At 32.4% G+C, this 72089-nt stretch overlaps 6 protein-coding genes and 5 long non-coding RNA genes across 14 annotated transcripts; 5 read left to right on the plus strand and 6 right to left on the minus strand.

Annotated features, from left to right (window-relative positions):
• Window positions 1-8422: 8422 nt before the first annotated feature.
• LOC139429722 (uncharacterized) lies at window positions 8423-9598 on the minus strand. 2 transcript variants are annotated; one of them, XR_011640277.1, is made up of 3 exons: window positions 9342-9598; window positions 8697-9135; window positions 8423-8509 (listed from the first exon to the last, which is right to left on the minus strand). It is a non-coding gene; the product is annotated as an uncharacterized lncRNA (long non-coding RNA). The 2 variants fall into 2 exon arrangements; XR_011640276.1 differs by having other exon boundaries at window positions 8697-9598.
• A 57-nt stretch (window positions 9599-9655) lies between these two features.
• On the plus strand, window positions 9656-10015 carry LOC139429723 (uncharacterized). Its single transcript, XR_011640278.1, has 2 exons — window positions 9656-9811; window positions 9873-10015. It is a non-coding gene; the product is annotated as an uncharacterized lncRNA (long non-coding RNA).
• A 7859-nt stretch (window positions 10016-17874) lies between these two features.
• On the plus strand, window positions 17875-18614 carry LOC139429725 (uncharacterized). The gene is made up of 2 exons (XR_011640280.1): window positions 17875-18166; window positions 18226-18614. It is a non-coding gene; the product is annotated as an uncharacterized lncRNA (long non-coding RNA).
• A 157-nt stretch (window positions 18615-18771) lies between these two features.
• On the minus strand, window positions 18772-19108 carry LOC111424661 (uncharacterized). Its single transcript, XR_002707633.2, has 2 exons — window positions 18989-19108; window positions 18772-18927 (listed from the first exon to the last, which is right to left on the minus strand). It is a non-coding gene; the product is annotated as an uncharacterized lncRNA (long non-coding RNA).
• Window positions 19109-24950: 5842 nt separating this feature from the next.
• Window positions 24951-26294, minus strand: LOC111424635 (uncharacterized). 3 transcript variants are annotated; one of them, XM_071195728.1, is made up of 8 exons: window positions 26084-26293; window positions 25966-26037; window positions 25870-25902; window positions 25726-25797; window positions 25585-25671; window positions 25452-25508; window positions 25302-25373; window positions 24951-25235 (listed from the first exon to the last, which is right to left on the minus strand). In XM_071195728.1, the coding sequence occupies exons 1-8, from the start codon at window positions 26142-26144 to the stop codon at window positions 25153-25155; spliced, it is 537 nt and encodes a 178-aa protein (XP_071051829.1). In that variant the 5' UTR covers window positions 26145-26293; the 3' UTR covers window positions 24951-25152. The 3 variants fall into 3 exon arrangements, with proteins under 3 accessions (XP_071051829.1, XP_022914012.1, XP_071051830.1); XM_023058244.2 differs by having other exon boundaries at window positions 24951-25217; window positions 26084-26288; XM_071195729.1 differs by lacking the exon at window positions 24951-25235 and having other exon boundaries at window positions 25302-25390; window positions 26084-26294.
• Window positions 26295-26784: 490 nt separating this feature from the next.
• LOC111413849 (uncharacterized) lies at window positions 26785-30070 on the plus strand. Its single transcript, XM_023044967.2, has 2 exons — window positions 26785-29524; window positions 29765-30070. Exons 1-2 carry the CDS (start codon window positions 28330-28332, stop codon window positions 30001-30003), a joined length of 1434 nt encoding a protein of 477 aa, XP_022900735.2. The 5' UTR covers window positions 26785-28329; the 3' UTR covers window positions 30004-30070.
• Window positions 30071-32811: 2741 nt separating this feature from the next.
• LOC111420154 (uncharacterized) lies at window positions 32812-39264 on the plus strand. The gene is made up of 2 exons (XM_023053077.2): window positions 32812-37679; window positions 37725-39264. Exons 1-2 carry the CDS (start codon window positions 34343-34345, stop codon window positions 38657-38659), a joined length of 4272 nt encoding a protein of 1423 aa, XP_022908845.2. The 5' UTR covers window positions 32812-34342; the 3' UTR covers window positions 38660-39264.
• A 4133-nt stretch (window positions 39265-43397) lies between these two features.
• On the minus strand, window positions 43398-43907 carry LOC111420663 (uncharacterized). The gene has a single exon (XM_023053708.2). It carries the CDS (start codon window positions 43905-43907, stop codon window positions 43398-43400), a length of 510 nt encoding a protein of 169 aa, XP_022909476.2.
• A 5722-nt stretch (window positions 43908-49629) lies between these two features.
• Window positions 49630-51328, minus strand: LOC111420668 (cell division cycle-associated 7-like protein). The gene is made up of 3 exons (XM_023053712.2): window positions 50737-51328; window positions 50451-50657; window positions 49630-50397 (listed from the first exon to the last, which is right to left on the minus strand). The coding sequence occupies exons 1-3, from the start codon at window positions 50806-50808 to the stop codon at window positions 49684-49686; spliced, it is 993 nt and encodes a 330-aa protein (XP_022909480.1). The 5' UTR covers window positions 50809-51328; the 3' UTR covers window positions 49630-49683.
• A 471-nt stretch (window positions 51329-51799) lies between these two features.
• Window positions 51800-53108, plus strand: LOC111420664 (regulatory particle non-ATPase 11). The gene is made up of 2 exons (XM_023053709.2): window positions 51800-52160; window positions 52215-53108. Exons 1-2 carry the CDS (start codon window positions 51983-51985, stop codon window positions 52970-52972), a joined length of 936 nt encoding a protein of 311 aa, XP_022909477.1. The 5' UTR covers window positions 51800-51982; the 3' UTR covers window positions 52973-53108.
• A 17039-nt stretch (window positions 53109-70147) lies between these two features.
• Window positions 70148-71861, minus strand: LOC139429724 (uncharacterized). The gene is made up of 2 exons (XR_011640279.1): window positions 71666-71861; window positions 70148-71389 (listed from the first exon to the last, which is right to left on the minus strand). It is a non-coding gene; the product is annotated as an uncharacterized lncRNA (long non-coding RNA).
• Window positions 71862-72089: the final 228 nt, after the last annotated feature.

Below are 72089 nucleotides of genomic sequence, written 5' to 3' on the forward strand. Positions count from 1 at the left end.
GTGGAGACTAAATACTGCTTTCTGAAGACTAGATACTGCTAACAGGTCTAAATATTGCAAAAGAAAGATAAAATATTTTGGAGAAAACATACATAACTTTGGCAGAAGACTAGATACTGCTTCTAGAAGACTAAATACTGCTTTCTGAAGACTAGATACTGGTTTCTAAAGACTAAAATTGCTTTGTGAAGACTAAATACTGCTTTCTAAAGACTAGATACTGCTGACAGGTCTAAGTACTGCAAAAGAAAAATGATATTGTTGGAGAAAACATACATAACGTTGGCAGAAGACTAGATACTGCTTCTAGAAGACTAAATATTGCTTTCTGAAGACTAGATACTGCCGACAGGTTTAAATGCAGCGTCTGGAACACTAAATACTGCCTTCTAAAGATTAAAATTGCTTTGTGGAGACTAAATACTGCTTTCTGAAGACTAGATACTGCTAACAGGTCTAAATATTGCAAAAGAAAGATAAAATATTTTGGAGAAAACATACATAACTTTGGCAGAAGACTAGATACTGCTTCTAGAAGACTAAATACTGCTTTCTGAAGACTAGATACTGGTTTCTAAAGACTAAAATTGCTTTGTGAAGACTAAATACTGCTTTCTAAAGACTAGATACTGCTGACAGGTCTAAGTACTGCAAAAGAAAAATGATATTGTTGGAGAAAACATACATAACGTTGGCAGAAGACTAGATACTGCTTCTAGAAGACTAAATATTGCTTTCTGAAGACTAGATACTGCCGACAGGTTTAAATGCAGCGTCTGGAACACTAAATACTGCCTTCTAAAGATTAAAATTGCTTTGTGGAGACTAAATACTGCTTTCTGAAGACTAGATACTGCTAACAGGTCTAAATATTGCAAAAGAAAGATAAAATATTTTGGAGAAAACATACATAACTTTGGCAGAAGACTAGATACTGCTTCTAGAAGACTAAATACTGCTTTTTGAAGACTAGATACTGCCGACAGGTCTAATTACAGCGCCTGGATTACTAAATACTGCTTTCTAAAGACTAAAATTGCTTTGTAGAGACTAAATACTGCTTTCCGAAGACTAGATACTGCTAACAGGTCTAAATATTGCAAAAGAAAGATAAAATATTTTGGAAAAAACATACATAACTTTGACAGAAGACTAGATACTGCTTCTAGAAGACTAAATATTGCTTTCTGAAGACTAGATACTTCCGACAGGTCGAAATACAGCGTCTGGAACACTAAATACTGCTCTCTGAAAACTAGATACTGCCGACAGGTCGAAATACAGCGTCTGGAACACTAAATACTGCCTTCTAAAGACTAAAATTGCTTTGTGGAGACTAAATACTGCTTTTTGAAGACCAGATACTGGTAACAGGTCTAAATATTGCAAAAGAAAGATCAAATATTTTGGAGAAAACATACATAACTTTGGCAGAAGAATAGGTACTGCTTCTAGAAGACTATATACTGCTTTCTGAAGACTAGATACTGCCGACAGGTCGAAATACAGCGTCTGGAACACTAAATGCTGCTTTCTAAAGACTAAAATTGCTTTGTAGAGACTAAATACTGCTTTCTGAAGACTAGATACTGCCGACAGGTCTAAATACAGCGTCTGGAACACTAAATACTGCTTTCTAAAGACTAAAATTGCTTTGTGGAGACTAAATACTGCTTTCTGAAGACCAGATACTGGTAACAGGTCTAAATATTGCAAAAGAAAGATCAAATATTTTGGAGAAAACATACATAACTTTAGGTACTGCTTCTAGAAGACTAAATACTGCTTTCTGAAGACTAGATACTGCCAACAGGTCTAAATACAGCGTCTGGAACATCAAATACTGCTTTCTGAAGACTAGATACTGCCGACAGGTCTAAATACAGCGTTTGGAACACTAAATACTGCTTTCTGAAGACTAAAATTGCTTTGTGGAGACTAAATACTGCTTTCTGAAGACTAGATACTGCTAACAGGTCTAAATATTGCAAAAGAAGATAAAATATTTTGGAGAAAACATACATAACTTTGGCAGAAGACTAGATACTGCTTCTAGAAGACTAAATACTGCTTTCTGAAGACTAGATACTTCTGACAGGTCTAAATGCAGCGTCTGGAACACTAAATACTGCCTTCTAAAGACTAAAATTGCTTTGTGGAGTCTAAATACTGCTTTCTGAAGACTAGATACGGCTAACAGGTCTAAATATTGCAAAAGAAAGATAAAATATTTTGGAGAAAACATACATAACTTTGGCAGAAGATTAGATACTGCTTCTAGAAGACTAAATACTGATTTCTGAAGACTAGATACTGCCGACAGGTCTAAATACAGCGTCTGGAACTCTAAATACTGCTTTCTGAAGACTAGATACTGCCGACAGGTCGAAATACAGCGCCTGGAACACTAAATACTGCTTTCTAAAGACTAAAATTGCTTTGTGGAGACTAAATACTGCTTTCTGAAGACTAGATACTTCCGACAGGTTTAAATGCAGCGTCTGCAACACTAAATACTGCCTTCTAAAGACTAAAATTGCTTTGTGGAGACTAAATACTGCTTTCTGAAGACTAGATACTGCTAACAGGTCTAAATATTGCAAAGGAAAGATAAAATATTTTGGAGAAAACATACATAACTTTGGCAGAAGACTAGATACTGCTTCTAGAAGACTATATACTGCCGAGAGGTCTAAATACAGCGTCTGGAACAGTAAATACTGCTTTCTAAGGACTAAAATTGCTCTGTGGAGACGAAATACTGCTTTCTGAAGACTAGCTACTCCTGACAGGTCTAAATATTGCAAAAGAAAGATAAGATATTGTTGGAGAAAACATTAAAAAGGCGCCCGGTTGCAGTGCACCCCTTGCACCTCCCTGTAGCGCCGCCTCTGCGGCTGATGTCGGATTTTAAAATTAATCACTTTTCAACGTTTAGCGTTATGAAAGCGTCGATGGCTGAACGTGTAATTCGAACTGTTAAACAGAGGATTTACAAGTTCTTTAGTTTATATGGGAACCATAAATGGGCGCACCAATTAAAGGACATAACATCTCGATGTAACAGTACAAAACATACAACTACGAAAATGAAACCATCTGTAATAAATTCGAAATCTGTAAAGAATAAACTTCTCAACACAGTGTACAGGATGTCCAAATTTCGATGGGTTTGCAGGGTATCTCAGTTATTATGAAATGAAAAAAAATGAAAAAAAAGCTATTGTTTTGTGAAACTTACAATGGCGCAAACCAAATTTTCATAGTCCTTCTCGTTTTGATATACTACAGTAGCTCAGGTTCGCGAAACCCCCAGAGGAAAGTTTAGAGTTGGAGATACCGTTCGTATCAGTAAATATAAACATGTGTTTGATAAAGGATATTTGCCCAACTGGGCCACCGAATTGTTTAAAATCGTTAAAGTGAAAATCACAAATCCAATTTCACATTTATTGGAGGACAGTTGACGTTCATAAGATCCTTCATCCGTCGCAGACCCGATGGCTTTCTGTATCAATAGTGGTAAAGAGAATTTTAGAACAGTGGTCAGCGTTACAATTATATTTTAATTCGAAATGGTTAGATGAATGTCTTCTCACTGTGGAGCAAATCCATAAAGGCTTGAATGACCCTTTCACAAAATTATTTTATGTTTTTACATAGTGTGCTTCCAAAAATTGTGACTATCAACCAATACTTTCAGTCTTGCTGTTATATTATATGGAAAGACGGTATATTGTCAAAACAAATTTATCGCAGCTCGATCCTGAGAATAAAACTTATTTTTTACCAAAAAATTTTATATATTTGGGAATACAATTTTTTAATGAAATTAAAAAGCCAGAAATTTCCAATAATCATTTATTATTAAGTGCTTTCTATGAAAGATGTCAGAACTTTTATAGCGTTCTCTGTATGGAAATTAAAAAAAAGATTTGATTTTGAAGATTATTTACTGTCAAATATTCATATATTTACTCCCAAAAATGCAGTTTCACATCAAGTAAGACAAATATTTCCTTCCTTAGTAAATTTATTAAATTGTACAACTCGTTGTTTTGATTCTAAAGATTCTCAGTTAATTGATGATGAATGGAGACTATTGGCAAGTTATCATTTTGAGGTGAATGAAATAAATTGTGAAGAAGAGATTGATATGTTTTGGGGAAAATTACTTGTTTATCAAGATAAGGGAGGAGCTCTAATTTTCAAAAATATTTCACAGTATGTTTTAAATTTGTTATCCCTCCCACATTCTAACGCTACATGTGAACGAATTTTTAGTATAGTTAACTTAAGTAAAACTAAAACACGTAACAAATTAATAATTCGAACAATTAATGGTTGCTTATTAACCAGTGAAAGAATAAAAAAAGATGGAACTTGCGTTCAGTTTTGTCCTGATCAGAAGATGTTTGATCGTTTCACCAAGAGCACTATGTATGAGAAAGAAAGTTTTGAAACAGAAAGTAATGAAAATGACTTTATTATAGAAAATGCAGATTAAATATAGAATCAGTGATGGGCGCTGGGTAAATACCCGGCGGGTAGGTATTTATAAAATGGGCATTTATCTGGGTATTTACCCCGGCTTAGAATAAATACCCAAACAGTACATATAAAAGTGATACAAGTAAAAATATAACAGATTCGAACAAAAATGTAGAGGAACATGATGAAATCAGCGTTGAAGACGAGGAATTGTCAACGCTCGAAGACGTATTATCAGGTAACTACTGCTCATTCTTGCGACGATGATCCGCCCAGTTCCACTTGAGCTTTGCCACAATGTTGACAGCATCATTTACGCCAGTTCTTCGTGGGTCTTCATTTCGTATGTGGTCGACGTCTCCATCTTTCTTTGTGTTACTTTGAGCCTCCTGGTAATGGCCACCGTTAATGTTAAAGTTGCGGAACCGTATGTCATAATCAAAGGAAGTACGCATTGATTGAAAACCTTTCTTTTCAAATATACAGGAATATCGCTCATGAAGATGTCTCTAATTTTCCTGTAGGCTGCCCATGCGAGTATCATCCTTCTCTTTAGTTCGCTTGTTTGATTATTATCTCTCGATACATGAACCTCATGGCCAAGATGCGAACAAACAGAGATGAGTACTTTAAGAACAATAGTGGAAAAGACAAGAAGAGATAGAGTAAGGAACAAAATTGTAAAAGAATTTTGTGGACTCGGAGATGTCATGAGATTTGCTAGGAGAAAAATAAAAAAATTTAATGAGTACTTCCAAAGAATGGAAGAAACCTGGCTGATTAAGACAGCAAGAGACCAAAGATTAGCTAGAAAGAGATCCCGGGAGACCAGGAAGTTCGATTTCCAGCTCTAATGAAACACCATGAAAGATGCGTAAAAAACAGGTTACAACCTGAAGAAAAGAAGAAGAATAATAAGACCTTAAACGAACTACTTAATTTTCAATTGGATATCAACAATCTCATGGATCTTGGAATCTTGGATTTGATGGAAGTGCAATATGACTAGAAAAGAATCAAACAACAAGAATTAATGAAGCACAAAAACTGAATTTAGTCATTAATATTAGACTGATACTCAATTCAGGACATTCAAAATTGTTTTTCAAGCATTAAAGAAATCGTTAAATACTTTCGAAGAGTATTACGTAAAGGAGAATGGTCGGTAGTGAAAATATAAACATTTCCGAAATATATGTACACTTAAAGCTAATAACACCAGGAATGTGTATAAATTTGTTAGACAGTTAAGATAAAGGCACAAATCGCACGTAGCTCTATGCTGAGATGGAACAGGAAAAATAATATATGATAGTGAAATGAATTACATTTGGAAAAATTATTTCCAAAACCTGTTAAGCATAGAAACTGATTTGGAAATAGACAGCAGTCCGTCACACCAAAGAAAGGATAGTGTCATGGAACCTATATCAATCAGTGAGGTTCAAAACGCAATCCCTGCGTCAAAACATGGAAAGGCATCAGAGATTAATAACATACCATCGAAAGTATTCAAGATAGAAGTATTCATTATCACCAATATTGATGTTAGAGCTTGGAACAAGATTTGTCCTAAATTTTGTTGATATTTAGCCCGACTCAGTTGCATACTTCAGCATCAGTTTCATCTCTCCAAGGCTATCCGAAATAAGGACTATATCGTCCGCGTAGCGCAAATTACTTAGGTATTGTCATCAATTTTTATACCTTTTTAAGTCCAATCCAGTTGTTTAAATGCACTCTCCAGGACTGTGATGAACAATTTGGGTTCAACATTATATTGCCTTGTCTTAACCCACGCCCAATGAGTATTCGGTCAGTACTTTCATGCAATTTTACCGTCATTGTAGCATTTTTGTAAATGTAATAAATAAGTTTGGTGTATCGATAATGGACTCTGCATTCTTGAAGTACTTGCAAAACTGCCATCAACTCAATTTAAATCAAATTTTATAAATACCTCTAAATACCCATCTTGGGTAAATACCTCCGGGTATATATCCAGGGAATTTTCCCTTGAAAATAAATACCCGGGTATTTAACAAACTGTATAGAATAAATAGACTTCGGACCTTTAGTTATTGTAAGTAAAATAGATTTATATATTATTTCTAAATAAATAAATATTTAAATGTGTTACGTACAATTATTTACAAGCTGTTTCAAAAATTTACTCAGCAAGTGTATTGAAATGTACGGTAAATTTTTTTGAAATACGGTAATTTTATCTGTAAAATACGGTACTTTCTGACGCAGAGGTTGGCAACGCTGGGCCGGGGTGTGGCACACCATAGATAACTTATATAGATGTGACAATTACGTAAAATTTTTGTACACGGCACCAGCGCTCCGAACGGCTCGGCCCAGTACTAATAGGTTTGTTCGAGCAGCGGCAAAACCAATCTGCAAATTGGGAGACGCATGCGCAGTATGGTAACGGTGTTCGAGCAGTAAATAAATCCCGAATTCTGACTTTTTCGACTACCAGTCGTGTGTTCGATCAGAATTTAGGATTAGTTGGGTACTGGTTGGGTATAGTTTTTACAATTTGCTGACTTTCGAAAAATTGTTGACGGATTGTGTACTGTCATGCGCAGTGGATACTTTGCGAGTTTGTTGGTAATAAACGTAGCACGTCGAGAGGGCGACACAATCGATTTATATTTGTAAACACAATATCCGCTTTATTAATCTGTAATTGTTGTTAACACGTTCTTAAGTACCTAGTATAAATCAGAGTATAAATAATCATCTCCGATATTTCGTCCTCAAGTGAAGATGTGCCTTTAGTAAATTTTGAATCAAGTGATGATGACCTAGAAGGTGAATTACTTGATTCGCCAGTGCGAATAAGGCCAAAAATGAAGAGTACTTCGACATAACAGTACAACAGTATAGCGACTCAGAATTTATGGAACATTTTCGTTTGAGTAGAGTAGTTGCTGAAGATCTAGCAAATCGATTTAAAGCCAGCCAGTATTATAATTATCAAGCCGGAGGAAATGGAAAATTAACAGAAAACAACATATATTAATATTTCTGTGGTTTGCTGGTCATCAGACGGCTTCTTTCCGAGATGTAGCTGATAGATTTAATATTAGTATAAGTTCCCTACAAACTGTAATCCAGCGAACAGTGTATTTTATAAGCAACCTATCAGACGAAGTAATACAATGGCCATATACAATGTTTAATACAATGTTTTCATATTTTTACTGTTCGAGCTGTGACAAATATCGTACTAGTTCGCAATTAATCGTTACGTGCGCATGCGCATTCATGAATGCACTAATTTGTCACAAACTAATACCTAATTCTCTGCTCGAACAAACCTAATATTAAATAGTGGCTAACGTGATAAATCTAAAATTTAATATTTTTGTGTGTAATTAAATAAAAAATTAAAATCATTTGTGAATTTTAATAATCTTTTTATTAAAATTATTATCATACACATAAAGTCTTATTTTAATATAAAAGAATAATAACTATAAACAATGTGTAATGATTAATGATACACTGTTAAAAATTTTACGAAGTAATTTAACTCTTCGGTATAAGGTGAAATATTACCGCGAAAAAGTGATAAATTTACCTAAATTCTAATAGGTTGCAACACGTTTGAGAGTCAAAATAACTTTGTTAAAAGATGTTAAAAATACGGTGTTAATCTGTTTATTCCTCACAGTGTAACTTTACACTTTATAATACCTTATACCCCTTTCCATTTTGTAGCATTAAATGTAATGCCAATATTGTGTCTAAACTTGAAATTGACTGCTTAAAAAGTTGTCTCTTTGGTAATAATTTTCTTTTATTTCTTTAGGATGTTATACTCTGGCGCTGGAATTTCCTCTTATACATCACTGCTTTCCTGTATAAATGTTGGGCTTTTGGTGATAAGTCGTCTTGTTTGTGGACACCAACTTCCTCCAATAAACTCTTCCTTTGTTTAGCTGTCAAAAAATATCCAATAATGATCCCGATTAACGCTGTTTCCCCATTAAGCGGGGTTACCCTGTAATATGAAATCAAACTTTAAAAAAATTATACTACATTCTTTTGTAATAAAAGGCAAATTAAACGTTTTTTGAATGATGTTTCGTTTATTAATAAATAACTCTTATTAAGAGTTATATGCCATTATAGATAATTTAACCAGAGCTTTTCAAAATAAACGATTTATAAAACACATAATTTCTTACCTGAAGTCTCCAATGAGATTGCACTGGTGGATGTTGAAGCAACCTAAAGTCCCATATCTGCATGTGGAGTAGTGGGCGTGTTATTCGAAACACTTGAAGTACTGACTTCTAAGTACTGATATCCTATATGTGAAAAAAAAAATGCCTCAATCATAACAACATTTTGATAATTTTATACATATACTGGCAACTTTAATGATGGTACTACTCCTTTCAACAATTTGTTGTTACGTCCAACATCCTCTCGTCGAAAAGGCTTATCACAAACTCGAAAATTATTATAAACCCTCAAGTGTTCACACTGAAGCAGGTTTTCTCGCACACAACATAAAACCCATCTTTGATATATTTCTGGATACATTTGTGGGTTTGGAAATCGGTAGAAACTTTCATACCTTTGTACGCATCCACTAATGGCGCAACTTTTTGACATTTTCTGCTACAAGAAAATAAGATGCATATATATTTATTTTACAAATACCTAATCCAGTTCCATAATCAATGTTTAAATTTCAGAGGTTTTTTATGAGCATTAGTTTCCATATTATTTTAAGGGCAACTTATATTTAAAAATTTATTGTGAAACTGGAGATCATAATATAATAATATGAAATAAATAAAAAAAAGTATATCAAATGTACTTACCACGAATAAAATTTCGTAAATTTCTTTAAAATTTACTATCAAACACAAAGCCGCATCAAAACACTAACCAACTTGACAAACAACTTAGAAAACAGTAGAAAAACAAATTGACGAAACGACTACTTAAATCCTAAAATATTTATTAATTTAAACTGCCAAGATAAAGTAGATATCTACATAATATAACGCAATATAACGCCATCTATCCCGTCGGCCCGATACTAATAATGACGTCACTTTGTACGAACACGACGTTAATAAGTGCCAGGGGTATGTGGCACACTCACTCATAGAAGACGCTTAATGGCGCACACCTCTGTTAATAATTTATATTCAATCTTAATAAAGATATAAATCAGAAGGCGTGGTGTTTATTATTAATAACACACACGACAGTGAGCTCTAAATTGTTAAAGTTTAGTTTAAATTTTGGGTTTTAAATGAAAAGGCTATTATCTCCCCATTTAAAAGTAAGTCTCACTACAAGGGTTTAATTTCATTGATTTAATTGATTTCTATCTTTAATTTTAGCGCCCGAGATGCATTCGCCCCTCGACATGGCCTTTTCTTAAAGATATCTACAGGCTAGATTAAGATGTGTGTATTCATTTTAAATGTTTATATTTATATTAATTTTTAATTTTAATTTATTCCAATTAAATTGGTCGCCTGAATGTAATTTGTTTTATTAAAATTAAATTAAATTTCCATCCCCTACATGTATTAAGATTTACCTATTATTATTTCAAACATATAACTTTAAAGTTCATATTTAATTCACTTTTTTGATATAAGAAGATATTGAAGTTTGGGTTATTTAGAAATATCAAACAATTGCTTGAATTTATATGCAACCAAGCATATTTTTATTTCAAAATAGTATTTCTTATTTTCTATTCTTCAGCTAAAAATCTATGAAGTACTTCGGAACTTGATCCTTTTAAATTTAATTTAAAATTAGGACGTTTCAAGCAAAACGCACACCACATAATTTTACTTTCCACTAAATCTACGAATTTATTCTTATTGATACTATTATGTTCTAATCTAACGACCTTTTCAATTGGTTTAAATTCGTCTTTATTTTCTAAAACATCCATTTCTATTATAAGAATCCAATCGTACATCTCGAAACACTTCGCACATTTAATTGTTAAAGTTGAAATCAACTTTGACAACAACTCGCATGACACATCAATTCTTAACATAATTTTTAATCCTCTTCAATCATAATTCAACAAAATTCTCTGCGTGGTTCAATAATACAAATATAAAAAGAAATACCAAATGACTCATTTTATAGGACACGTTTGTAACAAAATGACGTAATCTCCTGAAGATGCTGTAAATGTATAGCGAAACCGGTTGAGAGAAAAATTAAATAAAAATCCATTTAAGTGCAAAAACGAATTTTATTTATCATTTTTTATTACGTTAGAAAATAAGTAACACTTGCTTTATCTAAATCACATTATGACATTCAGAAAAACAGTTCTTTTTTTCATTACAACATAAATAAACATTGCACGCAGTACATTTTGAGTGGGGTCTAGCTTTGGCAGAACAATTTTCACAACTTCGTTTTATTAAGTAATTTTGGCAGTAAATTTGAATATTTACTTATCAGACCTGTATTTACAGAACGACGAAAATCTGATAGAATATTGAGAAATATAACCTAAATGTATCAAAAAAGATGCTAATTTAAAAATTCGTGGAAGCCGTATTTATTGAAATTAAGGAATGAGACTTATTCTAGATTAAAGCTCAAAGTTTTCTCTTTACAATGAGGTATAATAATTGTTGGGTTGAATTGGAAAAATATTGAGAAAAAAAATGTTGAAATAAAACTTACATTTTCGTATAACCTAAAAGTGTCAAAAGAGATACTAATTTAAAATTTCCTGGAAGCCGTATTTATTGAAATTAAGGAATAAGACTTATTTTAAATTAAAGCTCAAAGCTTTCTCTTTACAATGATGTATAATAATTGTTGGGTTCGATTGGAAAAATATTGAAAAAAGAAATGTTGAAACAAAACTTACATTTTCGTATAACCTAAAAGTATCAAAAAAGATGCTAATTTAAAAATTCCTGGAAGCCGTATTTATTGAAATTAAGAAATGAGACTTATTCTAAATTAAAGCTCAAAGCTTTCTCTTTACAATGATGTATAATAATTGTTGGGTTGGATTGGAAAAATATTTAGAAAAAAAATGTTGAAATAAAACTTACTTTTTCGTATAACCTAAAAGTGTCAAAAGAGATGTTAATTTAAAAATTCCTGGAAGCCGTATTTATTGAAATTAAAGAATTAGACTATTCTAAATTAAAGCTCAAAGCTTTCTCTTTAAAATGATGTATAATAATTGTTGGGTTGGATTGGAAAAATATTGAGAAAAAAAATGTTGAAATAAAACTTACATTTTCGTATAACCTAAAAGTGTCAAAAAAGATGCTAATTTAAAAATTCCTGGAAGCCGTATTTATTGAAATTAAGCAATGAGACTTATTCTAAATTAAAGCTCAAAGCTTTCTTTTTACAATGATAAATAATAATCGTTGGGTTGGATTGGAAAAATATTGAGAAAAAAAATGTTGAAATAAAAGTTACATTTTCGTATAACCTAAAAGTGTCAAAAAAGATACTAATTTAAAATATCCTGGAAGCCGTATTTATTGAAATTAAGGAATGAGACTTATTCTAAATTAAAGCTCAAAGCTTTCTCTTTAAAATGATGTATAATAACTGTTGGGTTGGATTGGAAAAATATTGAGAAATAAAAAAAAATGTTGAAATAAAACTTACATTTTCGTATAACCTAAAAGTGTCAAAAAAGATGCTAATTTAAAAATTCCTGGAAGCCGTATTTATTGAAATTAAGGAATAAGACTTATTTTAAATTAAAGCTCAAAGCTTTCTCTTTACAATGATGTATAATAATTGTTGGGTTCGATTGGAAAAATATTGAAAAAAGAAATGTTGAAACAAAACTTACATTTTCGTATAACCTAAAAGTATCAAAAAAGATGCTAATTTAAAAATTCCTGGAAGCCGTATTTATTGAAATTAAGAAATGAGACTTATTCTAAATTAAAGCTCAAAGCTTTCTCTTTACAATGATGTATAATAATTGTTGGGTTGGATTGGAAAAATATTTAGAAAAAAAATGTTGAAATAAAACTTATTTTTCCGTATAACCTAAAAGTGTCAAAAGAGATGTTAATTTAAAAATTCCTGGAAGCCGTATTTATTGAAATTAAAGAATTAGACTATTCTAAATTAAAGCTCAAAGCTTTCTCTTTAAAATGATGTATAATAATTGTTGGGTTGGATTGGAAAAATATTGAGAAAAAAAATGTTGAAATAAAACTTACATTTTCGTATAACCTAAAAGTGTCAAAAAAGATGCTAATTTAAAAATTCCTGGAAGCCGTATTTATTGAAATTAAGGAATGAGACTTATTCTAAATTAAAGCTCAAAGCTTTCTTTTTACAATGATAAATAATAATCGTTGGGTTGGATTGGAAAAATATTGAGAAAAAAAATGTTGAAATAAAAGTTACATTTTCGTATAACCTAAAAGTGTCAAAAAAGATACTAATTTAAAATATCCTGGAAGCCGTATTTATTGAAATTAAGGAATGAGACTTATTCTAAATTAAAGCTCAAAGCTTTCTCTTTAAAATGATGTATAATAACTGTTGGGTTGGATTGGAAAAATATTGAGAAATAAAAAAAAATGTTGAAATAAAACTTACATTTTCGTATAACCTAAAAGTGTCAAAAAAGATGCTAATTTAAAAATTCCTGGAAGCCGTATTTATTGAAATTAAGCAATGAGACTTATTCTAAATTAAAGCTCAAAGCTTTCTTTTTACAATGATAAATAATAATCGTTGGGTTGGATTGGAAAAATATTGGGAAAAAAAATGTTGAAATAAAAGTTACATTTTCGTATAACCTAAAAGTGTCAAAAAAGATACTAATTTAAAATATCCTGGAAGCCGTATTTATTGAAATTAAGGAATGAGACTTATTCTAAATTAAAGCTCAAAGCTTTCTCTTTAAAATGATGTATAATAACTGTTGGGTTGGATTGGAAAAATATTGAGAAATAAAAAAAAATGTTGAAATAAAACTTACATTTTCGTATAACCTAAAAGTGTCAAAAAAGATGCTAATTTAAAAATTCCTGGAAGCGGTATTTATTGAAATTAAGCAATGAGACTTATTCTAAATTAAAGCTCAAAGCTTTCTTTTTACAATGATAAATAATAATCGTTGGGTTGGATTGGAAAAATATTGAGAAAAGAAATGTTGAAATAAAAGTTACATTTTCGTATAACCTAAAAGTGTCAAAAAAGATACTAATTTAAAATATCCTGGAAGCCGTAAATTAAGGAATGAGACTTATTTAAAATTAAAGCTCAATGCTTTCTTTTTAAAATGATCTGTAATAATTACACCTAATAGTCATTTATCAAAGAGATACCGTTTTGAACAACAACATTCAACAAAACCACTTTTCACTAAACCTCACATCTGGACGAATAAGTTTAAATATTAGGGCTCGGAATCGTATTCGAATAATTCGAATAGTCGAATAGTCGAATATTCGTAATTCGAATAATTTTCATAATTTATAAGCCGAAAAGTAGAATATTTGAATAGTCGACTATTCTATTAATAGTCGAATATTTGAATATTCGACTATTCTAATAACACTCAATAGTTGATACAGAAAATGAAATGAATCATAACCCTAAAAAAAAAAGTGCCTTTGATATTTTGTTTCCAAATGAAAATTCAGCAGCAGCTGATTTAAATGTAGTTGATATGTATTATTCAGACTGCCCTATACAAAAGAATATGTGTCCTTTGCAGTGGTGGAAAAACAATGAAAATAACTATCCGAAATTGTCAAAGTATGCAAAATGTTATCTCTCTATTTCTGCGACATCAGTTTCATCGGAGCGTAGCTTCTCAAAAGCTGGTAATGTAGTGAACGCGAAACGCGCTTGTCTAAAATCAGACAATGTAAAAAAAATTTGTTTCTTAAGTGCAAATTTGTAGTCATTACGTTATTATATTATTAATACATTTTTCTTTTTCTCTTTATTGTTGTATTACTTTTTAACTTAACGAGGAAAAACATATTCTTACTTGTTTATTTGTTTCTCCTGAAATTCTGAAAATTTTTTAGTATACGTTTTGTTAATCAAATAATCCGAATATTTGAAAAATTCGACGATTCGACTAGTCGATGACTATTCGACTAGTCGACGACTAGCCGACAACTACTTCACTAGTCGAATATTAATAAATATTCGAATTATTCGACTATTCCAATTATTCGAATTGAAAATTACACGACTATTCGAATACTTAAATTTGTAAAATTCCGAGCCCTATTAAATATACCTAAAAACCCTACAGTGCGGATTGTGTCATTTTTTAACCGGCGAGACGATAGCAACAAACCGCCCAGCAACAAACTTTTCCCTTTATATTTCCACCTACTTCTAGGGTCCATATCTTCGTTATATAGAAAGATAGCGAAAAACTAAACACATATCATCAACGGACGAAATGTCCGCTGATATGTTGATAATAAGAGCAAGAAAAAATAAGTAACGTCGCGCTGTCACGAATTTTTGCCGCGGCTAAACCACGCTTGGGTCAATAACTGTCTTATATGGCGAGGAGGAAACTCTAGAACTATATTCATCCTATGGGAAATTTTCTGCTCTTTTCATTGGTATACAGGGTGATTCATAAGTAATGGGCCAAATTGTAAATGTACGTTCAGGAGGCCAAAATAATAATATTTTCATTAACAATAATGGGTCTTAGTCTGCTCCTTACTGAGATACAGGATGTTAAAGCGAAAAAAATAAAATAGATTTTTGTTAATAGATCAGCTACTTTTCTACATAATGACTCATAGTTGACTTATAGTTTTTGTAAGGGTAAACAATAATGTGTGAGAGGATTTGAGTTAACTCGTAGATGTCGCCACATGCGCCATATGAATTATGAAACGTCAATGAGCTTTTACGTTTAATGAATAGTTTAAAACATTTTATTGTTAAGTAAACTGATTCATTCTTGTCCTAACATAAATCAAAATGCCGAGACATAATTACTTTTCAAACGAAGAAATGAGAGACATGTTATGCGTTTACGCACAAGAACGTTTTTCTGGGCAAGCAGCATCCAGAAAATATCGTGAAATGTACCCTTACAGAAGGCAGCCAAACCGGAAGATATTTCAAAATATTTATAATCGATTGGGTGAAACAGGTTCATTTCGTCCAAAATATCATACAGGACGTCCTAAGATTATCACTCCGCAGCAAGAAGATGAAATTTTGGTAAGAATTGCGCAAAATTCTGAAATAAGCACTCGTCGATTGTCTGCAGCAACTGGAATAAGCCAACCATCCGTGACTAGAACGGTGACTACACAAGGAAAATTTATATCCCTATCATTTTATACCTGTGCAAAATTTACTTCCAACAGATTATCGAATCAGAGTTCAATTTTGTCAGTGGCTAAAAGGAAAATTGAATAATAATCCAACATTCCTAAATAACATTCTTTTCACGGATGAAGCAACCTTTACCAGACGCGGAGTTTTTAATTGGCGAAATAGCTCATAATTAAGCTTAAATTTAATTTAACTTCGCACAACATTAACATGTAGGTTTTGATAACAGTTGTCGTAAGTGGTCTTAGTTCAAGTCTGTTCTAATGTTGTATTTCGTTTTATTAACTGGCGTACAATAAATTGTTTTATTACGTAATTTTTTTATGGTTTCAGTTTAATATTGTTATCAATTATCAATTACGGTTAGGTAAATGTCAACATTCCATGCCATGCTTGTGTCTTAACAGATTAATGCTACGTCGACCACCGTGAAATGTAGTGTAGTGAATTAGTAAAATTCAAATATCTCGAAAATCGTTAATATTTTCAAGATCAAAGAAGTATAGCTTTTTTCTACAGAAATGATGGGGCTATCCAAATTAAACAAGTATGTTGTAAAATAATGAGCGATAAAAAATTTGTAGCTGATTTCATCTAATTCATATGGCGCATGTGGCGACATCTACGAGTTAAGTCAAATCCTCTCACACATTATTGTTTACCCTTACAAAAACTATAAGTCAACTATGAGTCATTATGTAGAAAAGTAGCTGATCTATTAACAAAAATCTATTTTATTTTTTTCGCTTTAACATCCTGTATCTCAGTAAGGAGCAGACTAAGACCCATTATTGTTAATGAAAATATTATTATTTTGGCCTCCTGAACGTACATTTACAATTTGGCCCATTACTTATGAATCACCCTGTATAACACATCTCAATCACACGTTTGCACAATCGTTTTTCAGCCCAGCAACAAACTTTTCCCTTGTATTTCCGGCTACTTATCGGGGCAATATTTTGGTTATCTAGAAAGATAGCGAAAAACTAAACACACGGTTGGAAAGCTTGGTCTTTTCTATATCTTAAAAAACCATGTTTTCGTCCGCCGATATATTAATAATAAGAACAGAAAAAAATAGGAAACGACACAGGTTCGGTTCGGTTCGGTTTAAGATAGAGAAAAGACCAAGCTTTCCAACCGTGTACTTAGTTTTTCGCTATCTTTCTAGATAACGAAGAATGGGTCCTAGAAGTAGGTGGAAATATAAAGGAAAAAGTTTGTTGGTGAGCGGTTTGTTGCTACCGTCTCGCCGGTGAAAATGTTAGTTTTTGCTCAATATGTTTTTTCTCAATATTCTATCAGATTTTCGTCGTTCTGTAAATACAGGTCTGATAAATAAATTTTCAAATTTACTGCGTAACGAAAATCTTGTAGCGCAAGTTCAAAAGAAAGACGAAGTTGTGAAAATTGTTCTGCCAAAGCTAGACCCCACTCAAAATGTACTGCGTGCAATGTTTATTTATGTTGTAATGAAAGAAAGAACTGTTTTTCTGAATGTCATAATGTGATTTAGATAAAGCAAGTGTTACTTATTTTCTAACGTAATAAAAAATGTATTATTTTTATATTAGCAATAATAGCTTTGATTATATATATATATAGATTGTATATATAATCAAAGATAATAGTATACTGAAAATATATTTTAATACTTGACTGAAATTACTTGACGAGATTGCATATTTTGCTAAAATTGATTCCAAAGGCCTCTACTGAGTGTATTTTGATAACGTTTTAATTCTGTCACAAAGTTTCAAAATTTTTGATTTATTGGGACACAAAGGGTTAAACGGAAATCAAATGTTAAACCTTCAACACTTAACGAATTACATCGAAAGCTGTATTGAAGTAAATTCCAAAAATTTACTTGAAAACAAAATAATTTAAATCGTATAAAATTTAACGTAATTCTCATTAAAATAAAAATCTTCCAGCCGTTAAATGAGGTTAATGCGGTTAGATATAGATTACGAATTTCAACTTTACATTTAAATACAATAGTTTTAAATTAAACAGCTTAGTATTCAACTTGTTTTTCGTTAACATATAATACAATGACTCAATTCAACGCACTTTCATTAAAAGATTTAACCCGAACTAAAATTAATCTAAGCATATCTCAACGTGTACATGTGTTAGTACTAGTTCGATATTTACCGTGGAAGTTAGTATTAGAGTTGTGGAACACGTGGTTTGAGGATAATTGGAATCAACTGGGAACACATGAAAACTGTTACGATAATGTGGACGTAATAGACTTATTTAATTTTAAAATGAATCATATGATTCAATGCGCCCTATTTAGGAATATAGAAATTTTCAGGTAAATTAGAAATTAAAATATAGTCTATAAAGTTAAATGAAATTTTAATAATACTTTAGGGATGAACTTTTCAACCAAATAAATGAGAATGGATTAGTATGCGCGTGGATGACATACATTGAAACTAATCACGGACGTGTATGTGCGAATTGTTTTGAGATGTACGATTGGATTCTTATAATAGAAATGGATGTTTTAGAAAATAAAGATGAATTTAAACCAATTGAAAAGATCGTTAGATTAGAACATAATAGTATCAATAAGAATAAATTCGTAGATTTAGTGGAAAGTAAAATTATGTGGTGTGCGTTTTGCTTGAAACGTCCTAATTTTAAATTAAATTTAAAAGGATCAAGTTCCGAAGTGCTTCATAGATTTTTAGCTGAAGAATAGAAAATAAGAAATACTATTTTGAAATAAAAATATGCTTGGTTGCATATAAATTCAAGCAATTGTTTGATATTTCTAAATAACCCAAACTTCAATATCTTCTTATATCAAAAAAGTGAATTAAATATGAACTTTAAAGTTATATGTTTGAAATAATAATAGGTAAATCTTAATATACGTAGGGGATGGAAATTTAACAAATAAAACCAATTACATTCAGGCGACCAATTTAATCAGAATAAATTAAAATTCAAAATTAATATAAATATTAAACATACGTCTCCATATCTTAAAAAAAAAGCCCGTATCGAGGGGCGTGTAGCCCCTCGGGCACTTGTATTTTGGGACATAAATATCGATCTTAGCGTCCGCTAAAATTAAAGATAGAAATCAATTAAATCAATGAAATTAAACCCTTGTAGTGAGACTTACTTTTAAATGGGGAGATAATAGCCTTCTCATTTAAAACCCAAATTTTAAACCCAAAATTTAAACTAAACTTTAACAATTTAGAGCTCACCTCTGTAACTATTCATGTCTGAATCTTAACTGAAAATGCTGTAAAACGATATTTCACAAGGTTTTATGCAGGAAACCCTTATCAAATGTGGTTTCTTAAGGAAAAAAACTTGGTTTTACAGTTTTAGAAATTTTAAAATTATTAATGTACGATTTTTATTAAAACGATATTGCATAACGTTTTATGCAGGAAACCCTTATCAAATGTGGTTTCTTAAGGAAAAAAACTTGAGTGAAATTCCATAACACAAAGGTTTGAAAATTAAATTTTATTTAAAAAAATTCACATCGATATAAAGAAATTTTATGATATATCTTTATTTGATGTCCAAGAATTATGCGATGAATACTACTTCCTTTTCAACGAGGTAAACGTTGGGTGAGCGGTCCTTCGAAGTTCGAATTCGTAAAAAGCGCCTTTAATCGGCTGTCCACGAATGTCCTCCAATAAATATGAAATATCCCAGTTGGGCAAATATCCTTTACTAAACACATGTTTATATTTACTGATACGGACGGTATCTCCGTACACTGTGTTGGGAAGTTTATTCTCCACAAATTTCGAATTTATTTCAGATGGTTTCATTTTCGTAGTTGTATGTTTTGTACCACTCAAACCAACATACAACCGAATATGACCGACATGATCAAAGCCTTTGATAGCTTCACCGCGACATGTCAGAGTATATTTAGCACATTTGCGCAAAAACAGGCAGCAATTGACTCCCAAATTGCTTCAATCAACAGCAACCTAAATAACAACAGTAATAAATTCCCAAATCACCATTGCTATGCATACTGCATTTATCGTCGTAGCAGATCTCCATCTTCATCTTACCGAACATCTACAAGAAGCCCATCACGCGGATCTAATAAGATAGATAAGTGCAGATTATCACACTAAAATATGGCGATTGTGCCCGCAACTGCCAAGGTAAATGGTGCAAATTTTATTATTTAGTTATTTTGAGAATAAACCCAATTCAAAGAATTCCAAATTAAAAATCAATGAGTTAAATTCAAGACTATTTATTTATGACATTATAAATAACTTAAATTTTTTTATTGATTCGGGAGCAGAAATATCAGTTTTACCAGTTAACCTATTTCCGTTCAATAAACAAAACTCCACATTCGTTTTATCAGCAGCGAATGGATCAGTTATCAAAACATGTGGTAAGAAGTTACTAACAGTTAGCGCTGATTTCTTGGGCAAGTACAATACCTTAATAGATATTAAACATCAGCGAGTTATCGATTGTGAAACAAATCTTTTGGCAATAGGCACGTACTTCTTCTGCTCAACCACGCCTTTTCTCTATTGAAACAAAATTTACTCAAGTACTAAAAAATTTTCCAAATTTAACTTCTTCCCCCGATTTCTCCTTTCCTGTAAATCATCAAACAACACATAAGATAATAACTAACTCTCATTTGCATTTCAACCGGCCTCGAAGACTAGATTTCCGAAAACTTTTTATAGCTAAAGAAGCTGTCTATCATCTTCATCAGTAGCATCTCCTTTGCACATGGTCCCTAAAAAGGACTCCGGAGATTGGCGCCCTTGCGGAGACTATAGGCATCAATGAAGTTCTTATTGGCCTAACTTTCCTTTTTGTCTATTTAGATGATGTTTTAACAGCTAGTAAATCCAAAGATGAACACTTAGAACATCTATGAATTCTTTTTGAAAGATTATAGAACAGTTATAATATAAATATACAACCAAATAAATGTATATTTGGCGTTTTCTCATTAGACTTTTTAAGTTATACAGTATCAGACAAAAGGAATTCGACCTTCTCAGTCAAGAATAGACATCATATCCAAGTTTTCTCTACCAAAAACAGTAAAAGAATTGCAGCGTTTCTTAGGAATGTTAAATTTTTATCATCGTTTCATACCCAACCTATCAGATATCTTATTCCCACTACATAAACTTGCAAATAAATTATAACTTGAAAAAATCAAAAACATTATACTCTGGACAACAGAACTCTCTGGTCAATGTTCCACTTCTCTCACATTCTTCTCCAACAGGATCGTTTTCTCTATATACTGCTGCTTCAGAAACAGGAATAGGAGCTGTTCTTTCCCAAACTAACAATAGAACTACTTCACCAGTTCTTTTCCAAAAAAATGTCTAACAGCCAAATGAAGTATTCCATCTTTGACAGAGAACTCTTAGCTATGTATTTCGCGGTTAAACATTTCTTACAAGGAAACCAATTCAAAATTTTCACAGATCACAAACCCTTAATCACCGCGCTCTTTTCGAAAACAGAAAAAACTCCTAGTCAAACAAGATACATTAACTAAATAGTTGAGCTAACCTCTAAAATCTCTTACATTAAAGGAAAATGTAACACAGTGTCGGATACTTTATCAAGAATCACTATCGATTCTTTAACATCTATTTATCCCTCTGAACAAACAATTCAAGGAACGTTTTCAAGTTTAAAACCAGTACCCATTACCTTCCATTCAAAAATTAAACCTTTCATTCATAAAGATCTATTTGTTTCAGACTTTGTTTTATTAAAATTAAATCATGTTAAGCCTTCCCTTGCACCAATGTTTGAAGGCCCTTTTAAAGTTATTAAACGCTGTCAAAAAAACTTTGTTATTTTAAAAGATAACACAGAATTATCAGTTAGTATTGATCGATTATCGCCAGCCTTTATAGCTAACGATAAACTTGAAATTGCTTCCAATTAAAACGGAATTCCAAATAAATCTGTAAGAATGCGTTTTCAAAATTAAAATATTTATAACTACGTAATTTACATTTTATTGTTGACCTTATTTCTTCTTGGAAGGGGGAGTATTTGTAGCGTCATGTCCGCAAAGTCCATTCCCTAAATCGAACAAGATGCCACAATATATCTTTCCTATTTTCAAATAAAAATATATCTTGGCAACGAAAGTTTATGTCCAGAGGCAGAAAGAGGACGACCAACAAGGGAATGTTTTCCGAAGACTCGATGCGCCAGGCAGTTTTGACTGGTGGGATAAATGGGTATAAAATTTCACTCAGAGAAGCTGCTTTAGAATATAACGTCAAGTATCAGACGCTCTTTAGCTATGTAAAAAAAAGCACGAAAGAACCCAGATTTACCTATTCGTATGACTCTAAACTATAAATGTTGTTAACTTGCTCCAAAATGTGTTATGGAAAATGAACAAAAAATTTTCGAGTACTAGCCTACGAAATAGCGAAAATTAATAAAATAAAAATTCCAGGCTCTTCGGAAGATAACAAGAGAGCAGGTTAATTAATTGGCTGCAGGGATTTTTAAAACGTCAACCTCAAGTGAGCATTCGTCAACCAGAAGGTTACAGTATCTCGAGGGCAACATCATTCAATAAGCATAATGTATTTAGATTTTTCGACAACTTAGAAAAGGCTTACAGATGTTCCGACAAATTTGCTGATGGAAGACGTATATTTAATCTTAACGAAACAGGAACAACCACGGTACAAAAACCAAAGAAAATATTGGCTGAAAAAGGTCAAAAACAAGTTAGTGAGTATACGCAAGCGGAAACAGTTTGCCTCCAGCTATGATATTCCCCCGAAAACATTTTAAAATGGATATGATTGCCGGCGCTCCGCCCAGGTACATTACGTCTTGCCTGTATAAGTGGGTGGATGAGTTATGAAACATTTTATAAGTCACAACAGTTCCTCCAAAGATAACCCCAATATCCTTATTTATGACAACCACGAAAGTTATTTTATTAAGTTATTTTAACTAAAATAACTTATTTACTATTTTATTAAGTTGACAATTAAGACTTTGAACTTAGCCAAAGAAAATGGGGTCACTATAATCACCTTACCGCCTCATTGCAGTAATAAACTACAACCCCTTGATGTCTCTATGTTTTATTCCTTCAAGTCACATTATAATACAGCCATCGACTCTTGGTTGATACACCATCCTGGAACTCCAATGAGTATTTATAAAGTTGCAAGCTCTGTAGGCGTAGCTCATCAAAGAGTTATGACGCCGGCGAATATCATATCGGGATTCAAAAAAACCGGAATTTACCCATTCGAACGCATATTATGCGGAAAAAGAAACCAATAATAAAAAATTGTAACTTTAAGTTTTCGGTTGAAGATTCTGATAAAGTTGTGGTTTGGCCTCCGGCTTTAGATCCATCTACATTTGAGGAATTGGATCGAGATCCTATACTTGGTGACTTCGTCCTAGTAACATTCAAAACTAAAACAAAAGTATTTTATATCGGGCAAGTTGTTAATGAAAAAGGTATTGAAAACGATGTAGAAATAAATTTGTTGAGAAAAAGTTTGAAAGATGAGCGGCACTTCCTACCAAAACCCAGTTGTTTGAGAAAAATAAAAAGTCTCCAGCCATCTTTCAAATTTGAAGTAGATTTTACGTTAGTGAACTTGCGTTAAAAATTGATATTGTTTGATGTTGTTGTATATTCAACAAAATTCCGTTTTTGATTTGTGATAATGTGTTCTTAAATAAAAATTAAATACTATTTTTTGTATCACTGTGGCCCACCATCTCCTACTGCTATTTTATCATATCGAGCAAATATGAAATATGTAGTTAAACTTTAAAGTAATTTTCCTCGAAAATTTTCTTATGTAACCAATATTCATCTTTTATTATTGACTGTATACTAGATTTAGAAAAAAATCCTCTTTAAACAGCGAAATTCATCAAATTTTCATATTTTCGTATTTCCTCGATATTGACGCATCTGAGAGTAAAAATGAAAGAGAGCAATATTATTAAGAATAAAATTTGCTACAACTTTTGTTGGTAAAGTTTTATTGTAACATGCCCCGATTCTCAAATGTTATTAACAACTTGTAATACAAGGAAATTCATAAAATTTTCATATTTTAGCATTTTTCTCGATATCTATACATCTTGGGACAAAAGTGGAAGGGAACAATATTGTTAACAATAAGATATGCTACAACTTTTGTTGGAAAAGTTTTTTTGTGAAATGTTCTAAATCCCAACTGTTACTATTAGCAACTTATAAAACAACGAAATTCATAAAATTTTCATATTTTTCTCAATATTAATACATCTGACAGCAAAAGTGGAAAAGAGCAATATCAGTAAGAATAAAATTTGCTACAATATTTGTTGGTAAAGTTTTATTGTAACATGCCCCGATTCGCAAATGTTATCATTAACTTGTAATACAAGGAAATTCATAAAATTTTCATATTTTCGTATTTTTCTCGAAATCTATACATCTTGGGGCAAAAGTGAAACAGAACAATGTTGTTAATAATAAGATGTGCTACAACTTTTGTTGGAAAAGTTTTTTTATGAAATGCTCTAAATCCCGATTGTTTCAATTCGAATAGTTTTTCTATTACATTCCGTTTCATTTTATATTGTTCTGTTTTATCTTTTTTCTTATTAATATATATTTTTATGCTAAATTTAACGGGAATTTTATGAATTTCTTTTAAAATATACCAAACCCAAATTTACTGCTGTCCACTTTCAAGATGGTGCTGTTTCTAACTTAATAACAAAATAAACAACTTTATTTCAAAAACTTTTTATTTAGCATCTATTCAGATTCGATGACCTAAATCTAGATTAAATTTGCTACGAAATGGTATTTAAATCATTTTGATATCTCAATTATTTCTTTAAATACGGTCTTTTTTTAAGTTCGGAATAATTAAGTTCGCACATAGCTTTGCAATAATAGTAATGATAGTTATTTCAAAATTATGTTCACTCAATATTCTTCCATGTTGGGTTTTACGTAGTTCTAAATGTTTCCGGTTACCTTTTTGGCTTCATCTTTTATATATAAATATTTTCAGGGTCTTAAATCCAGATTAAATTTGCTACAAAAATTAATCTCAATTATTTTTTATTTACAAGAAAATAATAAATGACACTTTCATTTCTAAAGACTAAGAGTAAATCTGGTTTAACTCGTTCATTAATTTTTGGGTTGTTAATTTGATTTTTTTCTTGAATACAACTCTTATTTAGTTATTTTGGGAAAATGTTGTGTTGTTGTTGCGTTATGAAAATGCTGCTTTTATTGTTGTTTTAGTTTTGGTGGTGGTTGCGAGCAGCGTGGTGGAATTTCTTGTAGACGATATGGTGACGTTTAGCTGTATTGGCGTTGGGTGTTTTCAAAATTTTTAAAATAAACGAAAATATATTTATACTCTAATTTAATCAATACAGTTAGTTACCGTTTTGTACTTCCTGTAAGTAGTTAATAGCCTCAGTTATACTCTCATTGGTTGAATTATAAATTTTTTCCACTGAAAATGAAATTAACCTTAAAAATATTTACTACTGTTATTATTATTAGTTTTCTTTTCGGAGCGATAAATTCTTACCTGCCTCACGTTGACTATTCGTTAAATTTGCAGTAGTTAGAACTTCAACGATTTTTTCTGAAGCAAAATTGAAATACATAATTGTAATTGGTAAGAATAATTCAAAATTAATTAAAATTAGTTTTTTACATACTTAATAATACTAATACTCTATGAAGAAGAATTATTACAATCTCAGTTTTGCCAGGAGTTAAGTCCTCAACTGTATTCAGTGCTTTGTCTGAAAAAGAAATAAGTGTAACTTTTTGGTAAAAAAGTACTATTTTGTACTTACTAATATCTATAAGTAACACCTCTAGCGTAGGCAATAATAATTTTGTTGCTACTTCAACTTTTACAATGTCCACTACATAAAAAAATAATACGCATAAATATTGACTAAAGAATTATTTAATAAATTTACGAAATTATTACGTACCCAATTGTGAAACATTGCCATTGATATTCCCCACTAAAATGTAAATATAAAGATTTTAATTGTTTTTCAATAAAAAATGTTAAACATAATACTTACATACTAAAGTAATGTCATCAGTAGAACTTGCATTTTCGATTGGACTAGTAGAATTTTGGCCATCAATGATTTCTATGAAATAAATTACCAAAATGAAGAACAACAAAAAAAATCTTACCAAAAACGGCGAAACCAAAAAGGTAACCGAAAACACTTAAAACAACAAAAATAACTTTCATTTTAGTTGGTTTTTAATAAACAATTTACTTCCCAAACCAACCATTTTATACAAAACATCGAGCAAGAAAAATTTTAAGCGAAAACATTCCTGTTAAGTGCAAACCGATTACGAAAAAATGAAAATTGGTTTGTTTTTGCATTTCGCAAGCGACATCGCTTTCCTAATGGAAAACGAACATTTTTCAGTAAAAGCTTTTGCACGAAAGGCAAAATTCCATCGCCGCCTCCCATCTACCTTCGAGCGGGAGCGCCCGATTTTATAACATGAGCAACATGTCATAAATTTTATGATAAAAAGCTCAACTATCATGAATAATACTTATATATCGTATATATAATCTGTTTTTTATTTAAATCAATTGTCAAAGTGTCGTCAAGTTGGTATTGAAAGTAAAAGCGCATGTCGTGACTTTTACTTTAATTGTGTGCCACCACTGTCTATCAAATTTGCTAAGATTGATTAAAAAACAATTTTCATATAATTTTTTTGCTGCTAAATCTACCATAAAAATGTTAAGAAAGGGTGGAACGGGATGTCAACTGTCTAAACGCGAAAAAAACTCTATAATTAGGTATTGTGAAGAAGTACAGACGGAGACACCAAATACGAATTGAAAATATATACAGTGTGTCCCCGGATTGTGTCCCCGTAAGGTATAACACTAGTCTACAAAAAAAAAATCATAAAATGTACATTTGACGCCACTGTATTTTTCTTATGTAGTTTGGTCCCCTAAACTCAAAAATCACATTTAAAATTTTTTCTATGGATACGTTTTGGAGCTATGAATTTTTTTTTTTAGAGGTACTTTGACTATTTGCAGCATATCTCGAGTTAGAGATGACCGATGTGGTGGTGCTATTCATCAAATTAAAGAGTATTGTATAGCCAATAAATGGTATTAATGCTTATTCCAATCGGTTCGGTAGTTTTAAACTAATGGCCCATAATATGTGAAAAAAGAATTTTTTTTAGACAAAATGTGAACCAAAAATTCATTCAATATCCGTGTAGAGTCGCAGAAAAATTCTTTTTTACTTTCTATGTAAAGTTTGCTCTTTTTAGAAGACAATAAGGTACACAGGATGAGAATCGGTGGAGAAATTACCAAAAATTATGATCTTCTATATGTGAGAGCACAGCTTTTTCTTGTACAAGAAATTCCGCGCAAGTGTACCGTTAGAAATTTTTAGGTTTCATGTTTCATACGTTTCTGAGATTTTACGTATAGGAGCTATTCTATTCATCCCAATCTTTCGATTTAAAATAATTTCAAGATGGCTGCCACATCCAGTGTACCGGAAGTAGCCTACAACTTCGTTATTTTAAACGGAATACTGCAATTTTTATTGGATATTTGAATTGAAAAACGGTTTTTTTAATCAAAAATCACATAAACTCACTTAAACACCTTGGAGAGCCGCAAAAATTTCGTCTTATTTTTTACATAAGGTTTGTACTTTTACAATAGGAAGATGCCCAGGTTTTCCTGTTTCTATATTTTTCGGTATTCCTAACGTATATTGCCGTTTTACTCAGTGAATTAAGTTTACTTGAAAAAGGATATTTGAGGTATCAGTGCATTTTATTATTCTTGGAAAACTATCGGTTTTAGAACAAAGGTTCTTCGCACACAGGTTTGTCCCATCTTTTTTTACCTACTTGAACAATATTAAAATAAATACGTTTCTCGTGGACAAATGAAAAGGTTTTTTCCCGGAATGTTAAGAAAAAAGTGAGCATCATAAAAACCCCCACTGTACCGTGAGGGAAGGTTTCGTGGAGACTAAGATTGCTAAAGTTATTCATTCGAGTTCCATATTCAGCGTTAAACAGTTGTTCACAAATTGTATCGTATAATATAGTTTAATTGCATGCTTGATTATAAAATGAGTAAAAGACAACGAATTTTTGAGTGTGAAAACGACCCCCTTAATTTCTGTTATGTGTGTGGTGAATATGTCGTCAAGAAAAACATACGTAAATTTACTAATTCGGTACAAGAAAATTATCTCCAATATTTTGGAATACCAGCTGAGAATCTTCAAGAACAATGGACACCAAGTTTTTTATGTATTAATTGTCATATAAATCTTAGTGGATGGGCCTCCGGCGCGCCAGGGTATGTATTTCATGTTAAAAATACTTTATAATTTATAACTTTTTTTAACGTTAGGCGGTACATGAAATTTGGCGTACCAATGATTTGGAAAGAACCACTTTGTCATACAACCGACTACTACTTTTGCCTAAGTAAACAAACCGGAATTGGGAAAAATATGCGATGGGTTTATGCAAATGTACCATCTATCACGTTTCCAGTTCCGCATTCAGATACATTTCCCATCCCCAACTGCCCTGATTTATCTCAGTCCCAAACTTCCGTTATATCTCAGTCCTCAAGTACTGATACGTCAGATTTCCGAAGTGATTTAACTGAATGTCAAGGACAGCATGAACAGCATCTTCTAACACAGGAAGAACTGAATGATTGGGTGAGAGACTTGGAGCTTTCAAAGGAGAAAGCAGAATTACATGCATCCCGTATGAAGCAATATCACTTTTTGGATACGAGTGTTAAAGTAACATATTACAGAGACCGTGACAGGCCTTACACAAAGTATTATACGTCAACTGATAACATATGCTTTTGCAAAGACATTCCCGGTTTGTTCGAGGAGCTTGGCCAGCCTTATAATGCACACGAGTGGCGGTTATTTATTGATAGCAATAAAAGTAGTTTGAAAGCAGTTCTCTTGCATAATGGAAATGAAAAACCATCAATTCCGATCGCGCATGCTATAAATACCAAAGAATCGTACGAAACAATGGTTAAACTAGTAAAATCTCTTAATTACGAAGACCATGACTGGAAAGTTTGTGCCGATTTAAAAGTCACAGGCATGTTATGTGGTTTACAAAGGGGCTACACGAAATATTGTTGTTTCCTTTGTTTTTGGGACAGCCGCGCAAGGGAACACCATTATAAGAGGAAGCAATGGCCTGAAAGAAAAAGCCACACCCTCGGCGAGGGCAACATTAAATACTTGCCTCTTATTAAAAAAGAAAACATCCTTCTACCGCCATTACATATTAAACTTGGACTCTTCAAGAATTTTGTGAAAGCGCTGGATATAGAAGGCCAAGCGTTTGCTTATTTAAGAACCTTATTTGAAAATCTTTCATTCGCAAAAATCAAGGAAGGTCCACAAATAAAAAAACTTTTAAAAGATGACAAATTTCAAACCTATTTATCATCCGTTGAAGCTGCAGCCTGGAATTCGTTTCAGTTAATTGTTTCTGATTTTCTTGGAAACAATAAAAGCCCGAATTACGAGACAATTGTTGAAAATTTGCTTCAGAATTATGCAAAAATGGGTATAGATCATTATTATTATTATTCCGGGTATCCGTAAAGTACCGGCATCCCTGCAGGTTCCGAGTTAAGAGACATTTTGATTCAGAATAAAAAAACAATGAAGGAATGACACGTTTTTTATTCTGAATTTAATTTCGATGTACATTTCAAAAGCTATGGGGATGCAGGCAGTTTACAAATACACGTTATTTCATTATTTTCAGTTATACGTTTAATTTTATTTTAATTTTTTCCAACAGGTGTAAATATGTCTCTAAAAATTCATTTTTTACACTCACACTTAAATTTCTTCCCGGAGAATCTTGGTGACGTAAGTGACGAACATGGCGAAAGATTCCACCAACAAATGAAGAACATTGAGCGGCGTTATCAGGGAAATTGGGATGAAAGAATGATGGGAGACTATATCTGGTTCCTCATAAGAGAGACGGATTCTCAAAGAAACAGAAGGCAAAGCGGGGGGCAAACTTATTTCTAAGACTTGTGCATACTATTTTATAAATACCTAAGTGTTACAATCAAAATAAACTGAATGAAGAACTGTATTTCCTGCTTTTTGAGAAAAATTACAGAAACAGGAAAAGCTGGATGTTGGCACTCACAAATGATCATAATTTCGATATTTCTCTATAGGCTTTGGTCGTAAATACTGTCTTCCTATTGTAAAAGTACAAACTGTATGTAAAAAATAAGACGAAATTTTTGCGTTTCCCTTTTTGCGAGTGAATTTTGTATTGTCATTTTTGATTAAAAAAACCGTTTTTCAATTCAAATATCCAATAAAAATTGCAGCATTCCGTTTAAAATAACGAAGTTGTAGGCTACTTCCGGTACACTAGATGTGGCAGCTATCTTGAAATTATTTTAAATCGTAAGATTGGGATGAATATCTCCTACACGTAAAATCTCAGAAACGTATGAACATGAAACCTAAAAATTTCTAACGGTCTAGTTGAGCGGAATTTTTTGTACAAGAAAAAGCTGTGCTCTCACATATAGAAGATCATAATTTTTGGTAATTTCTCCACCGATTCTCATCCTGCGTACCTTATTGTCTTCTAAAAAGAGCAAACTTTACATAGAAAGTAAAAAAGAATTTTTCTGCGACTCTACACGGATATTGAATGAATTTTTGGTTCACATTTTGTCTAAAAAAAATTCTTTTTTCACATATTATGGGCCATTAGTTTAAAACTACCGAACCGATTGGAATAAGCATTAATACCATTTATTGGCTATACAATACTCTTTAATTTGATGAATAGCACCACCACATCGGTCATCTCTAACTCGAGATATGCTGCAAATAGTCAAAGTACCTCTAAAAAAAAAAAAATTCATAGCTCCAAAACGTATCCATAGAAAAAATTTTAAATGTGATTTTTGAGTTTAGGGGACCAAACTACATAAGAAAAATACAGTGGCGTCAAATGTACATTTTATGATTTTTTTTTTGTAGACTAGTGTTATACCTTACGGGGACACAATCCGGGGACACACTGTATATATTTTAAATTCGTATTTGGTGTCTCCGTCTGTACTTCTTCACAACACCTAATTATAGAGTTTTTTTCGCGTTTAGACAATTGACATCCCGTTCCACCCTTTCTTAACATTTTTATGGTAGATTTAGCAGCAAAAAAATTATATGAAAATTGTTTTTTAATCAATCTTAACAAATTTGATAGACAGTGGTGGCACACAATTAAAGTAAAAGTCACGACATGCGCTTTTACTTTCAATACCAACTTGACGACACTTTGACAATTGATTTAAATAAAAAACAGATTATATATACGATATATAAGTATTATTCATGATAGTTGAGCTTTTTATCATAAAATTTATGACATGTTGCTCATGTTATAAAATCAATTTTATTATTGCAATAGAAAAATGTGATTTTTGAGTTTAGGGGACCAAACTACATAAGAAAAATACAGTGGCGTCAGATGTACATTTTATGATTTTTTTTTTGTAGACTAGTGTAATTGACGATAAATTTTTGAATTCAAATTCCATCTTTTGCAATTAAAGTCTGGATGATATAAAACGAAATATAAGCAAGTTTTACGTCGAATATCCTCAAAGTACCAAAGTTAATGCAAGAAGTTTGTTAACTGTTGCAAGTAAAGTGGTCTTTCTGCGAGCAATGTACAACAAAAGTTGATTAAGATAAAATGTTTGTTATGTTAAATTATAACGATATGCCGAATTTTATTAATTTAGGATATAAAAGCAAAATGCAGATTTTTAAATCATAAGATTAACAAAACATTTTCGATCTAAACTAAATTAACATAAAACTTATTCAATGATACCACCACCAACGCTAACACATAATTCAGCCCTTTTCCGACATTGTTTATAACAATTTTTCTAATATGGTCCAACGGAATTTCTCTAATAACAGTTTCAATTTTTTTGTTTAAACAGTCTAAATTGTTATTAAAATTTTCAGTGTACACTTTTTGTTTTACATAACCTTAAAAATAAAAATCCATAATAAATAAATCCGGACTTCTTGGCGACTATGGTTGCGGATCATATCTACCAATCCATTTTTTTCGAAATAACGTATTTAAATAATTTCTAATTAAAATGGTCGAATGTGGGCCGCAATGTTTTTATGTTTTTTAAAAAAGTGCTGTCTTTTAAAATTTTGTACCCAAGCCACAAACAATAATCTAAACGTTTTGTTTCATCACCTAATTCGATAGTGTGGTTAAATTTTGGTTTATAATACGACACCTTACTTCATCTAAAAGCTTTTTTCCTTCCTTTTATTTTCCACATTGCCCGTTTCCGAAAATTTTTTAACAACTCTCTTAATTGTTTTTTTATCTACTAAAAATCCAAATTTTTCCTCAAATTGCCTTAAAAATTGCATTGTAACTAATGTTCCCCATCCATAGCACTGCACTATAAATATTTTATATTGTAATGTAAACATGATCAATTAATATTTGACAATAGGCTAAAGCTAAGCTATCAAATGATAATTGTTAGTTCACTCAGGTCATTTGCTTTTATTGTAAAACAGAATATTAGAAAAAAATTTTCAAGAAAAAACTCTATTTTTCTTTTATATGCTAAATTAATAAAATTCGGCATATCGCTATAATTTAACATAACAAACATTTTATTTTAATCAACTTTTGTTGTACATTGCTCAGAAAGACTACTTTACCTGCAACGATTAACAAACTTCTTGCGTTAACTTTGGTACTTTGAAGATATTCAACGTAAAACTTGGTTATATTTCGTTTTATGACATCCAGACTTTAATTGCAAAAGATGGAAATTGAATTCAAAAATTTATCGTCAATTATACCTTACGGGGACACAATCCGGAGACACACTGTATGTGATAAAGCTTCACATATTTTTGATGTATGTGTATTGCACTTGAGTTTTAAAATTAAATTTATATTCAACATAATTGTATTAGGTTCACAGCACGACGGTTTTTAAAATGATTCAAACCTACAAAAAATATCAAACTGTAAAAAAACCAAAAACACAAGGGCGTTGTAAAATGAACTACAAAACGGATAATAATTTATATTTTATTAAAGAAGAGTTAGGAAGACAAATACAAAAATTGCATGAAAAGAAACAGTATTTTAATCTTAATGATTTACTTAATTTTGCAAGAAATGAATATGATTTTACTAATGGTAGATCAAAATTACATAAAATTATAAAATCTATGGGATATAGATATAAAAAGATTAGCAATAGAAAAGTGTTAATTGAACAACCACATATAGTTTCAAAAAGAATTACATTTTTAAAGACATACTTGCAATACCTAGAATCCGGAGAGTATACTTTTGTTTTTCTTGACGAAACTTGGATTTACGAAAATGGCACCCAAGTTTATCAATGAAAATGAAAGATTCGTGTTCAAAGTTTTTATAATTTATATATTAGTCGGCCGTTCCGTATTTTATTCGTTATTGTTATTCAGTTGTTCTCACGAGTTGTAGTTGACATCAAAAAGCGTAATAAATCGTTCCGTGTAATTTTCGTTAAAAAGTAGTTTCAATCGTGTTAATACACAAGTTCGATAGAAGCACTTCGGCTTTTATTTGCTATTCGAAGAGATACTTCTACTTATTCTACAAGAACAGTAAGATTTTTCCTTTTTGACAGTTTTTTTCTAACCCCCGCGTTTTTAAGTAACTTTCTATAAGCGTATCAGATTTTTCCCGCGCCGGTCTCGACTATTTCTTAACATTTTTTGGTCCTTCGAGCCGGATATAACCGGAAGTGCGGAGAGAAGGCCGAGATTTTTTGAGACGTTTTGAGTATTTTTCGATTTTTCATTTTCGTTATTGTGTGTTTACGTTACCAGTGCGACCGCTCGTGAAATTGACTTAAACCCGATTTTCGAACGGCAAAATGACATTCACGGGTTAATTTCTCGGACAATAGATAATTTGAAAAAGCTCGCGATCGCTAAACGTACTCGCGGGAACTTTCAAAGTCGTTTGGAACGACTTGAGACTAATTGGGATTAGTTTAATAATGCTCATAAACAATTAATTCAGTATCGCGACAAGTATTCGGATACGATATATTTCACCGAGGACATTTTTTCTGAATGTGAGGAAACTTATTTCGATGCTAAGGGGACATTGCTTGATTTATTAAATCCTCTTCCGCTGTCTCCGACCCCGGAAGTTGATACAAAACCAGTTTCAAACGTCAGTCATTCGTCATCGCGTTCGCGTCATTTACCGAAAATTGACCTTCCAACTTTCGACGGTAAATACGCCAATTGGGCTCAATTTCAGGACTTGTTTTCTACGATGGTCAATGACAATGAAGACCTTACCGATGTCGAACGTCTTCAATATTTAAAAATGAGTTTGACCGGTGAACCCGCTCAGTTATTAAAAAACATTTCTGTTACCGGTGATAACTTTTCAAGATCGTGGCAAATATTGATTGACCGGTATGAAAATCGACGGTTATTAATTGAGACTCAATTATCGATTTTATTTTCCGCGCGTGCCGTAAAGACTGATTCTTCTAGCGAACTTAAACGTCTTGTCGGGGAAATTAAAGAAGCTTTCGGTGCCTTAAAAGTATTGAAGTGTCCGATTCAGCATTGGGACTATATTCTCGTATATTTAATCGTACGAAAATTAGATACAGACGCCGTTAAAGAATGGGAGAGATCGATTGGAAATCATCGCGATCCGTCAACGTTTGATGAGCTTGAGGACTTTCTGATGAACCGTATTCACACCTTGGAAGCTGTCGAAAATCTTCAATCTAGCCGTAAAGTGTATTCCATTTCAACGGGTTCAAAAGTCTCTAGTGTGAAAGCTCATAATGCTTATTCTCCTGTAAATGGTTGTGTTATGTGCAACTCAGCGCATTACATTTCTTCATGTCCGGCTTACCTTTCAAAAAGCCCGGCAGAACGGCAGGATTTTGTGATATCCCGAAAATTATGCTTCAATTGTCTTGGTTCACATACCGTCAACAAATGTCGCGTTTCTAAACGATGTCGCGTTTGTCGCAAATCTCACCATACGTCTCTTCACGACGCGCCACGACGCTCAACTTCAACTAGAATACAATCTTCAGTTGAACCTTCAAAGTCAGGAACAGTTTTCGCGCCCATACAAGAACAACCGAGCATCACCGCTAATGACTTAACCGTATCGAATCATCTTTTACATTCGCACCACATTCATGCTCCGGTACTGTTGGCTACAGCTTTAGTACGGATTGAATCATCGCGTGGACATTCCGTTATCGTTCGAGCCCTTATTGATCAAGGATCCGAAGTTTCTTTCATCACCGAGTCACTTGTACAACAGCTTCAACTTCCGCGAAAACCAGCAAGTATTCCTATTTCAGGAATTGGTTCGCAACGTACAAGTATTTCAAACGGAATTGTTACAATTCAATTAAGTTCGCAATTCAATCCATTTCTTTCATTCAACGAAGAAGCATTAATATTGCCGAAATTAACCGCTTATTTACCTCAAAAATATTCTGCTCAGTTACCGATTGAGCTACTGAATTTACCGTTAGCCGATTCAGATATCTCATCATCAAAAAGAATTGATTTGATTCTTGGTGTGAGTTTATATTCTAAAATTCTTCAAAATGGTGTTAAACGAAGTAGTGATGGTTCTTTGATTGCCCAGCAAACCGCGTTTGGATGGATTCTTTCCGGCGTACTGTCGAATCAATCACAGTCAAACTTCAACCCGTATGGTTTTCAGTGTTCGATAGATCGTGAATTCGCGGATTTAATGCAAAAGTTCTGGACGATAGAAGAAGAATCAAGTTCTAAGCCGTGTTTATCTACCGACGAAATTGATTGTGAAAAACATTTCGTCAATTCACATTCGCGTGAAAGCTCTGGACGTTTTATTGTTCGTTTACCATTTCGAAAGTCTCCGCGTGAATTGGGAAATTCTTATATGATCGCTGTTAAGACTTTTTCTCGTTCCGAGTTAAGATTCGCACGGGATGAAAGCTTCAAGACCGCGTATAGCAAATTTATGCGCGAATATCTCGATTTAAATCATATGCGTCCCGTTACAGTGCCAGTCGAATCACCCAACTTCTATCTTCCGCATCACGGGGTGATTCGCGAATCTAGTACGACTACTAAGCTTCGTGTCGTGTTCAACGGATCACAAAAAACATCATCTGGATTATCGTTAAACGATTGTCTTCATACTGGTCCGAAACTTCAAAGTGAACTTGTTGACGTTCTTCTAAGGTGGAGACGCCATCCCGTCGCGTTCGCGTGTGACTTAGAGAAAATGTATCGTCAAATTGACGTTCATCAAGATGATTGGCAGTTTCAACGAATCGTCTGGCGTGAAAATCCTTCGGAACCTCTTCAAAGTTACGACCTGACAACGGTAACGTACGGACTTTCATGCGCGCCGTATCTCGCAATTCGTTGTATTCGACAGTTAGCGGAAGAACATGTTGAAGAGCAGCCTCTCGGTTCTTCTGCTCTTTTTCGCGACACTTACGTGGACGATATCATTTCCGGTGCTAATGACATTGATGAAGTTCAAGAATTAATCTTTCAATTAAATCGAGTTTTAAAGGCGGGCGGTTTCCTAGCGCGAAAGTGGATTTCAAATGTTTCAGAAGCGCTCGCATATGTTCCTTCAGACCTTCTATCCGATACAGAAACGTTGCGTGTTCAAGATGACAATTCCCCTCGCGCATTGGGTATTCTTTGGAACAATTCGACCGATGACTTTCTATTTTGTTTCAATAATGACGATTTTGACTTCCGAGAACTTACTAAGCGTAAAGTTCTATCATTCATTGCGCGTTTATTCGACCCCCTCGGGTGGCTTTCTCCGATCATTGTAACTGCGAAGATTTTTATGCAAAATTTGTGGACTTGCAATCTCGAATGGGACGAAATCCTTCCGCATGACCTTTCTCTTCAATGGAACGAATACACTAACTCTTTTCAAACGTGTCCGGTAATTCGCATTCCGAGATGGCTTGGAATTACTCGCGATTGTTCTTCGATTGAATTGCACGGGTTCGCGGATGCTTCGACTAGTGCCTTTGGTGCGGTAGTATATCTTCGCGTTTCAAGAGCTGATGATGTTCGCGTTTCTCTTCTTTTTTCTAAAACGAAAGTGGCACCTCTTAAACGCGTAACCATTCCGCGACTTGAATTGTGCGCCGCCGTGTTGTTAGTTCGGTTGATAAAACGCGTTCGAGCAACACTGGATTTCAACGAAGTTCCAATTTTTCTATGGAGCGATTCTACGGTGGCACTTTCTTGGATCTGCAGTCATCCTTCAAGATGGAAAGATTTCGTCCGGAATAGAGTAACAGAAATTCAGGAGCTTTCTCATGTTCATTGGCGCTACGTTCCGACGAAAGAAAACCCAGCCGATTTGTCTTCCCGTGGAGTTTCAGTGACGAAACTTGAAGCCGAAACGTTATGGTGGAATGGACCGTCTTGGCTTCGCTCACCACCCTCAGAATGGCCATCTCTTCGGACCAATTCGGATGCCAAAGAAATTCCAGAAGCACGTTCTATTCATACATCCAACACCGCAACTGCTATGAAAAAAGGATGGGATTTAAAGTTGAAATATTCGTCGTTGAACAAGCTTCTGCGAGTCACTGCTTGGTGTAAGAGATTTTTTCATAAAGTAAAGACTAATTCAAAGTTTTCAGACATACTTTCTCCTGATGAACTGAACGACTCTTTAATGTTCTGGGTGCGCGAGTGTCAACAACTTCATTTCTCGGACGAAATTCAAATTCTAACGGAGGGCCGTGTAGTGCCGCGTTCAAGTTCTCTTTTCCGACTTTCTCCGTTCATAGACGGTAAAGGTTTTCTACGAGTGACCGGGCGCCTTCGCTTTTCAAATTTGGATTGGAATGAGAAGCATCCAATCATCCTTCCAAAAGATTCGCCAATTACGATTCTTCTGATCGACAAACATCATCGAGCTACGTTGCATGGAGGAACTCAACTAACTTTATCTTCAATCCGACGCCATTTCTGGATCGTTGGAGGGCGAGTACCTGTCCGTTCGTTCATTCATCGATGTATGATTTGTGCGAAACAACGAGCAGTCATCAGCCAGCAGTTGATGGGCCAACTTCCGCCTTCAAGAGTCATATCATCCCGCCCGTTTCTACACACCGGTGTTAATTACGCCGGACCTTTTCATTTGAAGCATCTTCGAGGACGTGGTAGTAAGACGTATAAAGGTTATCTTATTCTGTTTGTTTGTTTAGCCACTTCAGCCGTCCATTTAGAAGTGGCCACAGATTATTCAACTTCGGGATTTCTTGCTGCGTACAAGCGATTTTCCGGAAGAAGAGGTATCAGTGAATGCCTCTACAGCGACTGTGGCACGAATCTTGTTGGAGCTGACCGTGAGCTGCGTTCCATGTTTTCTGCAGCGTCCAAAGAATGGAAAGAAATGGCTAGTCTCTTGAGCTGCGACGGCACTCGATGGAAGTTCAATCCTCCCGGAGCACCACATTTCGGTGGAAAGTGGGAGGCCGGAGTAAAATCCGTTAAAGGCCATCTTCGAAAAATTGTCGGATCGACACTTCTTACGTATGAAGAATTCAACGCTTGTTCGTCCGTTCGCTAAGTTAAGCATTTTGCCATATTGTACAAATTAGTAATGTTATTCAATTCTAGTTATTTTTTCACATTTCATTCAGTTTCATTTAATTCAGTCTTTTATTGTTAATTTCTTTCTAATTATTTCATTACTTTATTTAATGTAAAAGTTTGTTTTCCTGCCGCCATTTTTTTCTTATTTAGTTTGTAATCATTTCAGTTAGGGTCAATTTTCAAATTATTGTATTTTTTTTTTTTTAATTTTCTGTTGCCATTCGGCAAGGCGGGCGGTAATGTTCAAAGTTTTTATAATTTATATATTAGTCGGCCGTTCCGTATTTTATTCGTTATTGTTATTCAGTTGTTCTCACGAGTTGTTGTAGTTGACATCAAAAAGCGTAATAAATCGTTCCGTGTAATTTTCGTTAAAAAGTAGTTTCAATCGTGTTAATACACAAGTTCGATAGAAGCACTTCGGCTTTTATTTGCTATTCGAAGAGATACTTCTACTTATTCTACAAGAACAGTAAGATTTTTCCTTTTTGACAGTTTTTTTCTAACCCCCGCGTTTTTAAGTAACTTTCTATAAGCGTCTCAGATTTTTCCCGCGCCGGTCTCGACTATTTCTTAACAATTCGGTATTCCGCAAAGAGCAGAAGGCGAAGGAAAAAGATTTACAATCTTGCACGCAGGCACTTCGTCAGGGTTTTTGCCAAATTGCGATCTCTTGCTCAGTGACAACACGGAGCACAGAGATTATCATAAAAATAAGACGTCAATTATTTTTATGGAATGGGTGAAAAATCAATTACTTCCAGCATTAAATAATTTGGGTGCGAAGTGTGCGGTAGTAATGGATATCACTCAAAACAAATCGAGAAAGCTTCAAGTTTCTGCACAAAAAAAATGATATGAAAAAATGGTTAACTGAACATAGTATACAGTTTGAACCAACCTTAAATAAAAAAATCGTTATGGGAAATAATCCGTTATTACAAGCCTCAAATTGAAAAATCCTTTGAAATTGACAAATTAATAAGAGACCATGGCCATACTATTCTTCGCCTTCCTCCATACAATTGCCAATATAATCCCATTGAACTATGTTGGGCGTTCTTAAAAACTTATTACAATAAACATGTTCAGTCCAGCTCGGAGAAAAAGATCTGTCGTGTCAAGGAGACTTGGCAAAAAGCTCTTGGTCATTACACTCCGGAGATGTGGGCAAATAGTGTTCGCCACTGTGAAGAAGTAATTAAAAAAGATTGGACAACATTAATGGGAAATTTATTAATAACTGATTTACCTCCTCAACTCATCATCCAACTAGCGGAAGACTCAGATTCTTCCAGTAATTCTGATTTTTAAACAATATTCAAATTTTAATTATAGCACTTAATTATGTTATCTTAATATATTGCTCACGAGTTTTAATTTCAAAACGTAGATATTAGCCAAGTGACGAGAGATTAGTGGCTTCGTCTTTAAAGTGACAACTTCGTTTAGAATATACACAACCTTACTTATTATTTAGTGGAAAATATTATAAAGCGTGGTCATAGAACATGGTATCTAGGGTGGTACAGACCGTTTTTTTATAAAAATTTGGCAATGACAATTGATTTAAATAAAAAACAAATTATACGTATATACGTATATTATACGGTCTCAGCGAGACCGGTCATTAGACGTTTCTGGGGTTCTGACGAAAATAAAAATTTGAGAATTCAGAGTTAAGTATTATCAATTACGTTCTCTTCGTCTAAAATATTTTCAGATTTCTAGCACTTCCGGTTATACCGGCAGTCGCCACCTACTTTATTTTTTTAAATGGAACACCTGTATATTTTTACATATTTGGATTTATCTGTTTTGAAGGTTTATAAATAACTTAACTTTTTGCAATTTGATTCGGCCGTTCTCGAGTTATTCGAATTTTTCTAGAAAAATCTGCTCCAGCGGACATTTGTTCAAAAATCATAGAACACTCGATTTTTGAGATCAGTTTAGGATTCAGAACGTGCTTAGACAACATGATGGAGTATGTTTTGGTGCCAAGAACGGCTGTCTAGATCGTTTGGTCACTTTACTATGACATGTTAACTTTTCGAAATTTGGAAGCACCATAACTTCTTTTTTTTTAATGGCACCCCCCATATTTTATTACTTAGTCGTCTTCGGCGTCTCATTTTGCATCTTTTATATTCGATATGTAATATGCCTAACATTAATAGTTTGAGAAATAATTAGGGTTTTTTGAAAAATGCTCACATATCATATCGATATTAACCTAGTGAGCCATGGAAAACAAATGTTTAATGACTTATTGACACACGTCAAAGTCTGATTTCCGTTGTTTGATGGTTGTGAGTCTAAAACCAGTTAAAATGGATATTAATAACGTAAATAATGATTATACAAATAAAGAAATCCATAATTTATTTTTTGTGCACGAAAAGTGCGACAAAGTTCTTAGTAGAACTTGCAGAATGTTTAATGAAAATTATCCGCATTTACCTCCGATGACAAAAGGTAGATTTAGAAGAATAGAAGCAAATTTGTTGCATTTGACTTTTTGCACAAGTGAGTCTTTGACAAGAACTCATTGAGAAGGCTTGTTTTTCATGACACACTAGGCTAAATATCGTCGTGCCGGTTCCGGTTCGTCAAAAAGAATATTTGACTGAAACGAGATCGGAACTGTCATGACTTATACTAACAGTGTGAATACACGTTTGTTTCAACACCGGTCTTTCATCGGTCGTGCAGCGAGACGTTACGTTTTTTTTTCTAGTCATGGCAAGTATTAAATCGTGGAATTCTGAAAAAGGTAAGTATTTATGCGTGTAATTTATAACATTTGATTATAAATAAGAAATAATTACATTATAATTATGTTGAAAGAAATTGAATATAAATTTGTATTTATTATTTCCAGATGAAATACTTATTGAATTAGTAAAAGATAAACGCGACTTATATGATTTGCAGTCACAGTACTATAGTGACAATCATTATAAAAGGAAAATCTGGAACGAGATTGAAGAAGCAGTTGGATTACCTGGTAAGTAAAAACACAAAAGTTATCCAAAATTTGATATTTATTTAATGGCTTTATTATTACATCGCAAGATTTTCTTGCCACGGTACTGAACCCTCTGGAGAGTTAAAGAAATTTTTAAACATTTCCCTTGTCTGAAATGCTTCTGCCTGTGCATTTCCTCCTTGTCTTCTTAGATTTTGCACGTGTTTAGTATTAATGCATTCCAAATTATTCTCTAAATTGACGATTCGCGTACACTGTTGGAAATAATTCACGAGCACACCCTGTATAATCTGAACGCGTGTGTCTAGCGGAATAAAATTTGGTATGGAAGTAGTACTAAAGTAGTGTAACTTACTCTCACATGGAGAGCGGCACAACTCTGCTGGGAGATGAAACATCAATAGCGAGAGTATTCCCCGTGAGCTTCGCATACCATCGCTACACGACGTGGCATGGAGTCTATAAGTCGCTGTATTGTAGCGAGAGGGATGGCCAACTATGCCACCTCAACTCGCCTCCATAGCTCCAAAACGTTAGCCGGGAAAGCCGGATAACGTTGAAGTCTCCGACCAGTCATTTCCCAAACATGTTCGATTGGACTCAGATCCGGAAAACGAGCTGACCTAGGAAGCATTCGTTTACGGTGCTCTTCCACAAAGGTCTGTACAATACGTCCGATATGCGTTCGGACATTGTCGTGCATGTATAGGAGACCTGGACGCCGCCGAACGTAGGGAAGCACAACGGACCGTAGCACCTCATCTACGTATCGTTGACCCGTCATGGTCTGCTATACACGAAGCAGACATGTACGTCCACCATGTGTAATAGCACCCCATACCATAATGCTCTGTTGTCGGTGGATAGGGCATTCTTGCACGCACTGCTCGAGTAGACGATCACCACGTCTCCGACGAACTAAAATTCGCGCATCACCGGTGCTCAATTCGAATCTTGATTCGTCGGAAAACAAAATGTCCTACTCGGCAACCCACTAATGCCTAGCGTCGACCTACTCGTGACGTATGCTGCGGTGCTCGGGTGTTACTGGAATCCGCTGTATCGCACGACGCGCGCGCAGTCCACTATCTACCAAACGCCGCCATACAGTTCGCGTAGTGAGTGAGTCTTCCCCTGCCGGTGGCCAAACAGCTCCAAGTTGCCTTGAGGAGGACGCACACGACGCTAAAGCGCTGAGCACAAGAGTGCGATCCTCGTGTGCTGGGGTCGCGCAGGGCCGTCCCGGCCGCGGCTGTAGGTACCTATGTCCTACCTCAGACCATCCTCGCCATGCCCGTTGCACTGCCGATAACGACCGCTCGAGACGACGCGCAATTTCACGGAACGATACACCTTCAATGTACATACCCACAAACATTCCTCGCCCAAACTCGCTTAAGTAACGCGATCGCTCATCCATTGCGCACAGAGTACGATAACAATGTGGTCCCTCACACCACACTAAAAACGACCGGTATTTTCCATCCACTTCGGTCTCCATAGCGACGGAATGTTCCACTTGGAAGGGCGGCTCAGTCAACAATGCCGCGACGGAACAACTTGAAACTCGCTGAATAAACTCGTCTACAGTAAAGCTTTGTGCTCCGCAAATATTATGGATTTATCTTCACACGTTCAGATTATATAGGGTGTGCTCGTGAATTATTTCCAACAGTGTATTTCTAATAATATTATGTAGAATGCATGTTGTTAAAATTATTTAAGATGCATTTTGAGGATGAGCTCTGAGTCTTCTATTGTACACGCGAAAAGTCTGTGATAAAATACCGAATGCACATTCAACTAATCTTCTTCCTCTACACAAACGATAATTAAATATTCTTTTCGCATTATCTTCAACATTTTTCGATCCTGGGTAAGGCCGCATTAAATATTTTTTTAGCGGAAATGCTTCATCTGCCAATATTACGTACGGTGCTATTATGTTTGTACCTGGTAGAGGTGAATCTATTGGAACATTCATCGTGGCATTTTCCAGTCTTTTTCCCAGTGCAGAATTTGCAACAATTCCACCATCACTGTTTTTTCCATATGACCCAATATCCACAGCAACAAATTTGTAATTGGCGTCTACTAACGCCAAAAGAACTATCGAAAACGTCTTTTTATAATTAAAATATAAAGATCCACTGTTTGCTGGAGCTTCTATTGTTATATGTTTGTCATCTAGAGCTCCCAAACAGTTTGGGAAATTCCACATGCTCCACATTTCATTTGCTATTTGTAACCATTGTTCTTGAGATGGAGTTGAAATATACTCTGTTAATAACACTTCGTTAATTGCTCCGCAAATTTCGAGAACGATGCTCTGTACTGTCGAATGGCCAAGGCGATAACTAAACGCAATTGTTCGGTAGAAATCCCCTGTAGATAAAGATTTCAAAGTATTTATTTTCTACTATACATAGTTTCTTTTCATCATAGGAGCAAAGAATCGATGGGAAGGACTACGAGCTCAATATCGGCAATACCTTGCTAAGATGAAGTCCAAAAGTGGCCAAGCAGCTACAAAAATTTGTAAATGGCGATATCAAGACCAAATGCAATTTATAAACGCATTTATAAATTGTGACAGACCACGGATATCAACTATCCATGAGGAAGAAGATAACGAAAACATTCCTGACATGCATATCGGAGAAACAGATGGACGAGCAACGGTGTCAAAAGAAATTGATGGCAGTGAAGAAGACATTGATCCTGCCAATACGTTTAAGAGTAATGTACCGCCGCCGGCTCGCAAAAAAAGTAAATCGATAAATACAGAAATTCAACAGGAAAATGCATCATCGATTCTGATGAAGTATATTCTAGATAAAAAAGCCCACGAAGAAAAACCACACCCCATCGACAATTTTTTGCGTTAATCGCTGGAACAGTTAAAAAATGTTCTGCTGTTGATCAACATTATATAAAAATTAAAGTATTCACTCTTGTGAGTGAAATTGAAGAAAAATATATTACAGCTGCTTCTTCGCCCTTCTTATCACCAACAACAACACATGCTCACGTAGGCGGTGGAACAACATCAACAATTATTTCAAAACCATTAACTTCTTCTGAATCCATGCACCCACCTCATTTTTCATTTCCGTTGTCAACGCATTACGCATATGAAATGTGTCCAGCTAGCAATACTGATAATATAAAATAATAATAATAATTATTAATTAATATAATAATAATTAAAAAATTATAATATAACTTTGTAACGTATTTTGTAATACGTTTCATTACTTACCTTAAACAAACCATTAGTTTTTTCTCGTGGAGAAATCGCCTCACGAAAACAAGTGTTTATTTTTGAAACTTTGCGCTCGATTTTTTTCAACATCATTTCGAATGTTCCGGAGTCCATTCGACAATATTGTGAAAATTTGTCTTCTTCGTCTATCAAATGACGATATAAAGTATAATATTCGCCTTCTTCTTTTCTCGTTAATAAACTGGGATGTATCCACATTCTTCTTTTCTTCATTTTACGTTGTATTTTTTTTTTAATTGTATCCTGTTCATCCAAAACAATGACTATTATTGCTAATTCTTCAACTGAAAAATTAAATGCCATTTTTTGGCGAGTTTTATCAACGTCCTATGTCGACCGTGGATCGAGACAGACTGATTGTTACACTAGTAGTGTAGACACAATGAGATTTGATCGGACCGAGAATGAACCGTGAACGGCATCACAGTGTGGATCAACCCTTACACAGAGGGGTCCAGCCTTAAACGGACAAATATACACGATATACCCTGTAAGATATCGTTCGAAGGTGAAGATTTCCACCTGGATGGATTCACTAGGTCACACTAGGTATTCATGGCACACTAGGTTAAATATCGATAAATGTGTGCATTTTTCAAAAAACCCTAATTATCTCCCAAACTATAAATGTTAGGTATAGGACATATGGGATATAAAAGATGTAAAATGAGACACCGAACACGACTAAGTAATAAAATATGGGGGGTGCCATTTAAAAAAATTAAGTTATGGTACTTCAAAATTTCGAAAAGTTAACGTACCGTATTAAAGTTACCAAACTTTCTAGACAGCCGTACTCGGCACCAAACATACTCTATCATATTGCTTACGCATGTTCTCAATCCTAAATTGATATCTCAAAAATCGAGTGTTCTCTGATTTTTTTAACAAATGTCTGCTGGAGCAGATTTTTCTAGAAAAATTCGAATAACTCGAGAACGGCAGAATCAAATTGCAAAAAGTAAAGTTATTCATAAACCTTGAAAACAGACAAACACAAATATGTAAAAATATATAGGGTATTCCATTTAAAAAAATAAAGTAGGCGGCGACTTCCGGTATAACCGGAAGTGCTAGAAATCTGAAAATATTTTAGACGAAGAGAACGCAATTAATAATACTTAAATCTGAATTTTCAAATTTTTGTTTTGGCCAGAACCCTGTAAAGTTCTAATGGACGGTCGTCGTGGATGACCCTGTATTGTAAAAAAAAAGTTAATAAAAACTGTTAAATATATATATATATTATAATTTATAAATCATCTACTTCCGGTCTAACCGGAAGTGATATAGTAACAACACTAACTTCATAAAGTAAACCTTTTTGTCCTGTATCGATGTGCCCAATAACAAATCTGTGGTAGTTATAGTTTAAAAGAAAAAAGGGGGTACCAACAAGTTGGAACAATTGTATAAAAAAAAATACTAAATGATTAGTACTAAAAATTTTAACATAGTACAAAATTAGTACATAAATAGCACTAAATTATGGCACTATGAAAATGCTGATATCTTAAAAGGGAGGTGTAACTGGACGTCCAGCTACACCCCCCACTTTGATATATACAGTGTGTCCCCGGATTGTGTCCCCGTAAGGTATAATTCACGATAAATTTTTAAATTCAAATTCCATCTTTTGCAATTAAAGTCTGGATGTCATAAAACGAAATATAACCAAGTTTTACGTCAAATGTCCTCAAAGTACCAAAGTTAACGCAAGAAGTTTGTTAACCGTTGCAGGTATAGTGGTCTTTCTGAGCAATGTACAACAAAAGTTGATTAAGATAAAATGTTTGCTATGTTAAATTATAGCGATATGCCAAATTTTATTAATTTAGGCTATAAAAGCAAAATGCAGATTTTTAAATCATAAGATTAACAAAACATTTTCGATCTAAACTAAATTAACATAAAAGCTTATTCAATGATACCACCACCAACACTAACACATAATTCAGCCCTTTTCCGACATTGTTTATAACTTTTTCTAATATGGTCCAACGGAATTTCTCTAATAACAGTTTCAATTTTTTGTTTTAAACGGTCTAAATTGTTATTAAAATTTTCAGCGTACACTTTTTGTTTTACATAATCCCAAAAATAAAAATCCGTAATAGATAAATCCGGACTTCTTGGCGGCCATGGTTGCGGACCATATCTAGCAATCCATTTTTTCCAAATAACGTATTTAAATAATTTCTAATTAAAATGGTCGAATGTGGGCCGCAACCATCTTGTTGAAAATATAATTTATTGTTAATATAATTTTCTAGTATTTCTAAATATCGGTGTTGATTCAAATTGCCGTTTATGAAGTAAGGTCCAATAACACCGTTTCACGAAACAGCACACCACACATCCACTTTCTGGGAATACTGACGTTTACAAGCTATGCGATAATGTGAATTATTCTTTGACCAAAATCGACAATTTTGTGATGTTACCACTCTATTAGTGGTGAACGATGCTCCGTCCGAAAATATTATGTTTTTTAAAAAAGTTCTGTCTCAAAATTTTGTACCCAAACCACAAACAATAATTTAAACGTTTTGCTTCATCGCCTAATTCGATAGTGTGGTTAAATTTTGGTTTATACGGCAATATTTTCTTTTGTTGATAAATTCTTTGTAAATGGGATTTACTTATACCGACTTGAACTGCCCTTTTTCTTAACGACACCTTACCGTAATCCATTGCGTTCGTTACTGCAACAATCGACCCCGCATCATGTTCATCTGAAAGTTTTTTTTCCTTCCTTTTATTTTCTACATGCCCGTTTCCGAAAATTTTTAACAACTCTCTTAATTGTTTTTTTATCTACTAAAAATCCAAATTTTTCCTCAAATTGCCTTAAAACTGCATTGTAACTAATGTTCCTCAATCCATAGCACTGCACTATAAATATTTAACGTTGTAATGTAAACAGGATCAAGTAATATTTGACAATAGGTTAAAGCTAAGCTATCAAATGATAATTGTTAGTTCACTCAGATCATTTGGTTTCATTGTAAAACGGAATATTAGAAAAATATCCAGACTTTAATTGCAAAAGATGGAATTTGAATTCAAAAATTTATCGTCAATTATACCTTACGGGGACACAATCCTGGGACACACTGTATAAAAAATATACTAAATGATTAGTACAAAAATTTTTAATGCCGTACAAAATTAGTACATAAATAGCACAAAACGATGGTACCATCAAAATGCTTATATCTTAAAAGGGGGGTATAACTGAACGTTCAGCTACACCCCCCACTTTGATATATATAAGAAATATACTAAATGATTAGTACAAAATTTTTTAATGTACTACAAAATTAGTACATAAATAGTACAAAATTATGGCACTATCAAAATGCTGATATCTTGAAAGGGAGGTTGTATATGAAGGGGGGGGTATAACTGAACGTTCAGCTACACCCCCCACTTTGACATATATAAAAAAAATACTAAATGATTAGTACAAAATTTTTTAATGTAGTACAAAATTAGTACATAAATAGTACATAATTATGGTAGTATCAAAATGCTGATATCTTGAATGGGGGGTGTAGCTGTACGAACCTTAAATAAATTGTCTTGCTCCGATTTCGTAAAGGCTGTCTCACCCTCATATTAAAAAAAAATCGCCCTGTGTTAACGACGGCAGTCCCCAAAGATCTGATAGTTGCTAAATATACCAAAACATCCCACCTGTCGAATAGCGTGGCCACATTTACTTGCTCTGACTTCCTAAGGGCTCTTTTATACACCCCCATATTAAAAAAATTATATACTAAAACATCCCATGTTCTTATGCTTTATGTTTTTATGCTGAGCATTAATGCTATTCGTTGTTAACTTTTGGTATATTTAGTAACTATCAGATCTTTGGGGACTGCCGTCGTTAACACAGGGCGATTTTTTTTAATATGGGGGTGAATAAAAGAGCCCTTAGGAAGTTGGAGCAAGTAAATCTGGCCACCCTATTCGACAGGTGGGATATTTCGGTATATTTAGCAACTATCAGATCTTTGGGGGCTGCCGTCGTTAACACAGGGCTATAATATTTAATATGAGGGTAAGACAGCCTTTACGAAATCGGAGCAAGACAATTTATTTACGGTAATTTTTCAAATGTATTTATTGCTCTGTTTCAAATTGATCGACCTTTAGAATTAATATAACAGTCGTATTTTCTGTAGTTTTGTTGTTTACAAATTGGAGCGTGTAAAACCGACTCCACTGTATACCGGGTGATCTCGCTAAAATGGCGTGCTGTTTTCACACCGGTCATATCTTGGCCATTTGAAGACTTTTATAATAATTTTTTTTCACGAATCGTCATCATTTTTGCTCTAGTATATGAGGTTAATTTTATGCCCCGAGTCACCGGAACACCTGTATATGTATGTGACAAACTACTGGCACTATTTTTCTGAAAATTTGCATATAGCGTTTATACGAGGTGCTCGTTTCAGTTAAACATTTTCAGTTTTCTTCAACGTTCGGTTATACCGGAAATGGACCTCAACTTCGTTTTTTTTTGTTTTCCGTCTTTTACGCCATGTAGCAAATAAGGCAGGGGCGATAGTACATGTTATATGAATCTCTAATTGAGGAGCCTTCACTTTTGGCACAGATTATAGGTAATTTATAATGAATTAAAAAAATAATAAAATAATTAATAACTTTTTAATACTTTTCAGGCACTTTTAAAACAATTCAACACATTTTACTTACTATTTAGTACTAAAACAGGTTTTATTTCACTATTAAACCCTAATAAATCACCTTTTCGATCACAAATCCGATCTTTGTCATTAACCAAAACCACCGCAAACCCATCTTTATCAAAACCAATTAAATCAAAATGATCACATCCTGATAAACAATTATTTTCATAAATTTCATCTTTACAATTTTCCATTTCATCACAATTTTCAACAAAATCCCCTCTCCCATTCAAACTAAACAAAAAATCTTTAACACTTTTATGTCCATGCTTAAAAGCTAAAGGTGCTAAAATCCCCGTAGGGCGTTTTCCTTCACGAGCTCGACAAATCGAACAATTACACAGACCCCTACAGGGTGGACATTTCCAATTTGGATCTAATAAAGCGTTTTTGGCATCTTCACCGTAACGATTTTTTAAACAAACCCCACAAAATTGGCCTCGAACTCCAACACACTCAGAATTACGACAATAAGTTTTACTGTCCATGGTTTTTTGGCGACATTGATGGCAGGAAGTGCCGTTTTGGGAGTAAATCTTTTTTGTTGTACGAGATGCTATGTTTTTTAAATAATTTTCTGTGATTAATTCCACAGGTACGATTTTAAAAGGAGTTGAATTCGAGGTTTTGTAATTTGAGCGTTTTCGTGGGTGGTAAAGTGGTTTTTCTAGATCTTCAATGTCCACATCATCATAATTTGAATCTTTTATTAACTTAAATTGTTAAAAAAAAAATTATTAAATCAATTTTATTTTAAAAAGATTACCTTTTCATCTGGCAAATCTAAATAAGAATACTTAGGAGTGATTTTTGCTAATCTAGAAGAACGCCTCGTCTCCAACGGAACCATAACGCTACATCGAAAAGTCGAATCTCCACCATCCCGTTTACGTTTCGCCCCCTTTTTAATTTCTTCGTATGTATTAATAGCATCCATGGTATCGTCGAAATCAGGAGTTTCAAATTGAGACATCTTAATTGAAAGAAAAATTATTAAATTTAAATTTAATTAATTTGAGGTTATATTATTAATAAATTAATCTTAATCTTACCAAAGCTTGTAATTCCTTCATATTTTGTTCACGAAGTGATTCATAATCACTAACTTCTGATTCCAAATCCATTTTATTGGTGGTTTTATTAAAATTAAAGAAAATATTAACAAAAAGAATTAAATAAAACGTTAAAATTACAAAAATGACAGCTGACACTAAGGTGAGGTTGATAAAGTAGGTTTCTTTTTAAGGTTGAAATAATCTACTTAGATGTACTTTAAAATAAAAGTCTCGCTTTTTTAAAAATTAATTAAAATAGATTATTAAGTTACTTCACCGACCTCTGCGCCTTCTAACTGTGCACCATAGAAAATAGCTTCGTAGAAATGGAGATAAAAATGGAACGCATGTTGCGCCATCTGTTAGGGATATTTTAGAATTATTCAGCTAAGAACCAAACCACTAGAATACCGGTTGGATTGGGTTTATGTAATAATAGCTCCAACCACAGAATAACTGTTTGGAAAGTATACTATGTAGCTCCAATTAACGTTCCGACAGGTTGGCAATGCCACCACATTTGAATATTACTGCATCATATGACATGTGAGATTGCATCCAACGAGCTTCCAACCCATTATAACGTTAGCTGAAACAATGCTATAATAAATTCAATTATAACTAATTATTTAATCTTACCATTATTACTTTATTATACTCTTAAAAAAAATCACTTTAAAATGACGTTTTCATCTGTCATTCTGAAGAAACTTTAAGTTTTAATAGTTGAAGTTAGCGACAAATTAAAAATATAAAACGATTTTGAATCTATACTTTTTAAATTAAAAGAATGATACTGGCAATAATTGTTATTGCTGTCTCTCATCATTCCCACTATTAATAATAAAATTGTTAGTTTAATTAATTTATTGAAGAATTACATGAAGTTGTAACTTGGGTAAAAAGTAACCTCTACAGGCGCAGATATAAAAGTGGCCATTTAAAAATTAATTAAGATATTTAATAATTTATTGAAACTATAAATAAAACAATTAATTAATAAAATAAAATTTTCAACAATTACCTACTTTACCGACACGATGACAACACACAATACAAAATATAACTGTCAAACGTCAAATAGAAGTGATTTTGCATTTTCTCCAACAAAACTCGTTTAAAACTCGATTTATAAACACAAAGAAGCCGTTTTTTGCTTAAATAGTTCGCAATTTTCCTCGATCATCATCGCGATATAAAAGAAATATTCTAAATTATAATTTTGGTGTAATTCTTTAAAGAAATGGATCGTCTTTTGAGGTTAGGTGGAGGAATGCCCGGTTTAGCCCAAGCTCCGCCGCCGAGCGATGCCCCCGTTGTTGATACAGCCGAGCAAGTTTACATCTCATCTTTGGCGTTATTAAAAATGTTAAAACACGGTCGAGCTGGTGTTCCAATGGAAGTTATGGGACTTATGCTTGGTGAGTTGACATAACCTTAAAATTATAAATTTTTTTAATTTTTTATTTATTCAGGTGAATTTGTTGATGATTACACGGTGCGTGTTATTGATGTATTTGCTATGCCTCAAACTGGTACTGGGGTTAGTGTAGAAGCTGTTGATCCTGTGTTTCAAGCAAAAATGTTGGATATGTTAAGACAAACTGGTAGACCAGAGATGGTTGTTGGTTGGTACCATTCTCATCCAGGTTTTGGGTGTTGGTTATCAGGTGTTGATATCAACACCCAACAATCATTTGAAGCTCTCTCAGAACGTGCAGTGGCTGTAGTTGTGGATCCAATTCAATCAGTGAAGGGAAAAGTTGTTATTGATGCTTTTCGATTAATTAACCCAAACATGATGGTGTTGGGGCAAGAGCCAAGACAAACAACATCAAATTTAGGCCACCTTCAAAAGCCTTCTGTTCAAGCTTTAATTCATGGTTTAAACCGGCATTATTACTCAATTAGTATAAATTACCGTAAAAATGAATTGGAACAAAAAATGTTGTTAAATTTGCATAAAAAGTCTTGGATGGATGGGTTAACCTTGTCGGATTATAAAGAAAATTGCTCTGTGAACCAAAAAACCGTCTCTGATATGCTAGAGTTAGCTAAAAATTACAACAAAGCTTTAGAGGATGAGGAAAAAATGACCCCCGAACAACTAGCGATTAAAAACGTTGGAAAACAAGACCCGAAAAGACATTTAGAGGAAAAAGTCGATTTATTAATGACTAATAACATCGTGCAATGTCTTGGAGCTATGTTGGATACTGTTGTGTTTAAGTAAAAATGGATTTTTTTACTTATTTAAGGCATAAAATGTATTTTTTTAATTTTTTGGTTTTATTTTTTCGCATTTTTTTCTTTTTGATTAATCTGTATTATTTTAGTGCGGAATAAAAAGAATTTTTCAGAAATAATAACTTAATTTTGATTACAAAAAATAATAATAACCTCACTTTATCTTAAACTAAAATTGCTGTGGTGATGTGGGGTCCGCTAATTTCGCTTGAATATCCCGAATCGTTTTCTCCCAAAAACTTGCGATTTTCATTTTCTAATTTTTCAATGATTTCCCGTTGATTTATCACCGTTCGTTTTAAATCTTCAACATTCTTCTGGATTTCGTGTAATTGGACTCTATCTTGTTGGAAATTCCCTTCGTAGATTTGATACTGCTTCATAACTACGTCTTGTTGGTGTAATAAAGCTTGAAGTTCGTTGATTTTGTCGTGATACGCGTTTTCTTTGGATTCCCAGCGATTAAGGTCTTCGCGATAACGTTCTTCTATCGCTATTTTTTCGTGCGTTATTGTGATTAAGTTGTTGCTAACTTTCGTTAATTCGCGAATGTAACCTGATTCGCGTTCGCGAAATTTACTTTCTTCCGAATGGAAACAATTATAAATCCATGACATATTTTTTGGTGAATTTTTCCACAAAAACTGAATTTTTATCTTTGACAATGGCGAAAAAGATAAGTTTGAGATAAGATTAACCGAAATGATAATGGAATGAAATAAGATAAAGTTAAGGTTTGAATGATTTGATTATTGGATTATTGAATGAAAAAAAAGTTTATAATTTTTTACTTTATTATTACTTGTCACATGCTAACTCAAACCACCCCAGTAAACAAATTTGCGTTTCAGAAACATTTCTGACACATATTATTGAAACATGAAATGTTTCTTCGACATATTTCTGAAACATAGTTGAAATGTGTCTGAAACTACTAATGTCCGGCCTTTTTTATGTTTCATTGAAACGTTCAAAAAAATTGTATATATAGAAGCCGCATCGCCTATGTTCGCCCGTATACCACACAGTGGTCAATTTCTCAAATTTAGGAGGACAAAAATTGGTCATTTTTTTGTTGTATCTGGCTCACTGCATGACTGATACATAATACAGGGTGTCTCACGTAACTGGTTCGTTAGAACTTTTTTAGGTTCCACTATTCATAGAGGTTTGAAATTTTGGTAGCATGGATTGTTCATTCTAAACTTTCAATCTAAAATATTTTCAAGATGCCCACCACTTCCGGTCTACCGGAAGTAGACCACAACTTCGTTATTTTAAATGGAATGCTATAGTTTTTATTACACCTTTCAATTATACATAAAAAAATGTTGATTTTGATAAAAGTTGTTGGTATTATGGGTTATAATTGAAACTCTGCTTTTTATTAAGAACGTAGTTTAATTAAAACTTGTTATTGAAATTTTACAGCACGCTCGGTTTTTCTCGCTTACGGCTTACTTAACTTATTCATGGATACCAACCTAACAATAATACTTTAAAAGTCCCTAGAATTAGTTACATTACATTTTATATCTAACACGCCGCCTCAACTAATAATTTTTCAAAATAGTTTTTCTTAAAGTAATGAACTTTTGTTTACCTAACGGTTTTGTTAATAAATCAGATACATTTTTATCGCTACTAACGTATTTTACAATTATTTCTTTTTTCTCACACAAATCCTTTATAAAATAAAATCGTATATCTATATGTTTACCTCGCTTAGAATTTTCAAAAGTGTTCATCATTGATATTGCACTAAGATTATCAATATTGAGTACAACCGGTACAATATCTATAGTGTCCTTTCCCACAAATTCTGATAGAATTCCCTTTAAGTTTATAAGTTCTTGTGCTGCCGCACTTGCCGCGATATATTCGGCCTCCATTGAGGACAAGGCAACACAATTTTGCTTCTTAGAATGCCAGGCTATTGGATTACCTGAATGATAACAATAAATCCACTTACACTTCTTCTTGTTTTCTTGTCTCCAGCCCAATCTGCATCGCTATAAGCTTCTATTTGATTAGTTCCCTTTTTAAACTCTATTCCAAAATCTTTTGTATTGCTTAGGTAACGTAATACCCTTTTTCCAGCTTGCCAAAGCTTACCTGTCGGTTTATCTAGATAACGACTTAAATATGAAGCTGCATAAGATAAATCAGGTCTTGTTCCCAGTAAACAAATTTGCGTTTCAGAAACATTTCTGATACATATTATTGAAACATGAAATGTTTCTTCGACATATTTCTGAAACATAGTTGAAACGTGTCTGAAACTGCTAATGTCCGGCCCTTTTTATGTTTCATTGAAACATTTCTATTGAAATGTTTCTGCAACATACAGTTGACAATTACGGTACATTACTAAAATGTTTCATTAACGGTTTTGAATTATTTCTGTTTACGTTTACATTACATTACTAGTATGTATCATAAACATTTAAATGTAATTTCTGAAAGGTTTCGTTGACGTTTCAGAAAACCTGAAGACATAATTTTGTTGGCGTTTAGCATCTGCATTCCAGACAATATGCTCATACATGCTTCCTCAGAAGATAGCATATGCTGAGGAAGCATTTCTGACCATACCACTCGGGGCGCAGACAGTGGATGCTGCAACAAAATCATACCTTAAGGTAGAAAAACTAATAATAGAAGTACTATACTTGTTACTTACGCCTACTGTACCAAATTTCAAAATTATCCATCAATAATTTCTACGATTCTGTTTTCTCATTGATTAGGACAAATAAAGTAAGTATAAGAGTAGGTATGCATTAAATATAGTTAGTATATATTTATACAAAATATATTAAACTGGTAACTAAAATAAAATTCTTATTTGTAAACAAATTAAACATAAACATTCTAATAATAATTTATGTAGGTCATTTAAATATAAAGTTAAATTTAAGCCATGTTAGTGGTATTTTTGATTTTTTTATCTCTGTTTATGTTTGAATAACCTAAAGAAATTTTTCTTCTCAGACGAGATTGTTTCAATTAAAACACATACATTAGTGATGTTTAACTATGAAAAACTATCAGTATTACAAAATAACAGACCAAAAACAGTTACATGACAATTTGCATGTCAGATAATACAATAAAACAAGTAATGTACCACAAAAGATGTACAGTAAAGCTTCGCTAATCCGAATCAATTAAAACCAGCTCAATTCAGATTATGGAAGCATGCGGATTATTGAAGTCTTATTTAAATACTATCAAAAAAGTCTTATAAATACTTATTTATAGATTTATTGTACTAGATAATATATGCAATACATGTTTTATACAGTTTATTTAAAAAAAATCAAACAACTTTGTTTGTCGCATGCAGTCTTGTTTAAATTTCATGGCGCGTTGCCGTAGAATTCTAAGGGTTGTTACGATGTTTAAATCGACTGCATTCTCCTCCGCCCATTGAATACATGTACTGAAGCTTTTAATAGCATTCTCATGTTTTACTTTTAATTGCTATTAAATTAGCCGATAGTTTGTCCCAAGCATTGGCAAGCATGAACACAGCATCCTTAATAGAAATATTCTTCAGTGCTTTGGAAATATCGTCTTCCTCTATAGATAAAACATGTTCTAAGAGACTTTTCCGGTAATACACTTTCGTTAAACGAATTGCATTTTGATCCATAGGTTGGATAAGTGGAGTACAATTGGGTTGGTATAACGTAAACAAGTAACTATAAACTATAAAACTAAACGTGTTCCAACTTGTTTAAACGGCCACACAAAAAGACCGTTAATTCCGATTAGCGAATCTTCTAGCAATTCGGATTGCAAGGGACATAATGCAAATTTCACGTTTTCTAATTTTGTTCGGATTACAAGGGAATTCGGATTTGGGGGTGTTCGAATTAGCGGAGCTTTACTGTACTACAATTGTGGAATTGTTTTTTTTTTGTTTTTCTTATTTTGTAATACTGACACTTTTTTCTTGATAAAACGAATATTACAACATGTGGTCTTCTTTTGCTATAAGATTTTTTTTGAATCAATAGGTATTCTTTACTTGTAGTCATATTATTATGTGTTTTAATTGAAACATAGTCTTTAATTTGAGACGAAAATTTTTTTATGATTGTTCAAGATTAAGAAATTTTACTAAAATTTGGATAACTTACATAAAAGTACAAAACTACATAAAATATACATACAGGCTGGTCCATTTAGTGAGACAAGCGATTATCTCGAAAACGGTTCATTTTACATAAAAATAAACCAAATGAAAGTTGTTGGAAAAAATGTGCTGGACACCCAACATTTTGCAGCCACATATTTTGTCTTTCTTCCCTGCTCAAATCTACAAGTCACGTTGGTAAGACGTCATCTAAAAAATTTTGGTACTTCTCCCCATTCAGCATACCACCAATAAAGTATAGACCGATCAATTTATCACCAATTATACCACACCAAACATTAACCGACCAAGGTCGTTGATGTTCTACTTCACGGAACCATCTCGGATTTTCAACGCTCCAATAATGCATGTTATGTCTGCTGTCTTGTCCTTTGTTTGTAAAAGTAGACTCATCCGAGAATAGCACGTTACCTAAGAAATTGACGTCCATCCGCATTCATTCTTGTGCCCATTGACAAAATATTAATCGATTTTCAAAATCAGCTCCATAAAGCTGTTGATGCAATGAAATGTGGTATGGGTGATATTACTGATACTTGTTGCGCTCTAATATTCTTAAAATGCTGATCTTCGATATTCCGGCGTCAATTATAAGTAGTAAAGTGCTAACTTGAGGATTTACCTCAACGCTAGCTTACACCGCAATTTCCTTTTCTTCCGTAGTTACAGTTGCTCGCCGAGTTCTTTTTCTTGATTCCACATTTCCAGTGTTAGTAAAATCATTCACAACTCTGTAAAAGGTACTTCTCGAAGGCGTATTTCGATCAGGAAAACGTTCTTGATACAAAGCTATACTATCAGCAACATTTCTGCCACTTCCTCCATAAATAAAAATCACTTCGAATTTTTCTGCCACACTTTGCCTTAATGTAAAACGATGGAGAGAATTCAGAATTGTTGTCAAATAGTTTTTATGCAAATTTAGTGTTACCTGTTACATTTTAAAACAATTCAATCAATAAAGTCTCTGAAAGCGATATTCTGAAAATGCCGACATATGCAGTTCCACGAACTCTTGTTTTTTATGCGTTAATCTATTATCAAATTGACAAAGGCGGAGAAATGTCGGAACCTTTTAGACCTCTTTCCAAAGGTATTGAGCCAAAGTTGTTGAGCATTCTTAAATAGTATTCTAAGAATTAAGAACTAAAAACAATGTATCGAAGCGGGTAGGAAAATGTTAAAAATTTATAAATTTTATTTGTTCTTGCTAGATTATAAACGTTAGTTAATTGTTTCTGAAGAAGTTTCAATTTTTTTCAAAAGATGTTTTGCCTTTGTACTGGCAAAATCCAACAGTACTTTTTTTTAATTTACAGATTCAGATTCTACAATAAAATATATAGGTGTCATTTAAAAAATTGGTCGTGACTTTCATATAACCTTGAAAATAAGGTCAAGGTCAAAAAATGTTATCGTCATATGGTTTCCCCCTTCGTACAGAACTTTCATTTGGTTCATTTTTATGTAAAATAAACCGTTTTCGAGATAATCGCTTGTCTCACATTAAATGGTCCACCTGTATATGCAGAAATGGCATCACAAAATTTTTAAATTTGTTTCATATTTGAGCTGCGATTCTTGCACTACGTTTTCAGTATTGCGACGAGTAGACGAAAGAAAGAATACTAAAAGAAAATAACAATATTCTTTATTATTATCGTGTCTCATCTGCGGTTTCCTTATTTCGCCTATTATAACGTAAATTCGCTTGTCGTAACCATTTGCTTACTACCAGTTCATATTCTTTATCAGTTAAATGGAAGCTCTTCCTAACTGCCACTAAAATATATGAAAACGTAAAATTCTTTCTTTAATAGTGTTCACCAGCCGTATTTTTATTAACTAAATCTAGTGGTGATATATAAAAAAACTTATACAAAACTTACCTGCGCCATTCTAAACCAATATTCGAACTGAGAACCCTGAGAACAGAACACTAGAACAAGATTGAACAAGATGTGACAAGACGCTAACGCGTCACCGCGGCTTGGCACATGCGCATACGTTCACAGGCGCTGATGAAGATATTTCAGACACATTTGTAGCGAAATGTTTCAAATGAAATGTTTCTGCTACATATTTTAATGATATTTCATAAATATTTCTACTGAAATGTATTTGATACATATCTTTAGATACCTTTCGTAAAAATCGTATCTGTCACGTATATGAAACGTAGTTCTAAGATGTTTCATTTAATTCACTGTACGTTAAAATTGAAATGTTCCACAGATGTTTCTTGTTTACTGGGTTGTTACCGCAATATACATTATGCTACATATTAAACGACGATATGGAACATGTTTATCTACTAAATCATCTTCGTAAGTAAAGTTCTGTTCCATTGGTGTAGAAATTGTTCTAGAATTTTCCATATTAAATTCTTTCAACAATCGGTTTATTGCCTTTGATTGATTTACTTTAAGTCCACTTTCCGTCTCTTTAATGTCCATTCCCAAAAACGATATTTTATCCTTAAATACTTTAACATTTAATTCCATTTGTAAAGTTACTATTAATTTTTCTATTTCTTCTCCTTCCCCAGTAATGAGTCCGTCATCAACAAATAATACCAGGTATACTCCTTTCTTACAATATAGACAAAAATCATGATTAGATCGATAGAATCCCAATTTTGTCATAATCTCTGTAAATTTGTGATTCCACACTCTATTTAATCTACCTATTTTCTTACTTGAATTTACGCCCTCTGGTAAGTATATATACACTTCTTTTTCTAAACTGCTGTTTAAAAACGCCGTTGGAATATCTATCTGTCGTAAAGTCCAATCATTATGTTTTGATATAGATAGAAATAATCACATGACATTTCCATCATTCCTGTGTTTTTAAAATTGTATCAAAAACCATAAAAAGACGTTAATTGAACCTAAGAACTCACTTCTGAAAAATGGTTTCAATTGATTTACACGTTTTCGAGTTATAAAAAATAAAAGAATTTTTTTTGCTAATTTTGAAGTCCTCTAGCGGCGAAACGAAGCAACTTTGGATATAGATAACTTAACTTAAATCGACTTATTTTGAACACCTGTATGTCTCTGATTTCACGTATTTCGGTTACTTTTGTAGTGATTTTTAACAACTGCTAATATAAAGTTTTAGTGTGAAACTTATATAACGTCATATCTTCCCGAAAAGGTTGTTCAATGGAGAACTTAATTCATGTATCAATAAATAATTTCATCGTTGTATTTTAACAATAAACGCGGGATTATCCGATGCCATCAATTTCGAGATTTATTTAACTTTAGCTAGAGTTTTAGCAGTTAGCGATGTTTAGCGATGGTCTAAAATATATATAATTTTAAAGACTATTTATTTCTTTAAAACATATAAAAAACATTAGCTGCCAACATACACTTAGTCACGAAAGTCTTCGTACAGGCTAGAAATTCGTATTTATGAACAAAATAATTATTTATTTATAACTGTTATGAAACATTTTACATATTTTCAACGATTAATAATGATTTAAAATTAAAATATATGCTTCTAGTAAGAATTAAAAAAGGTAACGAAGATAAATTACCTTTTCTGATCACACGAAAGTGTTCGTACAACGAATTATTAACAAAATAACTGAAGAAAAATCCTATTCAATAAATAACTAGTATCTAAAACAGTTTTTGCATCGACGATACTAAGTTTCTAGTAACATCGGGCGTAATATTCTCCCATTGTTTCAAAATCGCTTCTTTAAGGGAGGCTTTGCCCATTATCCTATTTTTTCTCACTCTTCTTTCAATTTCCTTCCATAAATGTTCTATGGGATTTAGGTCAGGGGACTGAGGTGGGAAATTTAATTGCTTTGGAACATTATACAACAGCCATTCCTTAACTATCTTCGTTGAATGTTTAGGATCATTATCCTGCTGAAATATCCATATCCTTCCCAAATTTAGTTTATCAACGCTGGCACGCAAATTTTAGTTCAATATGTTAAGATAATAAAAGCGGTCCATAATTCCATCAATAAAAACCAAATACCCTACCCCAGCCGCCGCAATGCATCCCCAAACCATAATTGATCCACCACCGTTTTTTACCGTAGGTAAGAGATGCTCGAGTTTGAACTCAGTATTCGGTTTTCTCCATACTTTACCCCGTCCATCCGATCCAAAAATATTAAATTTAGATTCATCACTAAATAATACGGTGTTCCAAAATTCCACAGGTTTGTCAATATGTTCTTGAGCAAATTCCACGCGTTTCTTCTGGTTTATTGGAGTGATAAACGGCTTTTTCCGCATTTGTCTTCCATTAAAACCTTGCTTCCGTAACAGCCAACGAATACATTCTGCGTGGATATCCTTTCCTATATTTCTTTCGACACCTCTGCTGCCAATATTGGACCACTCAAAGTTGGTTCTTTTAATACTTTACGAATAATATTTCGTTTGTCTCGTGAGTTTAACTTCGAAGGGCGACCTGCCCGAGGTTTATTGCTCACATTATTATTAGTTTTGAAGTTTTTTATGATATATGTATTGCACTGTAGATCGTGGTTTGTAAATTGATGTTGTAAATGTGATGCAATTGTCGCACTGAACATGTCTTAACAAGTCAAAGTTTACGATATACCAAAGTTAAACGAAGTGAACCGAAAGTTAACAATCGGCAAATCATCATAATGAAGTAAGATCAGTGTCGTATCAGTGTACGAACATTTTCATGACATCAAAAAACGATATTTTTTTAACTTATATATTTATTTAAATAGAATATACTTATTTTATCCATAAAACGTTATTAACTGTTTTGTATTATACATTTCGATAACGAAAGATCGCATATACAGTGTGTATATTCAGGGATTACGGTCAATGGGAGAAAGTGATGAAGCAAATTTAGTGGAGACTATAAGAGATTTGAAGCGTGATGAAAAGAAAGCAATTTTAAAACAGATCCACCATAATAAATCACAACCATTGACTGCAGATGAAGCATTAAGCGTTTACATTGATTTAGATTTGACTGAAGCACAATATTTTATACCTTAAAAATCTAACCAATGAGAAAAGCTGCTTTTTATTACCATCTTATCACAACATCCAGGAAAGTAAAAAAAGCTGTTATCCACCTGTTTCTAGCATAGAAATCAGCAATACATATGCAAAGGTAACATCTTTACAAGATTTATTAAATCACACGATTAATAGATTTTATTAATTGAGTCAGTATATAACACTGGATTACAAAAGTTAGTTTTATACAGTGCGTTTCAAAAGTAACGGATAAATTCGATAAAATCATTACGAACAATTTATGGAAAGATCGCTGAAACGGGTCTAAAGATTTCAATTTTTTGCAATTTTTTGGTGTATATTTTAAATTGTTTCCGCCATTTTTAACCGAGTTATGACGTCATCGAAGTTTTTTTTAAATGGAACACCCCATTTTTTATATCGGAATTTGAAAGAGAATTTTTTTCTGAATTATGTACAATAAATAGTAATATCGGTTACATAAGAAAATTTTCGAGAAAAATTAATTTAAAGATTCATTATTTCCCATTTATTTGATATAAAAAATAGTAGTAGCAGTGCGTAACCATGACAACCAAATGTTTTGATTTAAAATTTTCAAGTGTCAAAATTCGATTTGAAACAGTGTATTGTGCGTTAATGAGATTATTTTGAGTAATATTCTGGAGTTTCTTGTGTTGTTATGTTATTGTTGTTATTCATTGTTATTCGTCGTTATTTGTTGCTATTCAACGCTATTCGTTGTTACTTTTTTGTTGTTATTTGATTTTATTGTTTATCTATTATTGGTTATTTTTTATTTATTGACTGTTCGATAAGTAAGAAATTAATAATGACGCTTACTGAAACTGAAAGAATCGAGATTCTTATCATGATTGGTTTCAGAAATAGAGTCCGAACGTTGTTTAACGAAAAACATCCAAACCGTACTCCAATATCACTATCGACAATAACTCGAATTGAGAATAAATTTCGCGAACTTGGTCATGTACGAGATAAACCTAAGACCGGACGTCCGTTGGCCTTAAATGAAGACCGTCAATTGGATGTCCTGTTAAGTGTAGAGGAAAATCCGCATTCAAACATCTCCAATATTGCTGCAAATTTAAATACATCTAGAAGCACAATATCAAGATTTCTTAAGAAAAAAAATATCACCCCTACAAAGTACAGGGTGGTTCAAATTCGATGTCCGAATAGGCTAACTCGGAAACTATAGAGTTAGAAAAAAAGTAGCTTAGATGTCATGATCTCGTTTTTCGACAAACTGCTAATGCCGAAAACCTCAAAGCGCTATCGTTTTTTGTTTCCCCCCTAAAGGCCAAAACTGAAAATATCGTAAAACCAAGAAGTGTAATTATCTTGGTTATTATTATAGGTGGAGCATTATAACTGAGACATTATATGGACACTTTTTTACAGAGAATTTGATGACGTGGTCAAAGAAATTTTGTCGATTTTAGATTTTGAGATATTATGACAATTTTCGTTTTTTTAAATGGAAACAACTACTAATTATGCGCTTATTAAATTCGCCATTTTTTTCTGATTACAAAAATATAGGGTTTAACAAGTCTATTTCTTATTGTTTTAGAATAATGCTAAAAATAAACTTTTTTTTTTAATGTTGTCAAAAAAATTAAATTTACAGTTTCCTGTAAATTATAACTAAAAATTAAAAAAATATATTTCTGATATTTGAAACAAATACATTTCTTGAACTATTTAATTTACATTTGTTTTACACAAAAGTTGGAATAGACTACATCATTTAACATTTTTTATTAATATTTAATATTATTAAATGACTAAAATGACTTAAAAAATTATTGATAGATGACGAATGAATTTTTAGTTATAGTACCGTAATTTACAGGAAACTGTAAATTTTATTTCTTTGGCGACACTAAAAAAAAAAAGGCGATTTGTTGTAGCAACATTTGTTTGTATTAAAAAATTTTCTGAAGTGTCAAATTAAAAATCCTGTTTTTTAAGACGGATTACGATAATTACGAAAAGTTTAACATGTTAGAAAATAAAGTAAATTTTATATAAATTTTTAGTAGAATAATTTTTAGTTATAGTACCGTAATTTACAGGAAACTGTAAATTTTATTTCTTTGACGACACTAAAAAAAAAAGTAATAATATTATTATATTATTAATATAATATTATTATTATTATTATATTGTAATTTGAGAGAGGGTGTTGAATGTAATAGTTTTTATGTTGGTTAAGTTGGGTGTGACACGGAGTTATAAGTAGTGATGTTACGGATGTGAGTTTAGCGGATGCGGAGTCGGATATTTTAATTTTAATTTTGCGGATGCAGATTTTTGGATGCGATTTTAACGGATGCGGAGTTATTGAAAAAAGTTACGTACTAAAATTTTGATGAAAATAATATTTCTATTGTAATTAATAGTAATTAGTAAATTATTAATTGGTAATCAGCAGGGCACGGAACTTTTGTAACAAAACGATACGATTTTCCCCCTCCACTCGTTCTCAGCGGCGTTCGTTGAGAAAATCTTGATTAAAAGAACAGCATACTGTTCAGTGGGAAATTAAAATTTCAAGTTAGAAAAAAATTGTGTTAACAAAAATTGTTCCTGAAACAATTCTAAACAAATTTTATCAAAAATTTTTTTTGATTTAATCAATAATTAAGGAGATAACCTCAAAATAATAATATTATAATTAAAATTTCAAGATAGCAAAAAATTTTATTAACAAACACTGTTCCTGAAGTAATTCTAAACAAATTCTGTTAACAACATTTTTTGATTACATCAACAATAAGGATATAACCTCAAAAATCTTAATTTTTGTAGCATACTGTTCAGTGGGAAATTAAAATTTCAAGTTAAAAAAAAAATAGTGTTAACAAAAATTGTTTCTGAAACAATTCTAAACAAACTTTATCAACAATTTTTTTTGATTTAATCAATAATTAAGGAGATACCCTCAAAATAATAATATTTCCGTTTTTATACATAATTACACTTAGATGTTTAATTAATAGCGATGTAAACATTTTTTATTAAGATAATTGATTCAAAATCGAAATTGAAACAAATTTTATTTAAAACATTTTTTGATAAAAACAATAATTATCGAGATAATTAATTTTGATAGTATACTATTCAGAGGGAAATTAAAATTTCAAGATAGCAAAAAATTTTATTAACAAACACTGTTCCTGAAGTAATTCTAAACAAATTTTGTTAACAACATTTCTTGATTAAATCAACAATAAGGATATCACCTCAAAAATATTAATTTTTGTAGCATACTGTTCAGTGGGAAATTAAAATTTCAGGTTAGAAAAAAATTGTGTTAACAAAAATTGTTCCTGAAACAATTTTAAACAAACTTTATCAACATTTTTTTTTGATTTAATCAATAATTAAGGAGATAACCTCAAAATAATAATATTTTCGTTTTTATACATAATTACACTTAGATGTTTAATTAATAGAGATGTAAACATTTTTTATTAAGATAATTGATTCAAAATCGAAATTGAAACAAATTTTATTTAAAACATTTTTTGATAAAAACAATAATTATCGAGATAATTAATTTTGATAGTATACTATTCAGAGGGAAATTAAAATTTCAAGATAGCAAAAAATTTTATTGACAAACACTGTTCCTGAAGTAATTCTAAACAAATTTTGTTAACAACATTTCTTGATTAAATCAACAATAAGGATATCACCTCAAAAATATTAATTTTTGTAGCATACTGTTCAGTGGGAAATTAAAATTTCAAGTTAGAAAAAAATTGTGTTAACAAAAATTGTTCCTGAAACAATTCTAAACAAACTTTGTCAATAATTCTTTTTGATTAAATCAATAATTAAGGAGATAACCTCATAATAATAATTTTTCCCTTTTCACACATATAAACATAATTACACTTAGATGTTTAATTAATAGAGATGTAAACATTTTTTATTAAGATAATTGATTCAAAATCGAAATTGAAACAAATTTTATTTAAAACATTTTTTGTTAAAAACAATAATTATCGAGATAATTAATTTTGATAGTATACTATTCAGAGGGAAATTAAAATTTCAAGATAGCAAAAAATTTTATTAACAAACACTGTTCCTGAAGTAATTCTAAACAAATTTTGTTAACAACATTTTTTGATTACATCAACAATAAGGATATAACCTCAAAAATATTAATTTTTGTAGCATACTGTTCAGTGGGAAATTAAAATTTCAAGTTAGAAAAAAATTGTGTTAACAAAAATTGTTCCTGAAACAATTCTAAACAAACTTTGTCAACAATTCTTTTTGATTAAATCAATAATTAAGGAGATAACCACATAATAATAATTTTTCCCTTTTTACACATATACACATAATTACACTTAGATGTTTAATTAATAGAGATGTAAATTTTTTTTATTAAGATAATTGATTCAAAATCGAAATTGAAACAAATTTTATTTAAAACATTTTTTGATAAAAACAATAATTATCGAGATAATTAATTTTGATAGCATACTATTCAGAGGGAAATTAAAATTTCAAGATAGCAAAAAAATTTATTAACAAACACTGTTCCTGAAGTAATTCTAAACAAATTTTGTTAACAACATTTTTTGATTACATCAACAATAAGGATATAACCTCAAAAATATTAATTTTTGTAGCATACTATTCAGTGGGAAATTAAAATTTCAAGTTAGAAAAAAATTGTGTTAACAAAAATTGTTCCTGAAACAATTCTAAACAAACTTTGTCAATAATTCTTTTTGATTAAATCAATAATTAAGGAGATAACCTCATAATAATAATTTTTCCCTTTTCACACATATAAACATAATTACACTTAGATGTTTAATTAATAGAGATGAAAACATTTTTTATTAAGATAATTGATTCAAAATCGAAATTGAAACAAATTTTATTTAAAATATTTTTTGTTAAAAACAATAATTATCGAGATAATTAATTTTGATAGCATACTATTCAGAGGGAAATTAAAATTTCAAGATAGCAAAAAGTTTTATTAACAAACACTGTTCCTGAAGTAATTCTAAACAAATTTTGTTAACAACATTTTTTGATTAAATCAACAATAAGGATATAACCTGGAAAATATTAATTTTTGTAGCATACTGTTCAGTGGGAAATTAAAATTTCAAGTTAGAAAAAAATTGTGTTAACAAAAATTGTTCCTGAAACAATTCTAAACAAACTTTATCAACAATTCTTTTTGATTTAATCAATAATTAAGGAGATACCCTCAAAATAATAATATTTCCGTTTTTATACATAATTACACTTAGATGTTTAATTAATAGAGATGTAAATATTTTTTATTGAGATAATTGATTCAAAATCGAAATCGAAACAAATTTTATTTAAAACATTTTTTGATAAAAACAATAATTATCGAGATAATTAATTTTGATAGTATACTATTCAGAGGGAAATTAAAATTTCAAGATAGCAGAAAATTTTATTAACAAACACTGTTCCTGAAGTAATTCTAAACAAATTTTGTTAACAACATTTTTTGATTAAATCAACAATAAGGATATAACCTCAAAAATATTAATTTTTGTAGCATACTGTTCAGTGGGAAATTAAAATTTCAGGTTAGAAAAAAATTGTGTTAACAAAAATTGTTCCTGAAACAATTCTAAACAAACTTTATCAACAATTTTTTTTGATTTAATCAATAATTAAGGAGATAACCTCAAAATAATAATATTTTCGTTTTTATACATAATTACACTTAGATGTTTAATTAATAGAGATGTAAACATTTTTTATTAAGATAATTGATTCAAAATCGAAATTGAAACAAATTTTATTTAAAACATTTTTTGTTAAAAACAATAATTATCGAGATAATTAATTTTGATAGCATACTATTCAGAGGGAAATTAAAATTTCAAGATAGCAAAAAATTTTATTAACAAACACTGTTCCTGAAGTAATTCTAAACAAATTTTGTTAATAAAAGTTTTTGATTTGATCAATAATTAAGAACATAACCTCAAAAAAGTTTTTATATACAGGGTGTATCTGAATGACTGCAACAAACTTCAAGGGGTGATTCTTTAGTGAATTTTAAGGGTACTTTCATATATGAACCATGGGCGACTTCGACTCCCCTAAGGAGCTACATCCCTCCAAAAATGGCGGAAAATTTTGGTTTAATTTCTTTTTCTCAAAAACCATAAACGCTAGGAAAATGAAATTTGGGGAATATGTTTAACTCATAATAGGGCACGTTTTGACCCTATTTGTACTTTCAACCTACCCTTCTAAACTACTACTAAATGTAACTACCCCCGTTCAATTTATGCCTAGGTTTTTTTTATGGAGATGATAAATGCATTGGACAAATTTCAGTTAGATAGATAAAACTATTCTAAAACTTTTTTGTAACTCTGATGTTCTTCTAAAATTTTATAATTTCTGAGAAAAAAAATAGTTATTTACTCACTAACTATTAAGCTGTAGGGTTGTTAATCGAGGTGGAATGAATTTTTAAAGAAAAAATCTTAGTAGGCTTTGCAATCTTTGTCATAAATATTTTTGACGTTTAATGTCAGGTTTTCTTATTATTATTATTGTTTTATTTAAAATTTTGAAACGTCGAGTGAACAAGCGTAAATGCGATAGAACTTTATTTAAAAATTAATTTGAAAAACATCACTAGTTATAAGTAAACTATGTATGACTATTACCAACCTAGCGGGTTTACAATTCCTAAAATTTCAAATTTGAGGCATTTAACAACAAAAAGGATTTTAACTCAAAAAATAAAAACGGTGGATGAGAATGATATTAATAAAAATTGTTTATTATTAATCGCTAAAACATAATCTAGGAACGATTTCTTTCCAACTATTTCGCATTTTAAGTTATAAAGCATAAAATGAGAAACTCTGCTAGACTGGCACTTGATATTAATTAAGAAGTGATTTTAACCTCAATGCCGAAAATGCCTGTTTTAATAAGATATTGAGACCAAATGAAGGGTCCAGGGGAAAAACGTGATAAGTCACAAATGCGTAATTTCATAAGAGAACTATTTTAAAGTTACCAGACTTTTTCTAGGCCGATGGGAAGTAATTCTTCGATTTTGCTATGGTAATTAATATTCGAATTTATTTTTTATTGATTCTGTGAACACGATAATTCTTAAATGCTTGCGTTCTACGCGTAAATAAAGTCAGACTAGGGTAACAAATAGAATTGCAATGCAAGAAAACGGCAAGTCCCACACTTATCATCTTTTTGCTCTTTACCAAAGAAGAGTTAATGGAAAAAAATTTAATATTGTTTGTTGTTTTTCAAAGAGATAATGGTTTTTTGATATTTAGAATTGGAACTGTTATATGTGGAAAAATTCGATTATATTTGGATTTAAATTTATGTAAATTGTGTAGGAGATCGGCTTTAAGTTTAGGGAATATGGGATTAAAAAGTAATTGGCTTTCAATATCGATGGCTAAAAAAGTAGAATTGAAATTGTGAGTGTTAATGGAAAATTTGTGTCCTAAACTAAATAGTTCTATTTCTGAAGATGATAGTGAATAGTCAGAGAGGTTAGTGTATTTAGGCGCGAATGTAAAATGTGATTGTTTATTATCGTAGGTGATATTATAATTGTTATTATTAATTTCTAGTCGTTTGATATTAAAGTTATCGTTAGAATCCTTTGAGTTAGACTTACTGTATAGAGCGTTGTTCTTTAATAAGCTTAATTTTTTATTTTTATTTTTAATGTCAGCTAGGGATTTATGGGTGATTATACAGAAACTATCATTTTTCACATGGTAATTTGAAAATAGTTTTTTTGTTCCAAATTTTGTTTTTTAATACACAAACACGAACTTTAGTTCAAAATGAACCTTGCAAAGTTCAAAATCAAACCGTTCAATTATTGTCTAGCCAGAATTGACTTGTTTTTGTAAAAACGATATGCAGAGGAATGACGAGATAAGCAGAGGAATGATTTTTTTATTTGATACGGCAAAATAATACAATATTAGGCATAATATGCATGTTAAAACCAAAACAGTGAATAAACTTAAGAGCTTAAAACAAAAGAATATTCAATGCAATAACGAAAAAACGTTAACGTTTTACACTTGAACAAGCAGCTTCTTGATCTTCGTCAGAATAAACATCTTCAAACTGTAGCTTATTTTGAACTTTTATGGAACCGCTGATATATCTGCTTAAAGGAGTGTCCTCATCATCACTAGACGTGTCACTAAAGATAGTTCATCATTAAGCCCAATTTTGTTGAATTTAAGGGAAACAATGAAGTATTTTTTATTGCCGCTTATGAAAGTGCTAAGTTCATAAAAGTTTAATCTGATGCTACTTTCATAATCTTCTTTTTTTATTTGGTGTACTTTCATTGTTCCTCTAAAAGTTTGTAGCAAAACATTCTTAAGTTTTTGGGACATTTCATTAATTTTGTCTGCATCAATCTGATAGTAAGTAATGTTTTGGCACAGGTTATTCAACATAGCTTTTATTTCGACCATATCTGCTCCTTGACCAACCAATCTATCTAACGTCCTTTTAGTAACTCCTCCTATCCCGTCAGGTGCCCCCTTTCCGTGACCAGCTTCTAAATAGTTCCAAGTAAAATTTTTTACTTTTGGGTGCAATTTTGGCAACTCGATTGCTAGGAAATAAAACATGGTTTTATTACGGTATTGAGTCGACGGTGAGTCACTAATAAAGTGAACTGAAGCGTATCAACTGTTGGGTAAGAGTTTGTTATGCACTTTATTATTGGGTCTAAATGGCCGAGATATTATGTAGAAGCGATTCTGATAAAGTGCAAAAGCATTGTTGCTGTACCTCATCTTGTTTGGTATATAAAACAACAGTATGTAGAGATATCTGGTTTCTTGATCCTCCGAAGTGGAATGCTTGTATCTCTTCTGCGTATTTCATGTTGTAGTTATCACTAAAATCCATGTGAATAACCGCCTCGGTAATTCGAAGATTCTCTTTAAGTTCTTTGAGTTGTTTGTACTGATGTAAGGATCTGCCTTTGTACTTCAGAAATTGTATAATACTTTGTTTAAAATCAGCTATAATATCAGAAACCTGGCATTCAACTTTCTTCTTTGATGTCTTTCTAACCTGCTTTTCCTTTTGTGATGTCTTGTCAACATACGTGCATTTTTCTGCCATCCATTTGAAGTAGTAACTGCGTTCCCTAGGGTTGTATTCACGGAATGATATTTGCATAGAAATACATTTATCGCATCTCTAGAACTGGTCATTCCTCTGTGCCTGTCATCAGTCCTCTGGATCTCAGTAATCCAGAGGAATGGTGCCAGAGGAATGACGACTTCTTCGTTTATTAGTTTTTAGTTTAGGAAATTGAATGAATCCTAACTTACAAATTGGTCCACGGAAAGGAAACTCATTATTTCGTATTTAAATGAGGGAATGGATGCAACAAAAATATAAATAAATTAAATACACTTACCAGAGGAATGGTCAATCTGTGTGTGACATTAACAATTTGGGAACAAAACGTTAAAAAGAAGACGTATTGTTTTAGTTCGACAACATTTGCTTAGTGACACTCTGCAAGAACTAGGTTGGGAAAAGCATATCTGGTTGCGTGCGAAGACATATCGCCATCTACCATCATATTATTTACGTACATCTTGCGAGCCAGAGGAATGACCGCTAAAGGTGGTAACGTAGTTTCTATCATCTTTTTGAGGGGTGTTTTAAAGTGGAAGATGTTTTTAGACTAGCTTTACTGAAAGTTCAGGTTTGCTTAATCAAAATGTAAAATTACAAATGAAGAAAGTTAATAGATTTTTGTCTAATATGTACATAATGTTAGACGTCTCCAGTTATAACATGCCAGAGGAATGATATTTTGACATGATTTTTTACTA

This window comes from Onthophagus taurus, chromosome 5, assembly GCF_036711975.1.
Source record: "Onthophagus taurus isolate NC chromosome 5, IU_Otau_3.0, whole genome shotgun sequence".
In the NCBI taxonomy this organism is placed as follows: domain Eukaryota; kingdom Metazoa; phylum Arthropoda; class Insecta; order Coleoptera; family Scarabaeidae; genus Onthophagus; species Onthophagus taurus.

Coding starts and splice junctions, on each gene's coding strand:
- LOC111420664 (XM_023053709.2), top strand. CDS start 51,983: ATGGATCGTCTTTTGAGGTTAGGTGGAGGAATGCCCGGTTTAGCCCAA. Junction 52,161..52,214: donor AGTTATGGGACTTATGCTTG/GTGAGTTGACAT, acceptor TTATTTATTCAG/GTGAATTTGTTGATGATTAC.
- LOC111424635 (XM_071195728.1), bottom strand. CDS start 26,144: ATGAAAGTTATTTTTGTTGTTTTAAGTGTTTTCGGTTACCTTTTTGGT. Junction 26,038..26,083: donor TTTTGGTTTCGCCGTTTTTG/GTAAGATTTTTT, acceptor TTTATTTCATAG/AAATCATTGATGGCCAAAAT. Junction 25,798..25,869: donor TGGCAATGTTTCACAATTGG/GTACGTAATAAT, acceptor TTTTTTATGTAG/TGGACATTGTAAAAGTTGAA.
- LOC111413849 (XM_023044967.2), top strand. CDS start 28,330: ATGAAATTTGGCGTACCAATGATTTGGAAAGAACCACTTTGTCATACA. Junction 29,525..29,764: donor TCAGAATTATGCAAAAATGG/GTATAGATCATT, acceptor TTTTTCCAACAG/GTGTAAATATGTCTCTAAAA.
- LOC111420668 (XM_023053712.2), bottom strand. CDS start 50,808: ATGGATTTGGAATCAGAAGTTAGTGATTATGAATCACTTCGTGAACAA. Junction 50,658..50,736: donor TGAAGGAATTACAAGCTTTG/GTAAGATTAAGA, acceptor CTTTCAATTAAG/ATGTCTCAATTTGAAACTCC. Junction 50,398..50,450: donor TAGATTTGCCAGATGAAAAG/GTAATCTTTTTA, acceptor TAACAATTTAAG/TTAATAAAAGATTCAAATTA.
- LOC111420663 (XM_023053708.2), bottom strand. CDS start 43,907: ATGTGGAGCATGTGGAATTTCCCAAACTGTTTGGGAGCTCTAGATGAC.
- LOC111420154 (XM_023053077.2), top strand. CDS start 34,343: ATGGTCAATGACAATGAAGACCTTACCGATGTCGAACGTCTTCAATAT. Junction 37,680..37,724: donor TCTGCGAGTCACTGCTTGGT/GTAAGAGATTTT, acceptor CAAAGTTTTCAG/ACATACTTTCTCCTGATGAA.